The following is a 70518-nucleotide window of genomic DNA, read 5'->3' as shown; positions in this document are numbered from 1 at the left end:
CCGAGGTCACCCGACATCACTCCCACTGGCCCCAGCCCTGCCCCCGGGCCACCAGGACACATCTAATCCGTCTTCCACAAGGCGTCCTGTAAATATTTGAAGGCAGTAATCAGGCGTCCCCTGAGTTTTCCTGCCTCCAGGCAAAGCTGCTCAGTCCCTCTCTCATACCTCCCACAGTGAGGTTTCCAGACCTTTCTGCACAAGCTCCTTTCCCCAGCACACTCCCGGGCAGGGCTCACCTTGGACACAAGGTCCCTACACCACACTCTCCCTGGGCTTTGTGCTGGGTTCTGGGGGCCCTGAGGCAAGGAAGGTGCCATCCCTGCATCCAGAGCAGCTCTTGACTTCCTCGAAGCCTCTAGAAACAGGAGTCCTGCTCCAGCCTCCTGGGACAAGATTAGTTTCCAGCGTAGCTGTTTGCATTGCTGCAATTGGAATTCTATTCTTTTCTTCCTTATAATTCTTGAATTATAGTTCTTGAGCTGGATTTTGTGGCCTGGCTTTGTGGCTCCAACTGGACTGTAAGGTCCCTGAGGGCAGAGTCCATGCCTTTTCCCGTCTTATCCCCCGTAGCACCTGGTGTGCCACAAATATTCCAGCCAGTTCATGGGTCACAGAGGCCCAGAACCTCAGAGCCTCAAGGAGCCTCAGGGATCAGCTAGTTCAATGGTCCCATTTCACAGATGGGGAAGTTGAGGTCCAGTGAGGTCCTGGTGGCTGGTTCACTGCCATTTCCATCACGACTCCCCAGGGGACCCTCTGCATGCTTCTCCAGCCCCAGAAGGGCCCGTATATCTCACTCAGGCTCTGTCTCCAGGCCAAGTCCCCGTTTCTCATGATTTTTTTTTTTCACTAACATCCTTTATCACAGGGCCTTATCAAAGACTCTTTGAATATCTAAATATTGTGATATGATATTAGGGGAAGGGCTGGGACCCCAGACTGCATCTACGGTAGGATCACACCTGCATGAAAATGATGTCTGCCTGTGAATTAGGACTGGAGGGAGATGTGGGAAATTGACAGAAGGCAACCAAGGGAAACAATGGGATTCTAGGGGACTCTCCTTTCTTTCTATTTGAACATTTCCGTGTTACTCTGAGATGAGTGCATGAGGAAGGAGAGTGCAAGCAACACCTCCGTGTGCCTACGCTGCTCTGGCCACCAGGCAAAGTGCGCACAGGGTTCAACTGTATTGCTGCAACAGTCCTGCAACGTTCCTCATCCCCATTTTCAAAATGAGGAAAATGCGGTTCCCAGATATTTAGGAAAAGTAAGTGCCCAGTTCATGTAGGTACTAAGTGGCAGAGAGAGAACTTGAACATAAGACTTCCAGTTCCAAATTCAGTGTTATTCCCTTCAATGGCGAGTGGGGGTGGAGAGACAAGGAAGGTAGGAAAAAGGGAGGGAATGAGAAAAGACAAAAATTACCTAAATGTGCTACATGAACTGGTTTGTCCCAAGTACACACAGTATTTAGTACTTGTTGGATGGATGGCTGGAGGACATCAGGCAAGTAGTAGTTCCCAGGGAACTAAGAGCAGGTCATTTCTATATACCCTTCAGCTTCTGTCTGAGAAGCAGTGATGTGGTTGCCTAGGTGACAATGGTCCGTGCCAGGGTCCCTCTGCCTGGGGAACCTCAAACCTTTCCCTTCTGGGCCCTCACTCCTGAGGTGGTGAATGGGAAGATAGGAGAGTAGGAAAAGGACAGGTGGGGAATTACCACTAACTTGCTGTGTGTCCTTGGGCAAATTGCTCCCTCTCTGGACCATGCCTAGGAGATAGTATAAGGCCAGGACTTCCTGTGGGTGGGCCTGGTTGGGTGGGCAGTGGCAAAGGAACAGTAAGAACATGGGGCTGCTCAGGGAAAACGGGAAGCCGTGGGTTTGGGTTCAGTGCAAACCTTCCCATCATCACTGCCCTCCCCCCGGCCTTCCATGAAGTCTGCTGCCTCACACTGGAGAGAGGGGTGTTGTAGAAACTGAGGAAAGGGATGACTTCCACATCTGGGGTGAAGTCACACGTAGCAGAGGGAGCTGAGTGACGCCACGGGAAGCTCCAGAAGCTGGATTCAGTCAGAGAAAGCAGAGCCACGGGGCCCTGAGGGAGGAGGGGCGGGAGGGGGCTGCTCTCAGAATTTGTAAGGCCAGGGGCCCAGTCAACACCTGGATCACACAGCGCTAGACATTTTCCTTCTGTCTGGGGAAGCCCAGCCAAAACATCATTTCCTTTTCACTCTCAAGGAGACAGAGGCCCCAGAGGTCATGGGCAGGCCCGCAGCAGAAGCAGGCCTAGAACCCGGGCCTCAGCCTCCAGTAGAGGCTGGAGAGGCCTTGTCGAGAGGCTGACGGGAGGGAGCAGGGAGGGCTGAGGCAGAAGACCGGAGGAGCTCCCCTTTCCTCCACCTGCCCCTCCTGGCCCAGGCATCAGGGGACAGCCCCACGGGACACAGGCTGCAGCAGGAGGGCCCGGGAACATCGCCACCACTGTGTGGACCAAGTTCTAAAATAAGCCCCACTCGCCGAGAGTGTAGTCACCATGGCAACAGGAAAGCTGTTCCACAGAAGGAATCAATCACCGTCAGTGTCACGGGGAAGAGCCTGCTATGGCCAGGCCCTGGGGTAGGCACTTTCACACACACGCTGTCCCACTGAGGCCATCGTCATCCTCGCTCTGCAGATGAGGGCACCTGGGCTGAGACAGAGGCCCCGGCCAGAGTCATCCCGCAATGGACAGGAATCGGGAGGCCCGGATCCAAACTCCCATCTCCTTCCCTGTCTCCTTGCCTCCCAGGCACCCCATTTCTTCTGAGCCTCAGTTTCCCCCTCCCCACCCAAAGCACTGTCAGGAGTAAAGATGGGGGTATTTCTGCATCCCTCCAGGGTGGCAGGGTGGGGGGAGCAGGCATGATTGCCCATAAGCAGGGACTCTGGGACTCCTGTAATAATCTCCTGCCCTCTGGGCTTACTTACAGCAATGGCCCTCGTGGGATTCACTAATAGTGCTTCCCTTTGGCAGGTAGTGTCAAACAGACTTGTTAATTAACATTGTATGAGTGCCCAAGCTTTCTCATCCCCTTCTTCTGGGAACCAGCCCTGTCCCCTGGCCACAATGGCAGGAAATGAGCCAGGTCTGACCAATCAGTCATTGACCGCATCTCTCTGACAACTGTGATTGGTCCAAGAGAGAAGGACTGGCCCAGCAGAGCCAATCAGAGAGCTCCCCTGGGACTGATATGTGGATACCAAGAAAAGGAAGCTCTTGCTTTCCCAGAAGGTGGGGGAGGTTGTTGAGTTGGGACTTCCAGTGACCTTGTCCCATACACTGGAGAAGATGTGACTATTTCCCAGGCTTCAGTGACAACAGATTTTATTCTAGCTAGTCTGATCAAAAAGAGATTTTGGGCTTCCCTGGTGGCGCAGTGGTTGAGAGTCTGCCTGCCAATGCAGGGCACACGGGTTCGAGCCCTGGTCTGGGAAGATCCCACATGCCACGGAGCAACTAGGCCCGTGAGCCACAACTACTGAGCCTGCGTGTCTGGAGCCTGTGCTCCGCAACAAGAGAGGCCGCGATAGTGAGAGGCCCGCGCGCCGCGACGAAGAGTGGCCCCCGCTTGCCACAACTAGAGAAAGCCCTCGCACAGAAACGAAGACCCAACACAGCCAAAAATAAATAAATAAACAAAGTAAACAATGCGTTTTAAAAAAAATACATTAAAAAAAAAAAAAAGAGATTTTGTTTTAAAGCATATTAAGGGGCCGAGCATCCAGGAACAACTGCCCAAAACACACTGCAGAACTGGGCCACCAAGGGGGCTGCAGCCCCTGCTTCCATCAGGAAGCTGTGGGAGTCACCACTTGGCTGCCAGCTCCAGAACCATGCCTGCTCAACTTCGCTCCATGAAGGGAAACGGGTGCTCTGTGCTCTTTCCACACAAAACTCAGTTCCAAATTCTAGTCCATGCAAGTGTTCTTTATGGCAGGATTTATGTTACAGCTGGATCACTACCTGCAGGAGAGCCTGGAAAATGTAGTTGTGGAGTTTTGCAGCTTCTGCAGCACAGAAGGCACGCTACGTGGAGGGTGTGGCCAGTGTGGCACATGTCACAGGCAAAGACTGACTCTCACCATCATCACTGTCATCCGAGGAAATGCTGTCACCACTTCCCACACTGCCCTGAGCTGGAGTCAGGGACTTCGCCTGGGCTCTGCTGTTTCCTCACTGTGTGTCCTCCAGCAAACCATCTCTCACCGTGGGGCTCAGTCTGTTCTTCTGTCATTTGGGGATGTGGAGACCTGTCCCAAATACATCTCCAAGCAGTTATGAAGGTCAAGGTGAGAGAGTATGTGGGAAAGGCCCTGTCCACTGCACAGACCTGAGCACCTGGGGAAGTTATTACTAGTCAGTAAATGGCTTTAACCAAGAGGAAAATAAACCCAGAGAGGGTGAAATGACTTTCCCAAGGTCAGGTCAAAGTCAGGCAATAAAATGTGGAGGACTAGAACTTGAGACTGTGAACTCTCCCTTAGGTCTCAGGGGAGTGGGAGGGAGCGAGGAGGACCAGGGGGAAAGGGTGGGGTGGCTCCAGGAGGTGGTGGTGATAATTTGTATTAAGTTGTCCATGACTGTATAGCAAATTTCCCCAAAACTTAGTAGCGTAAAACAACACACATTTATTATAGTTTCTAGGATCAGAAATCTGGGCACAGCTCAACTGGGGTCTCTTCTCCGGCTCAGAGTCTCCCATGAGGTTGCAGTCAGGGTGTCAGCCAGGGCTATGGTCTCATCTGAAGGCTCGTCAGGGGAGGGGTCACTTGCAAGCTCACTCCCACAGCTGTTGGTCAGCCTCAGGTGCTGGCTGGCTGTTGGCACTACCAGGCAGCTCATGACATGGCAGCTGGCCGCCAGCAACCGAGAGAGAAAGGGAGAGAGGGAGGGGGCACTTCCGACACAAGCCACCGTCTTTAGTAACAAAATCTCAGAAGTGATATCCATACTGTAAGTCCCCTACATACGAACAAGTTCCATTCCAACAGCACGTTCATTAAGTCCAACAAAGTTAGCCTAGGTACACAACTAACACAATCGGCTATATAGTCCTGTACTGTAATAGGTTTATAATACTTTTCACACAAATAATACAGAGTAAACAAACAAAAAATAAAGAAAACATTTTTAATCTTACAGTACAGTCCCTTGAAAAGTACAGTAGTACAGTACAACAGCTGGCATACGGGGGCTGGCATCGAGTGAACAGGCAAGAAGAGTGACCGGCTGGAGGAGGGAGGGGAGGTGGGAGATGGTAGAGCTGAAGGATCATCAGCAATGGGAGACGGAGGGCGAGCTGCAATTTCACTCACGCCTGACGTTGATGGCACAGGTTCTAGTTCCTTGCTGGATTCAATTCTATCTGCCCTCTTGAAAAAACGATCCAGGGATGTCTGGGTAGTACTGTACTGTGCCAGCTACATCACTGCTGCTTTTACGCTTGCTTCCAGACATTCTGGGCTTGAAGTAAAGATACTGTACTACTGTACTCTATATAGTACTGTAAAGTACACAGAAGCACAGGCTCTTGTAGAGGATGCACGCACGTGACAATGTACGCCGGACACGTGAACTAAACGTGATTGGACATGCAAACGCATGTTCGCATCTTTGAAAGATCGCAACTTGAAGGTTAGTAGGTAGGGGACTTACTCATTCCATTTTTAGACTCAAGTCTCTAGATCAGCCCACACTCAAGGGGGGAGGATGACACAAGAGTGCATGTACCAGGAGGTGGGGTCACCCAGGCCATCTGAGAGGGCGCCCACCACAGAGCTTGAGGGAGAAGCCCCCCCACAGGTCCCTGCCCCCCAGGCCCAGCCTGCCTCTGAGAAGAAGGTGGGTCAGTGGGGTAAGGGAGGCTGCTCCCAGCTCCTCTGCACCAGCCCTGGGCCCTGCGGGCGGAAAAGCTGAACTGGATCTGCACTTGCTCGTGCCCCTTCCCCTGAGGGGAGACGACAGAGGAGGGAGAACAGGACGGAGTACAGGGTTACACACATCAGCAACGGCGGCAACGTGGCCCCCTCAGATTAGGGTTTTCCAATAAAACAGGAGGCCCCGAGGCCCCAAAAGGCGGCGTGGTATCATGGGAGGAGCCCTGGACTAAGAGTCGAGAGGTCTGGGTTCTGACTCTGGGTAAGCCCCTAACTGGCTGTGTGTCTGTGAGGACGTTACACACCCTCTCTGGGCCTCAGTCTCTCCAGCCGTAACACAGGGGTGGTGATCTGATATTGCCCAGGTGCTCTTGGGCCCCAACGGTCAGAGTTCCCCTCCGCGCAAAGGGGATCACGATCGGATGGAGGCAACCTAGGGGTTTGGCCTGGGCTTCCACCACCTGCCCCCAAGGCACCCGCCCCCAGCAGCCCTTACCTTCTTCCCCTCCATCCTCTCTCCCTCTGCCTCTCTCCTTAGTGCTGGTTCCCTGGCCTTTCTTCCTGACCCACCATCTCTGTGTTCACACAGCCCAGCCTGCTCCCAACCTCCTTCCCTCTCCTCCAGCCCCCCGCCCACCCCCACTGCCCCTGAGCCAGGTGAGGCCAGACTGGGCTTGAGGAAAGGGCAGAGCAGGTGGCTTGGGCAGGGACCACACCGTGGCCGGAAGCTGTTCAGCTGCTGCCAGGGGTTGGCTCTGGAGGCTGGCCTCTTGTCTTCCTCCCCCAGGAAGGTGGGGGGAGACGCTTGCAGACTTGAAGCCGCTGCTCTGTGAGGTTCCTCCTCGCCCCTCCCCACCCCAGCCCTGCTCGCGCTGAGGAGCAAGGTGCACGTGGGGGCTGTGAATGGACCCGGCAGCGCAGCGCTCTGGCTCCCGGGCTGGGGGCTTATGTAAGTGCTGCCGGCCACCCCCAGCCCCAGCCAGCCCCCTCGGCTCCATCTCAAAGCACGAGGCCACCCCAGTGCCCACACACCAGGCCTACACGGAGTCCCTTCCTATTGGAAGATCCCCTAGCGCTCTGTGCTTGCTCACAGGCTCGGCACCGTTACACTGGCACCAACATTCTTTTCTGGGCCTTACTCCCCCACCCAAGGCAGGAAGGAACAAGCTTTGTTCTCTCTAGTCCCAGGAAACACAGTGGATGCTCAGTAAATTTTCTTGAATGAACCAGAAAAGATTGATAATAATAATGGAAACATTTATAGAGTATTCACCATGTGCCAACCACTCTCCTAAGAACCTTATACACATTAATGCATTTAATCCTCATCACAATCTTATATTGGAGGTACTATTAATATCTCCACAGCACAAATGCATGAATGAGTGAATGCCATATTCTTTCAACGGGAAGGCACTAACCCACGAGAGATCAGACACATCACCAGGCATAACGCATGAGAGGGTGTGAGGCTGAGTGATAAGATAATAATCTATTCCCTGTTACATACATCTCTTTTGATTATCACAACTCTCCAGGGAGGTATAAAGGGCAAAAATAAACAAGGTCCTACTGTATAGCACAGGGAACTATATTCAATATCCTGTAATAAACGATAATGGAAAAGAATATGAAAAAGAATATGTGTGTGTGTGTGTGTATGTGTGTGTATAACTGAATCACTTTGCTGTACAGCAGAAATTAACACAACATTGTAAATCAACTATACCTCAATAAAGTAATTTTTAAAAAAATACTGTCATAATCCCCATTCTCCCAATCTGTATCAGTCAGGATAGGTAAGATAAAACCATGTAACAAACAGCCTCCAAATCTCAGTGACTTAAAACAACCAAGGTTTATTTCTCATTTGTGCAACATATCCAGTAGAAGGGTGGGGACAGGGATCTCTACCCCCTGCTGTCCTCGCTGAGGAGCCCACCTGGAATTTCCCATCACTGCTCAGGGGGAGGGGAGCAGGAAGAACTATGCACTAGTTCTGAAAGGTCTCCACCCAGAAGTGACATGTTACTTTGGCTCCGATTTCATCGGCCAGAGCATGTCACACAGCAAACTCAAGGGGCTGGGATGTGTACTCTTCGGTGGGTCCAGAAGAAGGGGGAACTGTGGGTCTGGGTGGAAAGTATTGGGTTAACTGAGTCATTTATGGAGTGTCTGCTCTGTGCTAAGCAATGGGAAGAAACACGAAATTTGGCAGGGCCCTGTCCTCCCAGAGCACACCTTCTAATGCGGAAACAGATAAACAGAAGAAAATCACAATCCAGTGAGACCAGAGCTCTGACAGAGGAGAGGGATGTTCAGAGGGGTCCCTGACCTGGCCCCGGGGAGCAGGAGGGCTTCTGAAAGAGGAGATCACAGAGCTGAGTAAGGCCAGCCTTCCAACCCAGATCCCAGGTGGAGAGAAAGGACACGGCGAGGCCTGCCCTGGGTGGACCCACCACCCTAAGCCCCCATCTTGCAGGGAACCCCATGGGGACAGGGGTCTAGCCTCGGTGCCCAATGCCTACCATGTGACTCTGGGCACTTCCGCTCTTCCCTCCACAGGGGGCAAATAGAAAGTGGGTCCACACCAGGAACAGGTGGGCCTTTCTGGGATGCGGACCCCTGGAGGAGGAGGGGCAGAGAGAGAATGCAGGACCAACCTCCTTTGTACTGGTGGGGACACTCTTCTAAGTGCCACTGCCCCTTCTAAAGGGATGGGTGGACTTGAAGCTGGGTGTCGGGGGGGATTCCAGGAGCCAAGAAAGACCCTTTAGCTCACCTGGGCTGTGACAGAGACACCAGTGGGAGCCTGAGGGCAGGGGGCTAAAAGCAGCTGGGGCCTGGGAGACCAGGTCACCCAGAAATCCACCTAATTCTAACATCTGGGAAGAGACCCAAGAAACTGTAACAGTGGTCACCTCCAGGCAGGAGAAGTGGAAGGCTGGGGACAGCCTCAGGGGGACTGAGTCTTCCTTTTGTTTTTTCAACCAGGTATTACCTAAGTGGAAAAAAATTTAAACAAGTATATATTTGACTTGAATAAAAATTTCTATGGGTCTAGGCTTTATAAGCCTCTAAGATTGTAAGATCCTTCTAAGACTAGGATTCTCAGAGACAGCTGGCAAAGACATGGGGCTGAGATGCCCCTGGGTTTGAACCCTGGCTGCACCCATTGCTGTGACTTAATCTCACGGTGCCTCCGTTTCCTGGTCTGGAATCGGAAACAAGGATACCTTCTTCCCCTGGAACATTTTAAGATTAAATGGGACACCACGAAGCCTTTGTCTAAACAAAGCAGTGGTGAATACCCAGAGTCTAGAGGATTCTCCAGGCTGAGTCCCAGCCAGGGCGTTTCCTGATTCCCAGGGAGGGACAAGAGGTCCCTGGGAAGCCGCTGGTGACAGCAGGCGGGCAGGGAGGGAGGGAAACAGACACTGCTGCTGTGGCTGGTGCTCTGGCGCCCCCTCCTGGACACTGTCCTCCTTACACCCCTGGGAGAACGGGAGGCTTCGCTTTTATCAAAAATCTCCCTTTGCTTGGGGTTATTTTTTTAAAAAGGACCAACGCTAGGGACAAGGTAAGAGACCCACTGGCTGCTTTGGGGCCCCAGCCCAATATACAGCACTTGGCAAAAGTTCTGCAGCTCTTGTCAATGACTTAGTAACCACATTATTAACCACAGGCACCACCTGCTGAGCCAAAGGCGATGCCCGCACTCTCGAATGAAGTGCTCTGCCTGCCTTGTTTCACTTCATCCTCCTCACACTCGCTCAGTCTGCACGACTATTAACCTCTTTTAAAATCTGGGGAAACGGAGGCCCAGGGAGATAAACTAAACTCAGGGCACACAGCCAGGTTGTGGCGGCATCAGGATCCAGGCTCCGGCCTTTCGGCCTCCACCCCGCACTCAGGAAGGATCAGTACCTGCATCTCCCATTGACAGAGCACTGGCCCTGTGACGGGTACCGAGCTGAGTGCTTTCACACATGCCGTTCAACTCTGATTACAACTCTTCGAGGTAGGTTTTTATTTCCCCCATTGCAGGGTGACCGACTGTCCTGGTTTGCCCAGGATGGAGGGAGTTCAGGGATATAGGACTTTTGGTGCTAACACCAGAAATGCCCTACCCACGTTACAGACAAGGAAACTGAGATCCAGAGAGGGCGATATACTACAAGCAACTATATGTCAATAAAATGGACAACCTAGAAGAAATGGACAAATTCTCAGAGACGGCGATAGACAGCACTGCTATCAGGCGTGGAGCCTGAAGTCTGGCTCCAGAATGAGGCAGGTCAGGTAGCTGAGAAACACAGGCTGAGGGACCTCCCTCGTGGTGCAGTGGTTAAGACTCCGCGCTCCCAAAGCAGGGGGCCCAGGTTCAATCCCTGGTCTGGGAATTAGATCCCACATGCATGCCTCCACTAAGGAGCTGGCAAGCTGCAACTAAAGGAGCCCACCTGTCGCAACTAAGGAGCCCACGTGCCACAACTAAGACCCGGTGCAACCAAATAAATAAATAAATATTTTAAAAATCTTTTTAAAAAAAAAAAAGAAACACAGGCTGAGGGACTTCCCTGGTGGTCCAGTGGTTAAGACTCCATGCTCCCACTGCAGGGGGCCTGGGTTCGATCCCTGGTCAGGGAGCTAGATCCTGCATGCCGCAGCTAAGACCCTGGCACAGCCAAATAAATAAATAAATAAATATATTTTTTTAAAAAACCCACAGGCTGAGCTGGTTCCATAAGGAAGAACAAAGTGAGAGAGTGGGAGGGGGTGAGAAGAAACGGTGGGAGAGACAAGAAGCCCTTGAAGGCACCAATAATGTCCCCTAATAAGACCACCCTAGGCTGGTAACCTGGACCCTCCACTTACGGGCTGAGACATTCTTTTCCGTAAAACCTGAGCCTCGATTTCCCATCTGGAAATTGAGGGTAATAACCTTGCAGTGCTGCTCATTCGTACAGCCGGTATTTACTGAGTCCCCACGGCAAAGCCGGCGTGCAAGAGAACGTAGTAAACACAGCAACGCGTAATTAATGCGTGTGAGTCCCTGGCACATAGTAAGTGCTGATTAGTCACCAGGGAGAATTCAAGACCCCCAGACCTGGAAGACCAAGCCCTGCAATGGGTGCTTGACTGCCTACAGAGACAGGGAGCTTACTATCCCACAACACAGCCAATCTTTTAGCATGTGCCAATGCGTGTCGGTTCCTGTATGTCTACGAACGCTTTTTTTTTTTTTTAAATAAATAAATAAATAAATAAATAAATAAATTTATTTATTTTTGGCTGCGTTGGGTCTTCATTGCTGCGCGCGGGCTTTCTCTGGTTGCGGACAGCGGGGGCTACTCTTCGTTGCGGTGCGCGGGCTTCTCATTGCGGTGGCTTCTCTTGTTGTGGAGCACGGGCTCTAGGCGTGTGGGCTCAGTAGCTGTGGCGCACGGGCTCCAGAGCGTGGGCTCAGTAGTTGTGGCGCACGGGTTTAGTTGCTCCGCGGCATGTGGGTTCTTCCCGGACCAGGGCTCGAACCCGTGTCCCCTGCACTGGTCGGCGGATTCTTAACCACTGCGCCACCAGGGAAGTCCTGTCTATGAACTACTAACAGGCTTTTTTTTTTTTTTTTTTTTTTTTTTTTTTTTTTTTTTTTTTTTTTTTTTTTTTGGCCGCGGCTGGCGGGATCTTAATTCCCCAACAAGGGATCGAACCCATGCCCCCTGCAGCAGAAGTGCAGAGTCCTAACCACCGGACCGCCAGGGAATTCCCAAGTTTAATAAGCTTTTACTCTGTGCCAGGAGTTTCTAAGTGTTTTGCATGTTTTAACCCATTTAATCCCCACGGCAGCCCTCAGTATCTGGGCAGGGTTTGGGCTGGAGCAGTCTGTGCCAGCGGAGAAGGAAAAAGCTTTCCGACCAATTTGAGATGTGGACTCCTCCTCCCTCTCTCTGCCTCTGCCACGGTTCTGCCTGAGTTGGGGTTCACCCTCCTGATATCACCTGACCCCCCTGATTACTGATCTGCTTCCTCAGGCAAAGATTTCACTGGCAACCTGGCCCAGCCCCGGCAGGACCTCCCTGCCCCCAGGGCTCTCTGGGAGGGGGGGTCTGGCTGTGAGCACCCTCCCCCCTGCAGCGGTGGCGGCATCACCACCCGCCGCCCACCCACCCCGCTCCCCGCACTGACCCAGGAAGGCGTTAACCCGGAGAGCAAGCTGAGCATTTGGGCCTTCCAGCGAGCAGCAGCTCTGGCCCTTCCAGCTTCCGAGGTTCATCCTAGCCCCAGGCCTCCCACCCCATCTGTGCCGCAGAACAAGGCTGAAAGTCACATAAAGTCCTCTCTGGAGCTGCAGGGGACTGTTTGAGAAGAGACCCTGGCAAAGTCTCAGGGGTCTTCCGACACTATGGACAGCAAAACATCAGACTTGTCTTTGTCTGATACATGTATCAGGCAGCTCATCTGTACATGAGAGTCCTCAGTGTGATGCCACTGCTACCACTCTTCAGCTGTGTGACCTTGGGAGACTTGCTTAACGCCTCTGTGCTCGGTGTCCTCATCTATAATAAGAGGGTAATAAACCACGAATTCACGGGGTCTCAGGGAGGATCAGATCCTAGAATGTACCAGGAGTGCCTAGCACACAGCGGTGCTCGAGAAGTGTGGGTCGCTGCATTCGTTCACTCATTCAACGAGCATTGTGCTGGGGAACTAGACTTAACCTACACACGAACTGCCAGGGAGCAGCCCAGGGTAAAGGAAAGCACCAGAAGACCCTGGTCCCCAGGTGAAGCCTGCTCCCAGTAACCCCTCCGGCCTAGACGGACCACGTGAGGCAACGGCAGGAAGGCAGACACAAGCAAGCCACGGAGAGGGGCCTCGGAAGAAACCAAACTCTCCAGCCCCTGGACCTTGGACTTCCGGCTCCAGAACTGTGAGAAAATCAATGTCTGTTGTTTACCGCGCCCAGTCTACGGTATTCTGTTACGGCAGCCCTAGCAAACCGCTCCACCCCCACCCCCCCAAATCCAAAGGACAAGTTACAGGCTCGCCGGAACTGGCCTTTTCCTGAGTTTGGGTGGAAGGTGCTGGTTACCAGTCGACTGCTCCCAGCCAATTCCACTTCCCACTAAAATAGCTCTCGAGACTCAGAACATGGGGGTGGGAATCATAAATTGACTCTTGCGAAGTTTCCAAATGATAACTTGCTTATTCAGCATTGTGCTCGAATGTTCTAAATGCTCACTTGAGGTGGCCGATCCACTGTCCCCAGGGCCTGCCACATTCTCCAGCTTTTGGGTTTTTTTTGATTCGCAAACAGTAACATGTGCCATGAACTTGGAACCCACTTTGAAATGTTTATGCTTTTTATAAGTTTAATATTAGCACATGCGCAGAACACTTCCTGTGTACCAGGCACAGTCCAGTGTGCTTTATAAACACTAACCTATGGAATCCTCACATCTCTCCTGAGGAGACAGTATCATCCCCATTTGACAGGTGGGGAAATCAAGGCTCAGAGAAGCGTACTTAAGTGGCCCAAGGTCATGAGCTAGAAAGCAGCAGAGCTGTAATCTGAGCCCAGGTCACCTGGCTCCAGGTCCATGCTCTTAACCACTATGCCTCATTGCCTCATAGTGTTAAGTGAAAAATTGTTCTTTTTGATCTATATCCTATCAAAAGTTGTATTAGAAATCCTTTTAATGTACTCTCTGGCCAGACCATAATGATTAAAACAAACGTCAGGACTTCCCTGGCGGTCCAGTGGTTAAGACTCCGCACATCCCAATGCAGGGGGCACGGGTTCAATCCCTGGTTGGGGAACTAAGATCCCAGATGCTGCATGGCACGGCCAAAAAAAAAAAAAGTCTACTTTGGTTCATCCAGACGTGAAGGTTCCATTTACATCATTTATTGTCAAATACAAAACTGACATACATACTTTTATGTTTAAATACATATATAAAAGTTGTTATGGCATCCCAACATATAAAAACTCCTTTCATGAGCTGATAGGTGGAATGCTTGTCTCTAGCATTTTTTTAAAATCCAATATTTTTTGTGGTTTTATTTCTTAAAGAGTAGAGAATGCGTTAGGCTGCTACTCACAAGCACTTCTCCAAAATCACACATTTCAACTGGGGACTATGTTTATTTCCAATGAAAAAAAAGCCAAACTCACATAATCTTCACTGCACTTTCCTTTATAATACAGGTCTTGAGCACATCTGCACCATAAGACGTCGGATCCAGTGCGTGTGAACTAACAGGGGAAGATCACGTTGAGGAGCTCCTGCTGTGGGTATAAACTAAGCCGTATCTGACTAAGGACAACCGCAGCGGTGTAAGTTTCCAAACCACGGGCAGAGGGCCTAAGTCACAGACCCTCACCAGCTCTCTCCTCACTCATGCTCTTTCTCCTGAATTGTGGACTGGAGACGGGGTACAGGGTGGTTCTCTTAGTGGAAACAGAAGTTCAAAGACCCACAGAAACCAGGGATGGGTGGGGGACAAGGGCGCCAGGAGAGGCGCTGAGCCATCTGGGTAGGAAAAGGTGGAGACAGAATGCAGAAGCCAGAGGCAGAGACAACCACCGATGCCCAGCCCTTCCTGCGATCCCCTCCTCTGTACCAGGCACAGGCCTGATGGGATATCGGTCACCTCATGAGTCCTCATAGCCACCCCAGGAGGGAAAGACTATTTGTCACCTCCTTCTTACAGATTAGAAAAGGGAGGTGAGAGATTACGGGACTTGCCCAGTGCAGGAGTCTGCAGGAGAGCTTTCCTTGGGCGAGGGGAGGGAGAGATCTGAGAGCAGCGAGGTCTCAGGAGAGGGAGCTGCCCGGGATGGAACCCAAGCTGGGCTAGGACCCTTCCGCTCAGATTTCACCAAGACCCCGGGCCCAGTCCCGCATTGCTCCCACTCTGGATGCACCCACACAGCCTTCCTGCTCTCTCCTCCAGTGTCTGTGGAGGCTCCGTCGGCTTCCCCAAATGCCCAAGTAGTACACCTTCACAGCCCCTCTGCCTGGAAGGCTCGGGGCTCGCCGACCTGTAGCTGTCCAAGTTCTCAGCATGAGCCCCTCTCCCGCCCCTACCAGCCACAGCCAAGCTAGTCGCACCCCATCTGGGCCCTCAGCCCTCCGCCAGCCACAGTCGGGCCATCTGCCCCAGGGTACAGTGACTATGCCCGGGAGGGCTTCCCCCTGGACCGGCACCTCCACCAGGCTGTGGTCCGGGAGGCTGCGTGGTGCGCAGGTTCAGAGAACAGCCGGGTCTGAATCCTGACCCCGCCCTCACTCACTGTGACCCATCCTCTCTGAGCCTCAGTTTCCCCATCTGTAACAGTAACAGCAGCCATGACTGCTGGGGGGGACGAGTGCATCCCAGCTTACAAATGTGGGGTGATGGAGCTGGAAAATCACTGCTTTGCAGTCTCCATGGGTTTGGGCACCAACCCTCACTGGCTGAGACCTCCGGTGAGCATATTCCTGGGAGAAAGTTCCCTCTCCATCCCCAAGAAATGCAAACCCAACCCGGCTGCAGGGTTAAGGCTCCAACACTCCTCAAACAAAGGAACAGAAGGATGGGTCCTGCAATGAATGCAGCAAACACAAGTGTCTCTGGCTGAACAAGATGAAAGGTAAAGAGGAACCGGAAATGCTCTGATGCTCTCAGGAAGGTCAGCATCCAGACGAGACAACAAAGCACTGTGTGAAAGATTCTCCTCCAATTATCAAAGCAGAAATGGGCTTTGAACACGAGTGAGTCAGAGGAAAGCTGATTTAGCCCTTCTCATCTCTCCATTTCCTGGAACGGTGCCGTCGGAAAGAGCTTTAAGCAGCTGGAAATTGTGGCACAAAAATACACTTGTGATTCAGCAATGACCACACTGGGGCATCAAGTCTTCCTGTTCAAGTTTTTAGGAAAATCAAATCGTCTTACTCTGGGTTTCTCGTGATTGTCTTCCTTTTTACATGGTAGTTGTTTTTAAACACTTTAATAATTTATTAGAATAAGATGTTTAACATATATTGGTATATTCGTGCTTTGCTTGAGGTTTTCTATTTCCAAATGTATTTTAAACATCAAATATTTTATTTCACTGATTTGTTTTTAATTTTGTGAATTCTACCTTTTTAAAAACAAAATACACTCATATTGGTATTTCAGTATTAGGCAAAATAATGACCAAAAAACTGGCATTGGGCTTCCCTGGTGGCTCAGTGGTTAAGAATCTGCCTGCCAATGCAGGGGACACGGGTTGGAGCCCTGGTCCGGGAAGATCCCACATGCCGTGGAGCAACTAAGCCCGTGCGCCACAACTACTGAGCCCATGTGCCACAACTACTGACCCTGTGCTCTAGAGCCCACGGGCCACAACTACTGAGTCCGAGCACCGCAACAACTGTAGCCCATGCACCCAGAGCCCACGCTCCGCAACAAGAGAAGTCACCTCAATGAGAAGCCCGCGCACCGCAACGAAGAGTAGCCCCCCGCTCGCAGCAACTAGAGAAAGTCTGCACGCAGCAACGAAGACCCAACGCAGCCAAAAATAAATAAATAGATAAATAAGTGTTTGAAAAAATGGGTAGATCTGAATAGATGTTTTTCCAATAAGACATACAGATGGCCAACAGGTCCATGAAAAGATGCTCAACATCACTAATCATCAGGGAAAAGGAAACCAGAACCATAAGGAGGTTATCACCTCACACCTGTTAGAATGGCTACTAGCAAAAAGACAACAAATAAGTGTTGGTGAGGGTGTGGAGAAAAGGGAACCCTTGTGCACTGTTGGTATGAAGGTAAATTGGTACAGGCACTAGGGAAGAGTATGGAGGTTCCTCAGAGAATTAAAAATAGAACTACTGTATGATCCAGCAATCTACTTTTGGATATTTATCTGAAGAAAACACACACTAACTCAAAAACGTATCTGCACTCCCATTTTCATTGCAGCATTATCTACAATAGCCAAGGTACGGAAACCTAAGTGTCCATCAGTAAATGGAAAGATAAAATGTGGTACATATACACAACAGAATATTATCCAGCCTTTAAAAAAAAAAAAAGGAAATCCTGCCATTTGTGCCATGGATGGACCTTGAGGGCACTGTATTAGGCACACTAAGCAAGACGCAGAAAGAGCAGTACTGCACGATCTCACTTATAATATGGAATCTAAAACAACAACAACAAAAACCAAGCTCAGAGATAGAGAACAGATTGATGGTTGCCAGAAGCGGGAAGAGGAGGGGGCCGGAAGGGACAACACACAAGTGAAGGGGGTTAAAAGGTACAAACTTGCAGGTATAAAATGTGCCATGTAGATGTAATGTACAGCACGGTGACTATGCTAATAATATATACTGGGTATTTGAAAGTTGCCAAGAGAATAGATCTTAAAAGTTCTCACGACAACAACAACAAAAAAGCGTGTAACTATGTATGGTGGCGGACGCTAACTAGACCAAAAAAAGAAAGAAATGGCAAGATAAATTATGGCATATCAAAAAAAACCAAACAAACCTGGGAGTTCCCTGTTGGCCTAGTGGTTAGGATTCCAGGCTTTCGCTGCTGTGGCCCGGGTTCAATCTCTGGTCAGGGAACTGAGATCCTGCAAGCCACGTGGCTAGCCAAAAAACAAAAAACCAAACTCAGGCCCAGAGAAGTCAGGAGCCTCACCCAAGGCCACACAGCTTGCAGGTGGCCCGCCAGGAGAGATCCAGCCTACTGAATTCCAGCACCCCTCTCTTACCTACTTTGCTCTAAGTCTCAGTGAGAATCCACCTCCCTGAATCCAAATGCCATCAGTCTCCCCACACTGCCTGGTCCTTCCTGGACATTCACTGCCAGTAGCTCTCTTCTCCTAAACTCAACCCTGTGTCACCCCCATTTACAGATTAGGAAACTGAGGCGTTGCAAGTTTTGGTGAATCCAGCCAGTCTGATGTAAACCCACGGCTGTTGCCCACACATTAGCTGCTAGGGAACAGCTGCGGACTTTTCCAAGCACCTCCACACACTGGATCTTGTTGAATTCTCACCAGTGCTGGCAAGAAGCGGGCTGGACCCTCCCCACCGAGCAGCTGCAGAACCTGAGCACAGAGGTGAATGCCCTGCCCAGGAGCCCAAGGGGCAGATGCAGGTCAGAAACCCAGGTCTGTCAGATTCCAAAGCCTGTCCTTGCCCCGCATGAGGGCAGGATGGGGGTGACAGGCCACCCAGTACAGAAGCCCACAGATATCCAAACATACCACGGCTTTATTATTTCAATAAACTCCAAAAGCACATTTCCTGGATCTGCACGCTGAGGCAGAAGCCAGAGGCAGCGAGGCAGGGCAGCTAGGGTCCCTCCGTCCAGAGCGCGTGGGAGGCTCAAGGAGGTGGAGGTGGGGTGACAACGGCATTCCTGCGGCGGGAGGCGCAGCTCACTTGAGGCGGTAGAGGACCTTACGCTGCATGCGATGCTGGATCTCGCCCCGCCGCAGCATGAGCTGCAGGACCTTGTGGATGGCGTGCTCCGGGTATTTCTGTAGGACACGGGGTCGGATGAGGGGCGTGCCTCCCACGGAACCCCAGACACCCCTCCCTCCGGAAGCCCAGGTGCCCCGTGCTCACGGGGAACTCTCCAGCCTTCACATCCTACTTCTTTGCATCCTAAGACAGGCTCACACTTCCTGAGCGCCTACCACGTGCCAGGCCCTGTTCTAAGTCTTCACATAACTTGAGCTCGTTCTATTCCATAACATCCTTACACAGCTGGTACTGTGATCATCACCTTTCTACAGAGGAGGAAACTGAGGCACAGAGAAGCTAAGTCACTCACTCCAAGTCACACAGCAATTAAGTAGTAGAGCTGAGACCTCAGTTGAGCCCATCTGACTCTAGAACCCAAGCTCCTGACACCCCTAAACCCCTCTAAGTGTCCGTCTGCTCATCTCTCAAATGAGCGTGGTACCACCTACTGCATAAAACTGCTCTAAAGATAAAGAGGAGATGACGTACATGAAAGGGAGCTGAGCCCAGAAACTGGGATTGTCCCTATGATTTCAAAGACGGTGACAAGTGCCGCATAGCTTCTAGAAGGCCCATCCCTTCTGTATGGGGTCAAGAGCACTGTCCCCGGCGAGCTGGGTGGCTCACCCTCCTGGCTCTGCCCCTCCCTTCCCCCCACACAAAGGCCAGGCGATGCGGGGAAGGGAGAGGTGGAGGGCTGGGGAAGCCTGGGAGACTCCAGCAGGACCTCAGCCACCTCTCCCCTCCCCCTAATGTGACAGAGAAAGTCACAAGGCGAGGCACACTGGGGACAGGCCCGGGCCGAGGAACAGCAGCCCCTTCCCCATCCTGGGCCTGTCTGCTGAGCAACAGGACGCGGTGTTAGGTGGGTGGGAACCAGGCCACAGGGAGCCCGCAGGAATCCCACCGGGCCCCCGGGAAGGCCCACCTGCTTGGTGAAGTCCTGGACGATGCTGTGCTCCGACACCTGCGATCCAATGGCGAAGCGGCGCTTGAGCTGCTTCTCGATGCGGCTCAGCAGCTCCTGGTCCTCCTGGCTGGTGAAGCCCTCCACCCCTGTGGGTGTGAGGAGGGAGACGGGTGGGTGGGGACCTCAGTCTGCCCACAGCGGGTAAGAGGGAGCCAGGCCCGGAAGAGAAAATGAGAGGAAGAGCGTGCCCGGGGACAACCAGGGCCTGACCGAGGAGATGACCGACAGAGAACCAGAGTCAGCGACGGGGCAGACGTGTGGGGAAGGATGCTGCAGGCAGGGGGCACAGCAGGTGCAAAGGCCCGGAGGTGGGAAATATGCCCATCTCGATCAAAACCCGGTCAGGGGGCCAGGGACATGGCCAGAGTGGGGGCAGGTCCTGTGGGCCCTGGAGGCCACGGCACAGGTTTTTCTTTGATTCTGGTGAGCAGAGCGGCCACTAGAGGGCTCTGAGGAGGGCCACGAGCCAACGACAGCACCTGGCCCCCAGGCAGCTGCACAGGCAGCAGGGAGACTTCCTGGAGGAATCTACCTCAGATGGAGAGCCGGAGGGGACCCCGCAGCGACCCAGAAGGGCGCGCAGGCTGCCCCGGAGGCCACATCTGTGAGGTGCCCCGAGCAGCCCAGCCAAGCAGGCTCGTAATTTCCAACTATTGCCCCAGGATGGATCTCCCCTGCTGACCCAGGCCTGCAGAGAGGGTGGGACCGTGGTGGGAGAGCCACTGAGAGGGACATCAAGGCTCCAAGTTGAAATGAGTCTGCAAGGCAAACTCTTACCCAGCCTGCAAAGCCCAGCTCCAGTTTCACTGCCAGGAAAGCCCTCCAGGGCAGAGACTGAGTCATCTTCACCAAGGGGACAGCGGAGCGCTCAGACCCACCTCCCTGGCTCCAGCCACACTGGCCCTTGAACACGCCGAGCCTGCTGTCCTTGGGGTCTTGCCACTCAGCCCTCGCTCTACGTGTGGTGCCCAACCCCACACTCCGGGGAGCCATGTGTCCTCACTCACGCCAGTCCCTGCTTCCTGCCACCTCCTCAGAGCCCATCTTGGACCACCCGAGGGGCAGGGGATCCCTCCCCAACATTCCTGACCTGCTGGACTTCTCCCCTCCGCGCTCTTTACCCCCTGAGCTTGATTTGTTTGCCTCTTTGCAGTGTCTCCCCCGTGGAGAAAGGGGGCCTCACAAGGCGCGGACTTAAGAGCTCTGCTCACTCCTAGACTCCCAGCACCTAGAACAGCCCGGCAAATTCTAAGCACTAAGTTCCTGCTGGGGAAGGAATGAATTCGTCCCAGGGGAGCCTGGCACAGAATCAGTGCTCCAGAAGGTGCTCAGAGGCTGAGCCCGAAGCAGGCAGCAGGACTCGCGGCAGCCTGAACCCCGCTGGCCTCCGGGTCAAGAGACCTGCATTCTAGCTGGGCGAACGGTGACCTTGGGCACTGTGAAAAGGCCTCTTTGGTTGTCAGTTTTCCCATCTCTAGGAGGTGAAGGGCTAAGTGCCCAGCCTGGCTTCTGGGGGTTTTGAGGGCAGCTGTAAGTGAAACGGAGGAAGAGCTCTGGAAGCACTTAAATGGTTACGGCTCAAAAACAGGGGTGCAAGCACACTTCCTTGGAGGTCCAGTGGTTAAGTCTCCACGTTTCCACTGCAGGGGGTGCAGGTTCGATCCCTGGTCAGGGAAATTCCACATGCTGCATGGTACAGCCAAAAAAAAAAAAAAACGGGTGCCAACTACCATTCTTAACAGATGATAAAATTGTGAATTATAATAATGAACTGGGTCAAAAGAATTGTGCTCCAGAGTCTGGAGAGAGGCTGTTCTTCCCATCTTGGGGGAAAATGGCTGGTGGGGGCTGGGGACAGGAGAGGGGCTTATTCCCAGGAGGAAGCGCAGAGAAGCAAATGCAGAGACGCAACAAGCACAGCAGGTGTCCAGCATGAGCCCTGCCCACGGAGCCCACAGGCCACCCGAGCCTTGTGTCCCTGCATCTGCTCACCTGACAGGGTGCCGGACAAGGCGGCGTCCAGCGTGGACACCTGGAAGAGCCTCAGAGCCTCCTCCACGTCCGCCTCCGTGGCGAAGGGCTGCAGCTTCATCTTGCTGAGGGCCTCAGCAATGCGCACGATGGCCTCCAGCTGCCTGTGTGGGAGCGACGGGACGCCAGGGCGGACTCAGCCCATCTTCTCTCCCCATCCCACCCTGACCTCCAGGAGGTGCCTGCCCCAGGCAGTTAAGACTACAGGGGAGACTGCTGGCCGTCCCCGTGATCCATCTCTCTCAGTAACAGAACCCCGACTTCTATTCTAGCACGTGGCGCACACTTAAAAGACATTTCCCAGACTCTCTTGCGTCTAGGTGTGTCTGTGTGACTAAGATGTGGCCAGTAAGCTGTAAGTCCAAATATTTTACGGGAACTTCAGGAAGTGTCCTTAAAAGATGGACCTTTCTTTTTCTTCCTCTCCAGCCACCTGGAATGTGGAGGTGATGGCTGGAGTTCCAGCAGCCACCCTGGACGATGAGGATAAAGGTGAATCTGAAGGAGCCCAGGTTGCTGATGACTGAGGAGCCATCACATAGGTAGGGCTACCTACCCTCAAATGTTTTTACAGAAGAGGGAAATAAACTCCCAATTTACTTAAGCTATTTCATGTGGGTTTTCTATTACATACAGCCAAATCCATTTCTAACTAATCAGTGCTGGAAGCAAGATTCAAACGAGATAGGTTCAAGCTCTTAGTCACTCTACTGTAGAAACTCACAAGAGTGACAAGAGCTAACAGCTGAGAAAACTGAGGTCCAGAAAAGGAAAGCAATTTCCCTGCAGTCACACAGTGGGCTGGAGGATAGGACCAGGTCTCCTGACTCCCAGCCTGGACCCTCCTTCACACCTAGGCTTCCCGGCAATGGGGGAAGCTAGACCGAATTCAGAAGGGTTCCAGATTTTCTCAACAGTAAACAAACCAAGAGATACAGGTAATCAGGGAGGCCACTGTTTTCACTCCCAAAGGAGTGCTCCCTGCCCAGCAGCCCTGACCACGGCCTGCACCACGCAGTCAGCAACAGCCCTGGCCCCAGACTTGCTGGGCACATCGTGCCTTGTAAACCGAGGCCATCTGCCCAGCCCGGCACTGGTCCGCCCGCCTGCTCACCGCACGGTGATGGGGATGCTCGAGCGGCGGTCACTGTCCCTTTCGTGCTGACGGGCCCCGCTCCGCATGATGATGTACCGGTTCTTCAGCTTCTCTGCAGCCCCTGCCGACAGCCGAGGGCCACACTTCCTGCAGGATGGGGAGTGGCTGCCATGAGGCCAGGAAGGAATCTTGGGGTACCCACCCCATCCCCGGCCCTCTGCTGGCTTGCAGACATATGCTTCCCGGGCCCACCAGACAGTGGCCTCACAGCGGTCCTCCCCCCAACACACTGAGGGGCAAGATGCACAATGACACCCACAAGAGGCTCACAGAGATCCCTGTCCAGGGCAGGGAGCACGCCAGACTGGGGGTGGGGGAGGGTAGCAGCAGGGGTGTCTGCTCAGGATCTACCCCCACCCTATCCCCACCAGCCCGCGGTCCCGCCCCAGCCAACTGAACTGTCACTGATTTAAGGGAAGCCTTAGATCACCTAATCCAATCCTCATTCTGAGGATGAGGTGAGCAAGGCCAGAGGGAGGGAGGAAACTCCCCATAAGCCACGTGTAACCTGGCATCAAGGGAGGACTAGAATCTGGGGCTCTCAGACTCACACCCAAGGGCCCAAGCCTCTGAGGACAGGGCCATGAAGAGCTCAGGCATGACAAAGACCCAGGTACCAGTGGGCACCGCACCACCCATCACCCAGGAGGAAGCGGTGAGTAGGGACCCACCTGAATGCAGCACTTCACCTCCCACTAGAAAGGCACTCAAAGATCCCTCCACCCTTGGGTTTTAGTTCCAATAAGAGACAGCTCAGGTGTGTGTCCAGAATCTTGGTACAGGGGCTAAAAGCACAGCCTTTGGAGCCAGGTACCTGGGTTCAAGTCCTGGCTCCACTACCTCCTGTCTGTGACCCTGGACAAGTTAACCTTTCTTTGCCTCGGCTTCCCCATCTGTAAAATGGAATAATAATATACCAACCTCATAGGTCTGGGGAGAGGGATGGTGTTCACCTATACATAAAACTCTCAGGATAACATCTGGCACAGAATAATTACTATGTGTATGACTATTGTCATTGGCCATCTATGAGAATAACAATATTTAAGGTTGCAGCTGCCATTTACTGAGTGTTTACCTGGTGCAGGGCTGTGCCACTCACTCATCATTTTGTGTGATCCTTACAAAAACCCTAGGACACGACCACCCAGGGAAAGCGAGGCTCAACTGACTCGCCCAAGGTCACACAGTGGGGGCAGGAGTTACCCAGAGCCCATGTCCACAATGCCTCCCTGCACGCCAGAGTCAAGGGGGTCTTCGAGACCATCTAAATTCTTTTTATTTTTTTGGCCTCGCCGTGCAGCATGCAGGATCTTAGTTCCCCGACCAGGGATTGAACCCAAGGACCCTGCATTGGGAGCGTGGAGTCTTAACCATTAGACCGCCAGAGAAGTACAGAGACCATCTAAATTCTCCACCTTTGCCTCGGAGATGGAGAAACTGAGGCCAAGAGCCACTGAGCGACTGTGCGGGGTCAGGAAGGAGCAGAGCTAAAGTCCTCAGGGCCTGATCTCAGGCCTCCTGAATGGGGCTCTCTCCCACCCCAGGGGAGCCGGGCAGCCCCGCCCCCGTGGGGCCTGCATCCAGGACTCACGCGCGGCAGTAGGCGATGAACTTCTTTAGCTTGGTCAGGTCGATCTCGCCCTCCACGGCCTGGGTCTGTGTCAGCGCGCTCACGTGCAGAGTGATGACGTGTTTGGCCAGCATCTGGGAGGCGGAGGGGACACGGGGTCAGCCCGCAAGGCTTCCCAAGCCAGGTCCCAGCACAGAGGTGGAGCAGGCAGGGAGGGAAGAGCTGCCAGGGCTAGAACTGGTGGAGAGGAGGAGGCCCTCTCTTTTCCTGGGGGTTGTCAGCTGGTAAAGATAACATCCCAGAGCTGCCAGGCCCTTCTCTGCCACCACAAGGGGCGCAGCTGCCTGAGAACGAGCCTCCCATAAGGGAGGCCAGGCCAAGCGGCAGACACAGCGGCGCCCAGACGACCCAGAGACCTGACCCAGCCGAGCCTCACACCTCCAGGCTTGTCCATTACATAAGCGCTGGAGTTCCCTTCAGAAGCTGACTGACCGGAACTGGGGTTCTAGTACTTGCATCCAAAGGTCAACCCCTCATTTCACACAGAAGGGACCAACACCCAGGGAATGACTGACCCCCAATCTCACGGCACATCGAGCACAGGAGAGGTAGGACCCGGGATGCCCAGTGCAGCGCTCTTGGAATCCACAACCCCGCCTCCTTGGTGGCCCACTCATGGGCCCATCTGGTGGCCAGGACTTCGGGTCAAGCCCCTTGGCTGCCCACCCTCGCCCCCCGACCCCCAGAACCGCGGGCCTGGCTGGAGTCCGGCCCCCCACGCACCATATCCCTCTCCTCGTTGTGCTCGTCCTTGACGATGAAGATCATGTCGAAACGGGACAGGATGGTGGGCATGAAGTCGATGTTGTCCTCCCCCTTCGTCTCGTCCCAGCGGCCAAACACCGAGTTGGCAGCAGCCAGGACGGAGCAGCGGGAGTTGAGGGTGGTGGTGATGCCGGCCTGACAGGGAAGCGTGGGGGGCAGCAGAGGACAGGGAGATGAGAACGCGGGGTCACGGCCCTCTCAGGTGTGCACACCCCTGCCTACACGCACGCACGCACGCACACACAGAGTTCCAGGACCACTGCTGCGGCCGACAGAGGCCGGGCCGCTCAGGGCAGCCTGAGGACGCGCCCGGAACAGCTCTGCCAGGCTGGACCAGGGACGATGCTCACCTTGGCGATGGAGATGGTCTGCTGCTCCATGGCCTCGTGGATGGCCACGCGGTCGTCTTCGCGCATCTGTGTGGGAGAGAGAAACGTCCACCAGACCCAGGTGAGGGGCCGGGCACGGTGGCAGCAGGAAACCCTACAGGAGCTACCGTTCCCAAGTCCCGACCCTGTGCCAGGCCGATGGCAGGAACCGGGTCACCTCTAGTCATGGGGACAGTGTGTGGGCTTGGCTCTCCTCTCCCCACTCTCAGGTGCGGAGACTGAGGCTCAGAGAGGTTTAGCTACTTCCCGACAGTAACGGGAGGTCTCCACGTCAAAGGTGGTTTCTGCCGTCCGAGCACAGAAGGCCACGCCCCCAGCCCACGGCCAGCAGGCGCCACCACCACTGGGCCACCACCTCACCCTGCCAGGCTCACCTTGTCAAACTCATCGATACAGACGACCCCACCATCTGCCAGGACCATGGCCCCGCCCTCCATGATGAAGTTCCGGGACGAGGGGTCCCTCATCACCGAGGCTGTCAGGCCGGCCGCGCTGCTGCCTTTCCCAGACGTGTACACCTGGGGGAGGGAGGCGGGAGGGTCAGGGCCCATCATGGCTCCACGCTGACCCAGTAAGTCAAGGGGCACCGGGAGCTAGGGCTCAACCAAGGTCGCACATCACAGCTGGCTGCAGAGCACAGACAATCTCAGTGTTCCTCCTGATGCGGGGGCCACCCCAGCCCCGGCCTGGCAGTTCTCCCACAGGGGAGCGTTCACATCCATCGCTCACCTGAACCCCACGACTGTCCCATGAAGCAGCCCCCAGGGGCCCGGCTCACGGAGGAGCAAACTGAGGCCGAGAGGAGAGCAGTGACACCGTTCTAGGGGGCCTCAGGGCTGCGTCGACTCCTGACTCCCAGGAAAGGCATCCCCAGCCTCAGTCCCTTGTCATCTATTGCTATCGATGTCAAGACTTAGCGGATGGATAAACTGAGACTCAGAGAGATTGGGTGACTTGCTCAAGGCCCACAGCCAATTACCAGCCAGGCTGAGACCAAACAAACCCCATCCAGTCCAGCACGCCACCCGCTGCCCCAAACCTACACACGCCGTCGAGTCCCCTTCCTCCTCTATCCTCTGCGGCCCCGCCCGCAGCCTTCCTCTCCACGGCGCAGCTAAGGTGGACGGAGGTCACCCTGCGCACTCACCCCGATGGGAGAGCACTTCTCCACAAACTTCAGCAGCTGGGACTTGGCCGTCCCCGGGTCCCCCAGCATCAGCAGGTTGATGTCTCCTCGTCGAGTGAGGCCGTCGGGGAGCCTGGGGGAGGACGGGCAGGCAGGCCAGGGGAGCAAGGCGAGAAACCCAGGGCTGGTTGGTCACAGCGGTCTGGCTGTCGGCCCCCCGACCTGTCATGAGCCTCAGAGCAGGCGGGGAAGCGGCGGCTCTGGCCTGAGAGCCACGTTCATGGCCAGCTGTGTCCCCTAGCCTCATCCGTGGTGACTTGCCTCCAAGGGAGGGGAGGGTCAGAGGAAATGGCACTTAGAGCTGGGCTCGGGCACACACAGTTGGCATCTGATGAACACCCCCCCCACCCAGCTGGAAAGAAGGAGAGAGAGGGAGCCACCAGCGGGCTGCACGCGGTACTGTGGAGCGGACACCGCGAGGGCAGGCTCCGGGCCCCAGCGCGTGTGCCTGTGAGCAAGTCCCTTTAGCTCTCTATGCCTCAACTTCCTCATCTGTGAAATGGGTTCGATTGTAGCTTTCTCACAGGGCTAATCTGGGGACTGACTGGGTTGGAAACACATGAAAGCACTCAGAAGAACGTCTGGCACATGGTAAGAACTCGGTAACTGGCAGCTGCTAATAATATTATTACTTCCTCTACCTCTACTATTTTATTTTAAAAGGACGCGACGTCCCGAGTATGAGGCTTTCACCCGTCTTATTCACGTGGAGACTTGGGTTCAGAGAGGTGGTGTCTCTTGCCCAAGGTCGCAAGGTAAATAAGCAGCTATCAGAGATGTCACCCGGGACTCAGACTCCAAGCCCAGAGCTCTCCCCTGCATTGGCCAGGCTCCTCACACCCGCCAAGTCCCCAGCCTAGCCAGGGCCGGGCAACTGCTCCGGAGGAAGGGTGTGGGCCAGCCCCCAGCCGGCTGGCAGCGAGCCTGGGAGGCGGGGAGGGTGCCTGAGAGGACCAGACGGGGCTGAGGGTCCTGGGCAAATGAAAAGAGCATTCAAGTCCTGACCATCCGGCAGCTGCCCTCCTGAGGACAAGTCACTCGTTCCCCTCCCCGGACCTGGGGGGCCTGGACACCCACCTCTTTCGGGAACCCCCGAAGAGCAGGCAGGCGATGGCCTTCTTCATGTCTGTGCCCCCGAAGATGGAGGGGGCGATGCTCTTGGAGATGACCTCGTAGACGTTGGGGAGGGCGGCCAGGCGCCGGAACTCCTCCTCCTCCTGCGGGGTCACGGCCCCAGCAAAGCTGCGGCCTGGGCGGGCAGAGGAGGGGGGTGCATGAGCGCCCTGAGATCCTGAGGCCTGTGGCCCACCACCCTGGGCCGGCCCAGGGCCTTCCAGAGGGCAGGGCCCTCAGAGCCGGGCAGCACAAGCGTCAGTCTGAGCAAAGACAGAACCCCAGGTCTCCGCACCAGGCGTGCGCCTGTGTGTTCCAGGGTCCAGTGAGCAAGCGGAAGAGTGTGGAGGGCGGGGGGATGATCTGGGGAGGGCCAGGTGACAGGGGCCCTCAGGGACACCTTCCATCTTGCCGACGGGGGTGACATGGTGTCTCTGGTTAGAACGGCACCGCTCACCCGGCTGCCGTGCGGGACAGAGCGCAGGGGCAAAAGTGGACACAGGGAGACCGGGACGAGGCCCACCAACAGCCCAGGGGAGGGACGACCGGGGTTCGGCCCAAAGCACACTCACTGGAGCCATCTGTGTCCACCTGGATGCCCAGGACCCGGATGTAGGCGCTCCGGATGCCCACGCCCACCCTGTCGCGGCCCCTGCTGGCGGTCAGGCCAAACTTCTTGATGGAGTAGATGCCCATGATGGTGACCCTGTTCCCAGGGACGACCTTGTCACACAGGTACCTGAGAGGAGGATGGGGAGGAAGAAGGTGAGAGGCTGATGGGGGCAGGGAGCCCCCGGCTCCCCCGACCCCATCACGCTCGCCACCCGTCCACCTCGGCATCTCTACACGAGGCCCCACGGGCTGGCTCCAGCCCCCGCACCCCCCAGGGCCCCCTCCCTCTCACCACAACCCAGCCCATGCTTGGACGGCCCAGCTGCTGGGAGGAGGACAGGCCTCGGTCATGGGGGTGGCCTGACCCCTCCACGGGCCTCAAGAGCTCGTCCGTTATGCTGGCTGGAGTTGGGGGGCGCCCACCCCAGCCCCTCAGGTGCCCCGCCTCCATCTCATCTGCTGTCAGACGCGTTGCAGGGCCCCCCTTGGCCATCTCGGGGGAAGCCTTCCTCCTCACGCCCTCCCAGCCTCCCTGCAAGGGCCATGCCCCGCTTCTGCCTCTTTTACGGCTCCACGAGCTCAGTCAAGTCATTTTGCCTCTGGATTTTAATTTCCTCTTTAAAAAGAAAAAAGACGTTGAGGGACATCCCTGGTGGTCCGGTGGTTAAGAATCCGCCTTCCAACGCAGGGGACACGGGTTCGATCCCTGGTCGGGGAACTAAGATCCCACATGCCACGGGGCAACTAAGCCCGCGCGCCACAACGACTGAGATCGCACGCCACAACCAGACAGAAGCCTGAGAGCCGCAACAAAAGATCCCGCACGTCGCAACAAAGATCCTGCGTTGCCGCAACTAAGACCCAGCACAGCTAAATAAATAAATATTTTTTAAAAATACATATATATATATATATATATATATATATATATATATGTGTGTGTGTATGTATGTATATGTGTATGTATGTATGTATGTATAGAGAGAGAGAGAGAGAAACAGGGAAGTCTCTGAGCCCCTCCAGCCTGTGCAGCACAGAAAGGACACTGGGGCATGTATCCGTACTCTGCTGCTTAGAAGCTGTGTGACCTCTCTGAGCCTGGGAGGGGATGATAAAGTGATCTGACCTGCTGGGTTACTGTGGGATCAAGTGAGCTACAAGACCCAAAAGCGCTTTATCCACCAGAGAGTCACATCCCCTAAGGGACCCTCACTGTCGTTGTTAACGTTCTATGACTCCCCTCTTCCCAGACCCCACTTCCTCAGCTTTGAATAATCTAATCACAGACCATCTGAATAATCTAATAAATACCGAATATTTAATCTGTGTTAAGGAATTGTGCTAGAGACACAGTGTAGAGGACAAATGTATGGACACCAAGTGGGGGAAAAGGGGGGTGGGATGAATTGGGAGATTGGGATTGACACATACACACTAATATGTATGAAATAGATAACTAACGAGAACCTGCTGTATAGCCCAGGGAACTCCACTTCTCTATACAGTAGAAACTAACACAACATTGTAAAACAACTATATCTCAACTAAAAAAAAAAAGAAAAAGAAAAAGGAACCGTGCTACACACTCAACATGCATTTTCCAATTTAAACCTCCCAGCAGCCTGATGAGATTAAGGCCTGTCACTGTCCCCATTCTCCTGGTAAGGAGACTGAGGCTCAGAGAGCCCATGTAACTTGCTCAAGAGCCTGACCTCTACACCTTCCACAGCCACTAAGGAAGCTACTGACCTACGGACGCCCTCCTCCGGGAAACATGCAGCACAGACCATCTGCACGCGACGTCGGGGTGCGGGAGCCCAGGTGAAGAAGCCCAGTCCACACCTCCACACCTTCCTCCCAGGTCACCAGGAGGGCACCGGGCTGGCCCAGCACCCTCTCCCCCTTTCCAATCACCCAGCAACATCCAAGGAAGAATCTTAACAGAAAGCCTGGGGTGGGCGTTCAGGCTGGAAAGAGGCTCCCCCAGCTACTGGCTGTCCAGCTCTGGGCCTCCCAGTTCTAAGAGGGCTGCGGAGACCCTGCAGGAAGAATGCAGGCTGGCAGCCCAGCGCCTCCACTCACTGAGCTGGTCACACATCCTTGTCTGCAAAGAGGGGTGGACCCGCCCCTGCAGATTATGGGGAGACGAGATGAGAGGAAGTACGGGGGCAGCACCAGGCACGGAGCAAGTGTGCTATAACCAGCCATCCTCCCCCGCACCCCGCCGCACTCAGCCGGCCACTCGCGGCACCCGACTCAGGGGCACGGCCAGGGAGCCGGCTCACCTGTCGCAGTAGAGCTGCATGTGTCTGGGCATCTCGCCATGGGGCACCGCATCCGGCAGCTCCTGCAGCTTCAGGGTCTGGAAGTCCACGCACTTGCACTTGTCCGGCATGATGAAGTACGGATCCAGCGGGCACTTGGGGCGCCCGGCCTGATCCCTGTCAGTGGGGAGGAGAAGGGTCACCAGAGCTGCCCCCAGAGCCCCAAGGCCAGGAGTCGGCGACAGGACTGGCCAGCAACAAGCCAGGGGTCTCCAGGACCCCGGGAGAAGGCCCTGAAGGAGGGCAGCTCAGCGGGGGATACCCACAGGGCTAGGAGTGGGGAGACCTGCTCTGAGCCTGGCTCCCCCATTAACCTGCTGCGAGGCAGACAAGTCACACTCCCAGCCAGCCCTCCCGAGGGGGTCTCAGTGTCCCCACAGGTGAAGAGGGGTCAAACTGCCAGTGACCTTTCCAGCCCCCCACTCAGATCCCAGGATCTGCCAGTGACCTTTCCAGCCCCCCACTCAGATCCCAGGATCTGCCAGTGACCTTTCCAGCCCCCCACTCAGATCCCAGGATCTGCCAGTGACCTTTCCAGCCCCCCACTCAGATCCCAGGCTCTGCCAGTGAGGGTCTGGGCGCCTCGAGACCCCGCTCCGGGTTCCAGGCGTCCACGCACCTCGACATAATGAAACCACTATCCCACTATTACAGCAGCGTTACTGCAAAGCACTGACTTTGCGCCGGGCACTATTCGATGCACCGGGGGACACAGCCGTGAACAAAAAGTCCCTGCTCTTCTGGAGCTCAAGTTCGGTCATGGGAGGCCAAGAACGCCAACCGGCAGATAACCACACACCAGGACAACAGAGGTACCATCAAGGAGGTGGGTCTGCAAGAGGGACACGCGCCCCAAGCCTAAGGGGGAGGGGCGGGGAGGCACCCCTGTGAGGTGACACTGGAGGAGAAAGCTGAAGGAAGCAGCGAGGTCACAGACTTTGGAGGTCAGAAGAAAGTTCCGGCAGAGGAGCAGCAAGTCCAAAGGCCCTGCGACAGGAGCGCGCTCAGCATGTTCCAGGAACGGCAGGGAGGCAGGGAGGCTGGGCCGAGAGAGGAGGGGGGACAGGAGGCCACAGGGAGCCAGAAGCAGACCGAGGAGGGCCATGCAGGCTGAGATGGGACTTGTCTTTGGGAGAGGCGGAAACGGCTGAATCGCCTGCAGTGTAAAGGGTCACCTGGCTGCCAGGGGGTGGAGAGACTGGGGGACGAGGGTGGGCAGCCGCAGGGGGCACCAGGGCACCACGCCGGGTGAGGGATGACAACAGCGTGGAGCAAGGAGACGTGCCAAAGGGGGCGAGAGAAGACCCGATTCTCCACGTACAAACTTAAGGGCAGAGCGGAAGGGCTTCCCGATTGTTTGGATACAAGATAGGAAAAAACACCACGAGACCAAGGATTTGGACCCGAATACCTGAAAAGATGGCCTTCTCATTTGGGATAGGGGTCGTGCTGCAGGAGGGCAGATCTTGGGATGGGATGGAATCTGCCACACAGGGTGTGAGGCTTGTGCAAATCTGCGATGCCCAGTAGACAACCACACGAGAGTGTCCAGCGGGCAGCTGCATGTGAGGCTGGGGTTCAGTGGAAACACACATTTGCGTGTCCTCTGCACACAGATGGTATTCAAAGCCCGAGACAGGCAAAGGGATTAAGTATAGAGAAGAGAAGGGTGGCTGAGGCCTGAGGTCAGGAAGCTGAGGGGAACCAGCAGCCAGAGAGGGTAGGGGCCCTTGAGATCAGGGGTCAGCAATGGTTTTCTGTAAGGAGCCAGAGACAAATATTTTCAGTTTTGTGGGCCATGAGGCCACACGTTCTGCCTCCGAAGCGCAAATGCAGCCATAGGCAATGTGTAAACGAAGGAGCCTGGCATGTTCCTGGGCCTTCCCTCCAGACCTGCCCCAGCGAGCCAAGGTTTGCTGTAGAAGACTCCAGGTGGGCTCCCAACCCTGGCTCCCGGCACAGGTTGCCTGGGCGCCCTGGAGGGACAGAACTCACCACTGCAGAGGGACGCCACCGCCCCAGGGCATCAGGTCTGCCCCAGGCCCACAGGGCACACCGCTGCCCCAGCCCCTCCCTGCTGCAGGTGGTGCAGGCCGGGTCCTCCTCCTTCACATCTCCACTCAGATGTCACCCTGTCACCCGCACCGTGCCGCAGGGCCATGCAGAGCCCACTCACGTGTTGCACTTCCTGGGCAGGGCGTAGCCCTCCAGGCCGGGGCGCATGGCGACGTTGGTGAGGGTGTTGCGGCAGCTGCGGCACTGGACGGAGATGCGGGTGGCCTTAGCACGGACCCCAGAGGCGGAGATGATGATGCCGGGGATCTTCACCAGGTGCGACATCGTGTCCGACTGTAACAGAGCCACGGGGAGGGCGGCTGGTTAAAGGGAGCCAGGAACACCTGAGATCACGTAGGAGAATCTTTTTCTAATGTGTACTGAAGTATTCAGGGATACAGGACCATGTCTGTAACTTACTTTAAAATACTTTAGCAGAGGGCTTCCCTAGTGGCGCAGTGCTTAGGAATCTGCCTGCCAATGCAGGGGACACGGGTTCGAGCCCTGGTCCGGGAAGATCCCACATGCCGCAGAGCAACTAAGCCCCATGGCACCACAACTACTGAAGCCCACGCACCTAGAGCCCGTGCTCCGCAACAAGGGAAGCCACCGCGATGGGAAGCCCGTGCACCGCAACGAAGAGTAGCCCCCGCTCGCCGCACGTAGAGAAAGCCCGCGCACAGCAACGAAGACCCAACGCAGCCAAAAATAAATAAATACATAAATAAATTTATTTTAAAAATAAATAAAATAAAATATTTTAGCAGAAAAAAGAAGAAAGCAAATAAGGCAAAATGTTAACAGCCATTAAATCCAGGCGGAGGTAGATGGGGTTCATTACACTATTCTCACTACTTTTGTGTGTGTGATTTTTTTTATAATAAAAAGCAAAAAACAAGAAAAGTTCCTTTCATCATCATCTCTTCTTCCCTCTTCCCAGGAGCTTTTCTGGGACACACAGGCAGGCTACAGGTTCGTGCTGAGGCCCCCTCAAAGCCCAGAAGGTGGGGAGAGGAGCAGAAGGGGAAAGGTTCGGGAAGCAGGCTGCCCCCCCGAATAAGTGAGACCAGAGGCACGTGTTGCTGCCACGGCCCAGGGGACCTCAGAACTGCTGAAACCCCCCGCCAGAGCTTGTCTTCTGGAAAACTATCTACAAGCTACAGGAAGCCTAGCCCTCCAGGATCCCACGGTTGGAAAGGACTGAGGCTGCCTCAGCCCGTAAGCCACCCCGACAAGCGATCCTTCTAGAGAGGACCCCTCCTCTACCACAGGACACCCGTCACCCAAGGCAGGCCGGTCACTGGGTTTTCCAGTGGGTCTGAGAATAGGAAGCTTGTCCCACGCGGGGCTGAGCTTTGCTTCTCTGAGGAAACAGCTGCCCCGCAAAACAAGTCCAATGCCGCCTCCGCAGACAGGCAAATGCGTGATGCTCGGGTGAGTTCCACACACGGTCCCAGGTCCCCTCCCTGGTGCTGGGCACAGAGACGAAGCCGACACGCTCCACAGCCCAGCCCTGCTTCTGGAACAGAACTGCCATTGTGCTAATCAAGGAGGATTTGGCAGGGACCCCAGCCCAGCTGCAGGACACGGGGATTCCAGCAAAGACCAGGGCGTGGCCTTCTGGTGAGTAACACGGAGGAGGTGACACTATCTGGGCCCACGGTTCAAAGGCACAGCCACACGCATCCTTTCATTTGCTTCTCACACCAGCCTTGTGACAGAAGAACCAACGTCAGGCCCCCACTTCCTCCTCAGGAAGCTCTCCTGTCCCACCCCAGCCTGTGGTATAAATTCTCCTTTCACACGGCAGCCCAAGGGAACCTTTAAAGATAGAATCGGCCCATCCTCCTACCTAACCTTCAATTCAAGCTGCATTCCACAGCAGCCAAGGCCCTGGCCACCTGGCCTCTCTACCCGCTCCCTCCCTGCCTCTCCCCCAACCCTCACTCCCTGAGGTCCAGCCACGCTGGCTTCTTTCTGTCCCTTGAAACCTGTCGCTGTCCCCACCCCAATGCCTTTGCACCTGCTTCTCCAGGAGCCTCCTCCCTCAGGCTGTCACAGGGCTGCGTATCCCTCAGGTTTTCGCACCAACATCACTTCCTCAGAGGGCCTTCTCCGACCACCTCCCGGACCCCCGGCCACTGTCACATTGCCTGTTTCCTTTGCTTCATGACTCGTATCACAGGACCTGAAATCCGCTCACTGCTCCTTGTCTGTTTCTCCCACTGTAAGCTCCGTGGAACCAGGTCCTGTCTGTCTACAGTGAGGGTCCCCCAGCACCCGGCGAGGGACAGTCACTCGATAAGTGCTCGTTGAATAAAACCAATAAAGACTGGATGGCAGACTGGCTCTGCCAAACTCTCCCTCGGCCTTTTCGCTCTCCAGCCATGCTGGCTGTCCTTCCCTCGGCCCGGCACACACCCTGCCCCACTCGCCTCGCAGGCTTTGTACCAGCCGTGCCCTCCCTGCCCCCCCGAACATTCTCTCCCAGCTGTGTGTATGCTGCCTGTTCTCACCCTCAGATCCCCACTCAGACGTGCCCTCCTCAAAGCAGCCACCTCGACGTTTTCCAGAGGGGCCCCCGCGTTTTCTCATCACCCTCTTGGTTTCTCCCATTGCTCTTACGGTCACCTACAGTTATCATGGGTGATGGTCACCGGCTTATCCAGTCTCCCCGGGGACAGCAGCTTGTCCTGAGTTCACCACTGTTTCTCCAGGACCCAACTCATGCCTTGCCCACAGGAGGAACTCGGCAAACGTTTGTCCAACGAGCTAAGTTTCAGGGGCGCAAACAGGCTCAGAAAGGTCGAGTGAGTTGCTCAGGGTCACACAGCTGGCACCCAGGTCTCTCTCCAAAGCCCCTCCTCACATGCAGCCGCCACCCCCGCCACCCTTCAACTGCCTGAGTGGACCCACCTTCAGGCTACGGATGCTGGACGGGCTGGCATCCGACTTGAGCATGACTTGGATGTCCTGAGCACCTCGTCGCCGGCAGGCCGGGGGCCGGGTCACCTCATCGGCCACCTCCTTGGCAGCTTCCTCCAGCTGGAGAGGAGGAGGGGGACAGGCTGTGAGTGAGCAGAGCGGGGCCAGCCCTGGGGGTTTGTGGGGGGCGGGGAGGTCCCACTCACCAGCTGCAAATGCTCAGCCGGCTGCTTGTACAAGTAGTCGGCCAGGTCCTCGTCGAAGCTGGCAAGGTCCTCCATCTCCACCTCGATCCAGTACTCCCCCAGGTTATAATGCCGCTTGAGTTCATCCCTGGGGTGGGGGTGGGGGTGGAGAAGGGCGCGGAGAAGAGGAGACAACGCTGGCTGAGGTGCGCCCGCACCCTGAGTCTCCCACACCACTGCCCCGCCACCCCGCTTCCCAACACATCTAGTTCCAGGTGGTTCTGTTATTTAACCCTGCAGAGGCCCCCCCCACTGCTGAAAGGCATCCTCCAAAGAAAGCTCCGCGGAAGGGGTCCAAGCAGTAATCAAAGGACAGTTCAACGCTCACAGACAGGGTTCTGTGCACAGGTGTCTGGAAGACTCTCACTGCAAACCAGTCCTTTCACTGGACTCCTTGGAGCCTTTAACCCTCTCTCAGATGCTAACAAGGCACCCGGCTAGAACCTGGAGATTGAAGGCAGCAGAGACCATGCCTGTCTTGTCAACCACCAGACTCTTTTTACAGAGCATCCTATGGGACTATTATCCCAAAAACACATTCGGGGGCCACTGACCTCCTCGGCCTCATCCCTGTCTGCCTTATGTCCGGAGCCGCATACAACAGCCAGCCTGGCCCCGAGAGCCCCTTGCTGTAACACGCCACCCCATACCCTGCCCAGGCATGCAACTGCTCCTATCCGAAATGCCTTCCATGCTTGACGCTCTCCCCTCAGCTCAAGGTCACCTCGGCTCCCCTGGAAGCCTCCCTAACTCCCCTTGTACATTCCTTCTTTGAGGTAATTATCACTTTGTAACTTATTTGTAGGTCCCTATGCCTCATTCCCACTGATTTAGAAGCTCCTTGAGAGCAAGTAGTATGAATCTTTTCATCTTTGCATCTCAGAGTCCAGCACATAGATGGTCAATGTCGGCTGGTGCATGAATAAACGGAGGCTGGAGTGGCTGTGCCATTTTACTGATGAAGAAACTGAGGCCCAGAGACTGTCACTTGGAAGTCACTAAGCTAATAATCAATCAGGCCCAAGCCTGGACCTGCAAACTCATGTTCTCTGCATTTTAACGGCCTATGAGGATCTGGTGCGATGGCACCAATGTACAATCACTAGGAACAGGGGCCTTGCCCAGCTCATTCAGTGCTGCAGCCCAGCACCTGGAACAGTGCCTGTCATGCAGCAGGTGCTCAGTCAATTGGAGTTGATTGAGTGGAATGAAGAATGAATAAATGAGTGAAATAAAACATAACTACCATCTTCACCTTTTGCACCGAGAACTTGATTTCAAGGTATCGCAGACGTTACATGGAAGGACGGTAAAAAATACATGAATAGGAACAAATCCTGGACGAAGAACCCAGGTGACTCACTCAATCGTTAACTTCAGATGTGAAACATACAAAGCCATAGCCACGGGGGTGCGGGGCCCCAGTGAGTGGACGAAGCACCGCTGGGACCGCACCTTCCCTCCTGCACCCCTCCGGCCCGCACCTGTACTTGAAGGTGAAGCCCGTGCGGTCCGTGCCCACTCGGTACTGCCGCAGGAACTCCTTGAAGCGCCTCTGCAGCTGCGACTTGCGGGCCTGCCCCTCATCGGCCGCGTTGTCGCCCCCGAAGCTGTCGCTGTAGAAAATGCCGGGGTCGTCGAAGCCCGACATGACTGCACCTGGCGTGGGAACAAGTAGCTGGAGCAGATTCGGGGGAGGGGGCGATAGGGGCGCGCGGCGTCCCCTCCCATACCTGGGTCCTCGGCTCCGAATGCGGGGCGGGCGTGAGCCCGGTTCCGCCTCCCGGACCCCTACCCCAGTTCTCCCAGGAGAAACCCCTGCCCACACCTACTGCGCCCCAAATGCAGATGCCTGCCGACCCCAGGGCCCGGCTCCGCGATGCCCACTCCCCAGCCCCGCTGGCCTCACCTGTCCCTTCCCGCGCTCCCTGGAACCAAAGAGACAAGAGGCCCCACAGTCCTCCGCCGCCGCCTTTCGCGGGAAAAACCAGACGCAGCGTTTGGACGCCGCGGCCGCTGCGCCCTCATTGGTTCGCCGGGACCCCGCGGCCAGTGATTGGACCGTGCTGCGCCTGCGAGTCCCGCCCCCCCAGGGCGGGCCGCCGAAGAGGATTGGCGGCAGGGCGCATGACGTCAAGCCTCCTGGCCTCCTTCCGGGCTCCATTTTGCGTGCTGGACAATTTGGCGCGAAACTGACCCGGAGGTAGCGGCGGGGCGGGGCGCAAAGATGGCGGAGGGGCGGGCCGAGGGCCGGCGCGGGCGTGCGAGGGCTCTTCTGTGTACTCTTTAAGCCTTTTTCAAAGTCTCAGGAGGAAACGACCCCTTTCAGAGCCACAGGGCGGAAGAAGCTATAGGTCCCTGAGAAGGACGCCGTTGCCGGGTGTGAGCCTGCTTCCCCCTAGCGGCTGGAGGGGGCGCTGCCTGCCTGCGCTCCCAGCTCTCACCCTAAACAACGCTTCCAAAAGTCGGGGATTAATCAGAAAGAAGCCACCTCTGGTCTCGTTAACGCCTCTGGGACCAAACTCAAACTTGGGACTCGAGGGATGTTTTCTTAGACCCAATTGGTGATTTTTTTTTCTTTTTTTAGTTGTATAAGAATTTTCATTATTTGGCAATGCTTAAAATTTGTGAAAATTCATGACAAGATTCCCAGCCTAACTTGAAAAACGGGAAGATCTGGCAAAACTTGACGGATTCTCAAGCGGCAATAAGGACTGCATAATCTCCCCTCCCTTCTTTTCCATTCTCACTGGCAACATGAACTGTTTTTTCTGTTTATTATTTATTTGGTTGCGCTGGGTCTTAGTTGCGGCAGGCTGGCTCCTTTGCTGCAGCACGTGGGCTCCTTAGTTGTGGCATGCAAACTCAGTTGCTGCATACATGTGGGATCTAGTTCACTGACGAGGGATTTGAATCCGGGCCCCCTGCATTGGGAGCGCAGAGTCTTAACCACTGTGCCACCAGGAAGTCCCGCAACATGAACTATTGGAAAGGACTTTTTATTCCATAGGCTACACTGGCACATACTTACGGCGAGTGTTTAAAATATGAGTCTGTTTATAGGGTTTCAAAATTAGATCAAATGAATCTGAACCTTCAGGGAGGTCCCTCTGCATGGAGACATAGCTTTAACTCATTCTATTTAACAGTTCTTTAATTTTCCACCGTGTGAATAGAATACAAATTATTCAGCCATTTTCCTGTTAGTAGAATTTAAGATGTTTCTCTCTCCTCTCCCTCTCTTCCTTCGTCACTACAAACGGTATCAATGCCCTTGTCACAAAAAACTGGAAACAGGGCCCAGGGTGGGAAGAGCTAAGTCACTATTTTGAATGCCTACCCTTGGCATACATATCTCATGAACAGTGGCTCCTGGACCTCGTTGCACCTTGGAATCTCCCAGGAAGCTTTTTTTTTTTTTTTTTTTTTTTTTGGATTTTTTAATTTATTTTTGGCTGTGTTGGGTCTTCGTTTCTGTACGAGGGCTTTCTCTAGCTGCGGCAAGCGGGGGCCACTCTTCATCGCGGTGCGCGGGTCTCTCACTATCGCGGCCTCTCTTGTTGCCGAGCACAGGCTCCAGACGCGCAGGCTCAGTAGTTGTGGCTCACGGGCCTAGTTGCTCCGCGGCATGTGGGATCTTCCCGGACCAGGGCTCGAACCCGTGTCCCCTGCATTGGCAGGCAGATTCTCAACCACTGCGCCACCAGGGAAGCCCCCCAGGAAGCTTTTTTTAAAAAAATAAATTTATTTATTTTTGGCTGCGTTGGGTCTTCGTTGCTGTGCACGGGCTTTTCTCTAGTTGCAGCGAGCGGGGGCTACTCTTCGTTGCGGTGCGCGGGCTTCTCATTGCAGTGGCTTCTCTTGTTGCGGAGCACGGGCTCTAGGCGCACGGGCTTCAGTAGTTGTGGCTCACGGGCTCTAGAGCGCAGGCTCAGTAGTTGTGGCGCACGGACTTAGTTGCTCCACAGCATGTGGGATCTTCCCCGACCAGGGCTCAAACCCGTGTCCCCTGCATTGGCAGGCAGATTCTTAACCACTGCGCCGAAGCTTTCCATAAACAGCAATTCCGGAGTCCTGTCCCAGATCTCCAGAATCAGAACCTCTCCGGGTGGGGCCCAGGATACGCGGGTGTTCTGATGCCATCCACAGACTGGGGTTTGGAGGCCACTGGACCCTCCTACCAGCTGTAGGAGGCAGGTGTATTGTTAGTTTCAAGGAGACTTGAAGTGACTTAACCAAGGTTCCAGACTTGGTGACAAAGCCAGAACTAGGGAGAGGTCTCCTGGCTCCCAGTCCTCACGCACAAAGAAGTCGTATAAGGAAAAGCCTCGGACGCCCTGCTTTGCTAAATACACCTCCAGCCAAGGGCTTTCACTCTCCCAGATTGGAAGGCTGCACTTCTACCATTTCAGTGGCTTTCGGGGCTTCGGAGAGTGGAAAAGACTTGGGTTTAGAACTGGCCAGACCTGGTTAAAATCCTTCCTGACCCTCAGAGAGCGTTAACACTCCTCACAGCTTTTCTCTGAGGATCAAATGAGATGATATCATGGGTGAGATGATTTGTACAGCACGAGAGTCACTTAGCAAGAATCACAAACACTGATCTCCCTTGTTTCACAATAGTGTTGTACACTGTTGGCATTTTACATGCATCTCATTTGCTACTCAAAACAGATGAGCTGGGTCTCACTGTATTCATGTTAAAGGTGACAGAACTGAGCCCCAAAAAGGTTAATAACCCCAAAGGCAGAGCTACAAAATGGAGTGGCAGGGATTTGAACCAGGGCTCATACTCCAGTCCCTAGGATTCACTGTACAGAACACCAATTTTATCCCAGAATCTGCTCATTTCAGCCTAACAGGGAATCCCATCCTCAGTAAAGCTGAGTCTTGCATCAAAGCAGGGTTCACCACCAAGATCTGCCCACCGACTGCTTAAAGGTCACCACCCCCCCCCCATCCTCAGAACAGAGCACAACATCCCAAACCAGCTCCTGCCATCCCCACCTTCACCCCTTCTCCCCACCAGGCTTTCAAGAAACAAGTGAGGAAAAGTCAGCTCCCCAAAGGTAACAGAGCCCAAGAAAAACACTTCAAGTTACTATTAAGCCATGTAGTTTATTATTTCACATAAAAGTTGGCGACCAAGGCCACAGTGCTGTTAAACCCCTCCCTCCCACCCCAACCCTGTTATAAAAACAAAACAGAACACAACAAAATACCGCAGTTCAGGCCGAGTCAGGAACGAAAAGTGGCTCCAACAAAAACAAGACGGAAACACGAGACACAACATCTTTGCATATTTATACAAAAATTGCCATGGCCCAGGGGGCAGGCGGTCACAGCATGTCAACAAGGAGACCGGGGACCCCAGGGCATTTGGAGGTTCACGACAGCGGTCGCTTCTGGCTACATCTTTTGGGCTCTGCTGCAGGAACGGGGTGGGGAGGGTGCCCTCGGGGCTGGGCAGGACCCCTCGTCCCACTCTGAAGTTCAGGTCATTGGCTGGATGTGCTTTTGGTTGGGGGAGATGCCGCAGACTCCTTTCTTCCAGAGAGAGAGGGACGCAGGGAGACGGCAGGGGCCCCAACAGCTGCTCCCACTCCCCATGCCCAAGGGAAGGAAGTCGGCCAAGAGGCTGTCCCTCTCCAAAAAGAGTTCACGGCCAGGAGCCAGCATGCTTACATTCACATGGTATAAAGCCCCACGGCGACCGTTGCCACCAGAAAGCTGAACATGAGGACCCATCGCATGAGCGGCACCTGGGAGAGGATGCTGAGCCGGGGCTTCCCCCTGGACGCCTCCGTGGGAGCAGAGTCTGAAAGAGAAAGGGGACAGTGTCAACACCAGGAGAACAGAGATGGGCCCGTCTGACATCACAGAAAGACAAAGCAGAGGGGCCTCAGCAGGGTCTAGTACAGTCCCGCTCAATGCAAACCAGTAGCCCTCTGGCCACTGCTTACATACCTCCGAAAACAGGGAGCTTACTACTTCTCCAAGCTCTCCAGTCTTCCATTTTCGGCCACATTGTGAGGAAGGACCCTCCAGGGATACCCAGGGGACCACACTTTGAGAACTAGTGCGTTAGGGCCAAGTCCCCTCACCCCCACCAGGTAGCCAATCCCACCAGGACTGGCCACATTGCAACGTTCCTGGGCTCAATCCCGCCAACAGAGGGGTCGACGTGGGCCTAGCACACATGAGAAAGCCGCAGGGCAGGCGGGCGAGGGCGGCCCCAGGAGTGAAGGCCTGAGGTGACCCGCCAAGCAGGTGGCTGAGCCTCACGCCTCCCCTCCCCCAACTCCCAAAGCCACACTGCCACCCACAGGGGTGTCAGGGGACATCTGGTGGAGCACTTTGGTGCTTTTGGAAGTTTCCCAGATGTTCTCTCAGCACAGCCACCCCGTCGAGAGCTGTCTGAGAAGTGTGAGGGAGGGACTAACACGAGACACGACCCCGAGGTTACATGTCTTCCCTGCGTCCATGGCGGGGGAAGAGCTAGCAGCTGTCCTGGGCTCCCTGCCCCATGTCAGGGCGTCTCTGCGTGGGAGCCATTAAAAGGCCCCCAAAGGAACCTCAATTAAGAGGGGAGAGAGCTTTGCCACGACTTCTGAGGGTCCTTGGTGTGCACGTCTTCCTTTCGAGCCAGTGACCTAGAACCAGCCCAACCTCCCTGATTCTAGAACTGGGGAGACTGAGGCGTGGAGGGGTCACCCACGTGGCCGGAGTCACCCGCTGAAGGCTGGCCCCACGCCCTCTGCCCACGCCCGACTTCTCATTTAAAACACTGAAGAGACAGAAGAGTCAACAGGTGCTGGAGCCAGAGAGCTGCGCCATACGCCCTCCAAATTGCCGCCCCCTGGAAGCCCTCACCTTGCGCCCTGCTGCCAGCCCGCCCGCGAAGGTCTGGTGCCCGCGAGGGGCTCTGGTCCTTGGCGTCCTGAATCAGCAGCCCCTGCAACTCCTCAAACAGCTGCAAGACAAAAGACACACGTCTCTGTGAGAGGTGGGGACCGGCCAGCTGACGGGAGGTTTGAGGTTTGGCTGTGAAACATTAGGACATACCAAAATCACAGGAAAAGATACTGAGCATCCATGGACCTTTCACCCAGCTTAAGAGATAAGACGTCACAAGTCCATCTGACCCGCCTGCCTGCTCCTCCCCAAATGCTCCCCAGTAACAGCCATCCTGAATTCAGGGTTCACCGTGGCCACTCACGCCCTTATGCTGCATCCCTCTGCAACTCATGTCACGAGTGGTACCCCAGCATGCACTCAGTTCTCTTGGTGAGATTCGCCCCTGGTAAGTGTGCTCCACGGTATTCATTAGCCAGGGTTTACAGATGAGAAAACTGCAGCTCCCAGAGATTCAGTGCCTGGGGCCGAGGGTAACCCAGAGGTCAGGCAGCATGAGCCAGCCCTCCCATGGGGCTCTGGCTCCAAACCTCCCGTTCTTTCTACACCACCTCTCTGAAAGACGGATTTCCTTGGGGGACTGACCAGGTTTTGTGGGTGATGATGTTTTTTAGGGGAACGCAAGGGAGAGGGGGCATTGCTCCGTAAGGAGCGCTCGGACCAGGCTCTTCTGGGGGCCCAGGCTGGGAATAAAGAGGCAGGGAGAGCATAAGCTGGGAGCCCCAGTCCCCATGGGGCCTCCAGGTCGGGGGAGAGCGATGGGATTCTACAACATCCGGATTAGAAGAAACCTCACCCGCCCTGGGAACACACACCCACCCCCAGTGCTGCCCAAGAAGTCATCCTTCAAGGCAAGGCCTTGCTTGAAGCTCACCTTCCCCTAGATTTGAGGCACCTCTAGAAAGACGCATCCCGCCTCCCTGGCTGGGCTGAGAGGCCCAGAAGGCGGAGGCCACGTCTGCAGCACCCGTAACCCCTGCAGTGCCAACCGGGCTACACACAAATGCACAGGCAACTTGTATGTTGTCACAGAGGATTGTCACAGAGTGCCCCAATGGCGACGCTCACACCCCACAATAACCCTAGCTAATATTAGACAGCTGATGCCATGATGCCATGCCAGGCCGTGCTCTTAGGACCTGACTGATTTAAATTCACTTAAACCTCACAACTCTTACGAGGTAATGTCATTTCCCCATTTTACAGGTGAGGAAATTGAAGTACAAAGCGATTAAGGGATTTGCCCAACATCACCCAGCCAGTAAGTGGCAGAACTGGAACCCTGGCCCCCGAGCCCCTGCCCCTAACCGTGACCCTCGGCCCCCGCTCCCCTGCTCCGCGTGAAATGTCCCTAGAGGAGAAGCTGGGGGACACGGCGGCCACGCAGGGCGGCCAGACCCTCACCTGGATGTTGAGCAGGAAGGCAGTCTTGGCCTCATCGAGGACCCTCTTCCTGACCTCGGGGGTCATCTCCAGAGTGTTCATACGGGAGCGGTACAGCTGCTTGAACTTGGTGGCACTGCCGACGTTGGGGAAAGTGAAGAAGGCCACGCCCTCTCCGGAGCTGGGCAGGTCCAGGGCCTTCTGAGCGATCTTCTTGAGGACCTGGCCCCCAGACAGGTCACCCAGGTAGCGGGTGTAGGTGTGGGCCACCAACAGCTCGGGCTCGGCGCGCCCCACCTCTTGGAGTCGCTGCACGTAGCGCCTGGTGGCCTGCGTGTAGGGGATGGCCTCCTGCCAGCGGGACCCGTACCAGAAGGCCATGTCCTGCTCGAGGGCCCCCCTTCGGTGCAGCTCTTCCGGGAAGTAGAGGGGAGCGTAGACCGCGTTCTCCTTGTTGTGTTCGATCTCCTCCTCCAGGGCCACATAGATGTGGTACAGAGATGCCATTATCAGCTGAAACCAGAGCGAGCAGGTCGGTATAAGAACTCCCCATTCAGCGCCTTCGCACTACCGCCTTCAGAGGGACCCTCGTCACCTCCCCGGGCCGGGCCCCCACCTCCTGCCGGCCCCTCCGATCCCCTCCAAACAGCAGCCAGAGGGAGTGTCACGAGAGAGAAATTCGATCATGCGCTGTCTGGGCCTAAAACCCTTTTATCACACTGGATAAAAGACGCAGCCTCACTTCATCCTTGGAAAAATCCAACAAAGGCATAGCTATGCCCATTTTACAGAAAAGAAAACTAAGGCTCAGAGAGAGTATGCGACATGGAGGTCACACAGCTAGTAAGAAATGGAAATGGAGCCACACCCAGGCATGGCTAGGGGGGGCCATCCTGGCTCTGGAAAACGTATATGAATGGAAGCACTTATAGGAGATGCCAGGCACCTCCGGCCTTTGACCTCTGGGTGACCATTTACAGGGCATGGTTCTCCTCCCCAAAGGACCCCTCTGGAAGCTGAGCTGGGGGACAGGGCCAGTACTCCTTGGTTCAGGGAACTCCCGTTACACATTAATTCTCTAGTTTGAGTTTGAAGGAGGACAAAGGTTAAATGTTCTGGTTGAGGTTTCCAGATGATTTCTGAGCCATAAACGTTCACGGCAGCGTCATTTCTCACCGGGGCAGAAAGCCAGGCAGCCTGGTACAGAACAGCCTGGGCTTTCGACTATGACCGACCTGGTTCTAACTCGGCTCAGCCAGTCCTCAGCTGTGTGACCATGGATAAGCCACTCGCCCTCTCTGGGCGATGTGAGGTCTGAGTGGCTCTGCACAAGTCAAGCCTCAGTTCCCTTCCTTGCAAAGAGGGATAATCCAACCACACAGTAATGGGGCTGGTGTGCAGGTCCAGGAGGATGACACAGGTAAAGCACTAGGTGCAGCCTGGCACTTAGCACATGCGTCAAAAGCCATGGTGATAAAAAATGCTACCTCCATCACCATAATCCGAGCGAGCACTGGGTCCTCTCGTGGCTCTTTGTGCTGCCTTTGAACTCGGTGGCTGAGAAGAAAGACCCAAAGTCTACAGTGGCTGGGGATGGGATACTCTAGCAGCCAGGTCCCCACTGCCTCTGCCCCAGCCTCATTTCAGCACCTGTATGTCAGCTTTTTTCTGGGGGGAAGGGGGGAGAACGAGGGAGCAAGGGATAGCCCAGGGCCCCAACCTCTTAGAGCTGCACCTTAAATTTCCCTTCACTGAAGCACCTCTCATGTTGGAAGTGGGAGAGGCTCCCGAAAGCAAAAGGCAGGGGTGTCAGGAGTGGAGGGCTACAGCTCCCCAGCCCCACAGCTCAACCCGAACGAGCCTTTCCTCACACCCAGCACCTGCTTGGTTCTTTGCCACACGCTTTCCTTCTATTTGTATGAATTTCACAGTTGTACTGGGAAATAGCAAAACCTGTGCCTCACGTACAACGGGCACTAAAGAAAACCCTGCAGGGAATTCCCTGGCAATCCAGCGGTTAGGACTCTGCGTTTCCACTGCAGGGGGCACTGGTTCGATCCCTGGTCAGGGAACTAAGATCCCGCATGCCATGCAGCACAGACAAAAAAAAAAAAAAAAAAGAAAACCCTGCTGTTGAAAAATATCATTTCATGAATGAGAAAAAGGTACCTTAGGGATGATAGATGAGGTGTCCATAGTCTTACTATTAGGAAATGGATGCGCTTAGGCTCGAACCCACGTCCCCCCTTGCCTTCAGAGGCAGATGAGAACTAGGTCAGAAGCATAAGCTCCGAAATAAAACCAGCCTTGGTTCCATTTTGGCCTTTCCCATTTACCTACTGGCTGTGTGACCTTCTGGTAATTACTTAAGCTCTCTGAGCCTTCCCTTCCTCATCTTCCTTATTAAGACTGAGGCACTAATTAGAAATTAAGTAAAATGCCAAGCAGAGCCTAGGTGGTCAGCTGATGGTCGTACTGCCCCAGCCCCTCCACACCACCACATAGCAGGCTGTGAATCTGCTGTGTGACTTTGGGTAAGTCACCTCCCCTCTCTGAACCTCAATGTCACGATCTGTAAAAAGATTCCCTTGAACATGCCCATCTGGCCCCTCAGCATCCCTGGTCCCCATCCCCACTTAAACCACTGCCCTGAGCCTTGGGAGCACCCACACCCAACAATACCCTCTGCCAGGGCTGGTACCACCAGGCCACATACCTTAAAACCTTCTCGGGTCACCTCGCCCTTCTGAAAGTTCTTCATGAACTCGGCGTTCTCTGCCAGGGTGTGCACCTCCTTGGTGGCCTCCTTCAGGGCCTCTGACAAATCCTGGGGCATGCTACAGAGAAAGGGAGGGAGGTGAACAAGGGGGTGGCTCTGAGCAGAGTTCTTCCCAACGTTGAGCTTCTGAGGGTACCCCCGCCTGTCGGCAAGACTTAAAGAGATTCCAGCTTTTATCAGGTTTCTCTGCAGAAATCCAGCCTCCCACCTAATAGAACAGCCATGTTCCCAACTGCCTTAACATGCAGCCCCATCCACGTTTTCCAGTCATTAAGATACTATGTAACACGGTCCCCCCCCCACCAAACCAAGAGGGAAGTCGTGGTACCAGTTATTCTCAATGGAGGAGAGACGGGAGCAACACAACCCAGGGAGAAGCAGCGGTGGGCAGGACGCACATTCACATTCAACTTTGTAAGCGCTCTGATTGGCTTTTAGGCTCAAGATTTAATTCATTAACTTTGTTGAGCTCAAATACAAATCTCATGACCCCTTATATAATACTTCGCTCATCACAGAAGTGTTTGAGTGAAAAAGGCTACGTAAACTCAGCTTTACTCAAAGAAAAAGTCCCTTTCGTAGAGTATTTCTGCCGTATGTCTGTATCCGCCTCCCAGAAAAGGGTCATTTCTCCTTTCTCTCCCACACCTCTTCCAGAAACATCATCCCTTCTTCTGTACGTGCTGATCAAATTCTTGGGAGAAGGGAAGGAGCCAGACTTGGAGGCGGACAGACCAAGGTTGACATCTCAGCTAGCCAGGGAACCTTGGCCTTGCTGCCTCCCCCAGCTGTGCCATCCTCATCGCTAAACGCGGACACAGTAGCCACAGCGATGTCCTGCTCCCGCGTTCAACAGGTAGTGAGAGGTGGATGCGGCAAAGAGGCGGCTCGAGTAAGAAAAGCAGGCACTCTCACCCAGCCTCGGACAGCCCCCAGGATCTCGGATTCAGCACACACCCACCTCCAAGCACACACAAGTCCAAAGCCAAAAACAAAGTTGGAGCCCACGGCAACACTCCCATCGGGTCACCCACCCGGAGCCAGGGAGCCAGACATGTAAATCATCTTTCATCCCTCCAACTACCCCACCGGGCAGGACTGGAACCCCGCTCCTCATTATACCAAAGCCCAGCAGACCGGCCGCCCAGCGAGGTCGCTTCCTGCTTCCCGTCTGAGTCTCGGCAGCTCGGCGAGAGGGCAGGGGCTGCCCCTCCCGGTAGAGGCCGGTCCCTCGCCCCGCGCTTGCCTGTCGGGCTGCGGGCGCTCCATCCTGCGGCGGCGCTGGTGCGGGATCCGGTGCTGGCTCCGACGGCTCGGGACGGGCTCCAGGAGGCGGGAGGGCGACTGTGCAGAACCCGGACCGCGCCGTCTATTTATCCCCGGGGCGGGTCACGTGGCCGCCGCCAGACAGCCGACCCACACTTACTGGCCCGACATTGCAACACCCGCGGAGGCCCGCGCCCCACCCGCCCCTGGCCTGCGGGGGTGGAGGAGGAGCGGTCATATGACCCTTGGAAAACAAAGCTATTTAAAACAGGACGTGAAAAGAAAAAAAAAACAAAAAACCAACAACTGCTGGAAATCTGAGCAGCTGTGTGATCTTGCCACTTCCAGAGCCTCCCACCCAGTGATGGGACTTGAACGCTCCAGGGATCTGAATGGTTCCAGAGAGCTGGGAGGCAGCGCTTCTCAGAGCAGGAGGTGGGGGGGGGGGGCAACGTCAGGGACTCACCGACCCCAGACCCTGCCTGCAGTTCCCCCCTTCCCCCTCCCCAGCCTGCTCCCTAAATATCACCTCCTCCCGGGTCCCTCAGCTGGCAGCCTGCCTCCTCATACTCCCTTTAAATGTCCATTTAGGGCCTTTTTTTTTTTTTCTTGAGAACCTACTAAGTGCTAGAGACTGCACTGTGTTCATGGTTCATCCCTACAGTTACCCTGTGGGGTAGATCACTACCATTTTACAGACAGCGAAACTGAGGCTGGGGAATGAAGTGGCATGCCCAAGGTCACACATAAAGCAGGAAGACGGGACCCAAGCCCCAGGGTGAGTCCAGGTCGCTGCCTGCCTCCTCCAGGCCTTCTTAGCACTTGGTACCCAACTGGACCCAACGCTGGTCATCCAGACCACCTCCCTGCTTACCTGCGTAGGGCGCTCTTCCAGGACTCATCAGGTCGGATTCATCTCATCCTCAGTGCCCGCACCAGGCCTGGAACAGAGCTGGCCCTCTGATCAACTATAGTATTAATTATGCAGGAGACTGATCCCTTAAGACCGGGGATAAGTAGGTCACTGGGTGAGCCCAGATGACAAAACAAACAGCGAGGATGATTCCTAAAGCCCCTTCGCAATGCTGCAATACTGGATTCTAGATTAAACAAAACAAAACAAACAAAAAAGGTAATTTTGGCTCCTTATAAGGATGTTGTTTGTAAACAGGGTAGCAAGTGCCCCACTTCTGAAGGAATGTGAGTACAGGCTTGAGGACCGCCCGTCAAGCACAGATTCCCCGACTGGGGGACTACGGTGGCTGAGGCATTCCTTCCCAGCTGTAACCCTATAGGAGTCTCCAGTGTTTGGAGACAGTCTGGAAGAACCAGGCGGGTACGGGAGGTCAGTGTGTCCATCCAGTCCAAGGTCAGAGCTCTGGCCCACGATCCACACTCTTCCAGGGTCACTGACCTGAATTTCAGGCACCAGATCAATCCAGCGACCTGGGGGTTGCTGAGCCTCCTAGATAGAAGGGCTATATGCCAAGGAGTTCAGCTCTTGGTATAAATTATATACCCACCTTCTGCTTCAATGAACAGTGAGAGCACTGCTAACAGCTAATATTCACGGAGCACTTACTGTGTGCCAGACGCTACACTGAACACGTATTAACTGATTAAATCCTCATAATAACTCCGTAAGTTTGGTACTGTTATTGTCTCCATTTTACAAATGAGGAAGCTGAGGCAGAGAGGTTAAGGGTTTGAACCCAAGCAGTCTGGCACCAAGATTTCAAAATTTAAGGTGCAGTGTCATTTCCCAGAATAACAGCGGAGGGGAAGACGACCCGAAGGAACATGGTTATCCCACTACAGCCCAGAAGTCATCTCCAAGGTTGTCCTTGAAAGGCTCATTCTACAAAGGGTGGCATTTACTGGTTCACAAGATTCACAGAGGTCAGACCTAGAACCGGAGCTGCTAAAAGATTTCGAAAAAGAGTTGCCAAGAACTTTCTAGAAAGAACGACTATTAGAAACAGATGTCCCCATTAGAATGTAAGCTCCAGGAGGGCAGGGGCTTTGCTTTGTTTTGTGAAATCTCCAGAGACTGGAACCATGCCTGGCAAGTAGCAGACAACATTGAATGAATGAATGAATGAATAAATAGTTGCCACAAGATCTCTTTCTGGTAAACATGATAACATTGCTAGGCTGCCAGAAAGGGTTGGAATCAAGCTACAATTACAAATTGCGATCTGAGCCAAACTTTATTGAACACTTACTATGTGCAGAGCCTTTATGTGCAAGATTGCATTTAATCCTGGCAACAGCTCTGTCATTTTCATCTGCGTTTTGTCCATGTAAATATTAAGGCACAGAGAGATTAAGTAGTTTTCCCAAGTCACACAGCTAGTGATAACAGAGCCAGGATTCAAACCATGGCACTTTGAAGCCACACAGCCCATAATCCTGACCCCCACACCACATGCCTTCTTACAGGGGGGCTAGTCTGTCCTCTAGGAGTTTAGAGGATAAGAGTGTGAAGGTCTGGATGCTTCCCATCAGCCTGTCCATTCAGAAACCCCAGAAGGTAAAGCTCGTGTGATCTGACGTCTTCGTACTTAACGTGGGGGAGCAGAGGGCCCAAGAGGGGAGTGACTTCCCCAGGCTGTGCCCCATAGGACACAGAGCCTTCAGTGACCCAGAGTTCCTGGCTCCAGTCCAGGTTTGCTACTCATTCCAGCTTCTTCCCTGGGAGCCCCTGACTTGGTAAGAAGAGACCACCCCTCCGTCCCAGACAACCCCAGGGCAAAGGAGGCCGGGTCAGAGTTGATCTAGTGTCTCGTCTGTCCCAGTGTTGAGCTTGCGGCCCTTCTCCATGCTGATTCAGCTTCCTGACTTCCCCCCCCCCCCACCTTCCCTGTCCTCAAGCAACTGGAATGATTTGAATAGTATTCTTTCTCCTCCTGTGGCAGGCTGATGTCCACATCCTAATCCCCAGAACCTCTGCATATGTTACTTTACATGGCAAAACGGTTTTTGCAGATGGGATTAAATTAAGGATCTTAAAATGGAGAGATTATCCTATATTATCCTCATGGGCCTAATGTGATCAGAAAAGTCCGTATAAGAGGGAGGCTGGAGGGTTACAGTTACGGAAGGTGATGTGATAAGGGAAGCAGGACACAGAGAGATTGGAAGATGCTGTGCTGCTAACTTTGAAGATGGAGTTAGGGGCCACGAGCCAAGGAAAGCAGGCACCCTCCAAAAGCTAGAAAAGGCGAGGAAGTAGATTCTCCTCTAGAACTCCAGAAGGAATGCAGCCCTGCCCACCCATTTCAAGACTTCTGACCTCCGGAACTCCAGAGAATAAATCTGTGTTGTTTCAAACCACTGTGTTTCTGGTATCTGCCATGACAGCTTTGGGAAGCAGGACAGGGACGGATAGAGAGACCCTTCCTGCCATTTCCCAGCGTTACAGCTTTATTGCATCAGAGAACCCACCACCCTCTCTCTGGGATTTCCTTTCAGAGTCAAATGCTTGAGCGGCTGAAACGGGCCAGTTTTGTATGTGTGCTGGAGGTACGAAGCTGAAGAGGCTAGAAGCCCACCTTGACAGAATGTGGGTGCTCAGGGTCCTAATGAAGTCTGGGCCTGGGGAAATGATCCAGAAAGGGGGCAGGGGGCACCAGAGACAAATGTGAGTGGAAATCGGAAAGAAACACTGGGGTCTGCTCTGAGCCAAGCATTCTCCCAAGCATGGTCACGTTTCATCCTCCTCAAACCCAGGAGGTGGGCGTTTATCTGTGGTGGGCAGAATCATGGTCCCACGAAGATGTCCTTGCCTAATCCCTGCAACCTGTGAATATGTTCTATTACCATCGAAGAGGGTCATACTTTGCAGATGTAATTAAGGTTACAGACCTCAAAGTAGGGAGATCACCCTCGAGTCTCTGGGTGGGCCCAGTCTAGTCACAGGAGCCCTTAAAAGTAGAGAACTTTCCCAGGCTGGAGGCAGAAGAGACCTGGCAGGAGAAGTCAGAGAGACATGAAGTGTGAGAAGGACTCAGCGATCGTAATGCTAAATCAGAGTCAGGTCAGGGTGGGCCATACAGGCTGGGAGATGTCGGGGGGTGGGACGTTGTTTTGGGGCCGCAGGGAAAAGGCACAGCCGAGGCCCCAGGTGGCACAGACCCGGCAGGAACAGGCAGCAGCATGGAGGCCAGTGTGGCTGCAGCAGAGAGCGGGAGGGGACAGGGCAGAAGATGGGAGCAGAAGAGATGTGAACAGAGCCTGTAGGGCCTGCAGGCCGTTGCAAGGATCTTCTGCGAGTAGGGGAGACTGCAGGGCTTGGAGGGGAGGAGTGCTGGGGTCTCACTTGGGGTTTCCTGGGATCAATCACTGGTTGCTATGGGTGACACAGGACATGGGCAGAAGGCTACCTACTGCACAAATCCAGGGAGGGATGATGGTGGCTTGGAAAGGACGGGGAGAGAAGTGGCCTAGGACATTGATATTTTAAAGGCAGCGCTACCAAGAATGTCCGAAGAACAGGAAATGGGATGTGAGAAAGCGGAGCAGTCAAGGGTAACTCCAAAGATTTTGGTTCAGCCAAGTGGGAGGATGGAATTGTCAGTTTACTGCAGTGGGGGAACCTCAGCAGCTCAGTCTTGGACAAATCCATTTTGAGATGTATGGGACAGGGCTTTGCCAACGCTGTGCAAACACTTGAGTGGGAAGCTTCTACCCTTTTCTAGAAGTTTCACTTCCTCCTGCCAGCTGTGAAAGCTGCCCTTTCCCCAAGCACCCCGTTGGAGGCTGAGGAAGCAGCTGGTGACTCAGCAAAATCTGCCTTTCCTGTCTCCGCCAGTCCCCCCTCCCAACCGTGACACAGCAGAAACGCAGCGGCGCGAGGGGAACGCGGAAACGGAGACTCAGCATTCCGAAGGCGCCGCCCGCACGCCTGCCTGGAAAACAGAAGTGGTTTGGGCTGCAGGGAGGGGCCAGGGCTGCAGGTCCCGAGGTTCCAAAGTGAAAAACAGAGGCGAGGCCCCCGCTGAGGCTGGGGGAACACGGGGTTGGGGGGTGGGCGGCCTCTAGCTTCGGCTGGACCGGTGTTCCAGGCGGATCGGTGGACCCCCGCCTGGGTGTCCTCAAGCAGGGGGCATCCCAGGTAAACAGGGTCACTCAGGGTGTCCTGACCGCACCCATGCCCCACACAGACCTTGACCCAGCGGGGGTGGGGTGGGGGGGTGGCATGGGGAGCGCAGCGGTGATGTGCAGCCGCAATGGAGCACAGCCTTCCTCTCCGCAAGGCTGACGAGCCCAAGCCCTGAAGACCATCCTCAGTCTGGACTGCAAAACACTGAATCTTTCAGGGTTGTGAGAGACCTCATAAAGAAGGTTGAAACCCCACCAGGAGAATGGGAGAAAAACGTTTGCTCCACGTGTAACAGACAAAAGATGAACATTCCTAATAAAAGAGCTCCCCATATTATATATGTACAACTGAATCACTTTGTCCACTTGAAACTAACACAACGTTGTAAATTAACTGTACCTTAATACAAATAAAAATAAAGTAAAAAAGAGAAAGAGGAAAAAGAAAAAGAGCTCTCCAAAGCAGTAAGACGGTCACGAGGAAATGTTAGCATTTAACAGGGGTTGCTTATCATGACCTTCCTGGGAGGGCTGGGTGCCCTCACCCACAAAAAAGCAGGAGAAGAGGGGGGGCCCTGGCCCTGATGGAACACCTTTTCATTCCTTATCTCCTCTACTCCTTCTCCTGCCCCTGATTTTGCTGATAAGGCAACTGAAGTGCTGGCACCACTCCTCTGGTCAACATGCATGGCTAGCTCCACATGGCCCTTGGGATAAAGTGCAAACTCTTTAGCCTGGCACTCCCAGCCCTCGGCCTCGGCCACGTCTCCAGTGGGAGGGATCTCACCCTTCTTGCTCCCTCACACCCTGTGTGCCATTATCAGGAATACCTACCTCCCCCTGAGCTACCGAGGCTCCCAAGCCTCTGGTCCCTCTTGTCTAGAATGCTCTCTCCTGTCCCTTTGCTGGGCTGGTCACCTTTCAAGACTCAGCCCAGAAACAGATTATAGGCCTCCATGAAATAGCTAAACCTATAAAACATATAGAATAAATCATAAAGGAAAATCTTACTGACCTTAGATTTGGCAAAGATTTCTCAAATACAACCAAAAAAACCAAAAAAAAAGCACAAAATATTAAAGAAAAAAACAACCAATGGGACTTCATAAAAAGTTAAGACTTTTGCTCCTTCAAAGACACTGTGACCAAGAAAAGAGGTGTCAGAGACTAGAAGAAAATATTTGCAAAAATATATCCAGGGCTTCCCTGGTGGCGCAGTGGTTGAGAATCTGCCTGCCAATGCAGGGGATACGGGTTCGAGCCCCGGTCTGGGAAGATCCCACATGCCGCGGAGCAACTAGGCCCGTGAGCCACAACTGCTGAGCCTGCGCGTCTGGAGCCTGTGCTCCGCAACAAGAGAGGCCGCGATAGTGAGAGGCCTGCGCACCGCGATGAGTGGCCCCCGCTTGCCACAACTGGAGAAAGCCCCTCACACAGAAACGAAGACCCAACACAGCCAAAAATAAATAATAAATAAAGGAGTTCCTTTAAAAAAAAAAAAAAAAAAAATATATATATATATATATATCCAACAAAGGACTTGTCTGTAGAATATGTAAAGAACCGATATGATTCAATAATAAGAAGGCAGATAAGTGAATTTTTAAAAACAGGTAAAAAGTCTGAACAGACAATTTACCAGAGAAGATGTGTGAATGCTAACTAAGCACATGAAAAGATACTCAAGTTCATAGGTTGTTAGGGAAATGCAAATTAAAACTGGTATGAGACATCACTACACACCTATCCTAATGGCTAAAATTAAAGGCTGGTTCTTCCTGCTGTTGAGAATGCAGAGCAAGGAGAACACTCATTTACTGCTGGTGGGAACATAAAACGGTACTTGCAGGAGGCCAGAATGTGACACCCCCCCAAAATACCACTTTGGTATAAGGGTTATTTTGAGCTGAAGACAACTGAGAAACAGCAAATGCCAGGAAACCATTCTCCGCTTTCCCCCTTACTTGCTTCAAAGCAGGTTTAGACAACTCCAGACTCTTAGCCCAGGGATGGCACTCAGAGGAATCGGCATAACAAACCTTACCAAATTAACCCTTATCTTCCATTAGTTTCCCCCATATATTTACCCTCCCTCAGCTTGCTGCCCGCCAAAGCCTAAACTCTTTTTCCTTTTTCTTGTCACCTGTCTACACATTTATTCTGTTAAGATGCTACATAAGCCCCAGTTCTAACCACTCTTTTGAGTTACTCAGCACTGTGTTCCTCCCATGTGGATGTACGCTGTGTGTGTTAATACACTCTGCTTCTCTCTTATTAATTTATCTTTTTAAAAAATAATTAATTAATTAATTTGGTTGCACCGGGTCTTACTTGCGGCTCACTGGCTCCTTAGTTGCAGCACGTGACTCCTTAGTTGTAGCAGGCGAACTCTTAGTTGTGGCATGCATGCGGGATCTAGCTCCCTGACCAAGGATCGAACCCGGGCCCCCTGCATTGGGAGCTCGGAGTCTTAACCACTGCGCCACCAGGGAAGTCCCTAATTTATCTTTCATCGGCTTAATTTCCAGGGCCCCCAGCTGGGAACCTAGGAGGGTAGAGGAAAAAGGTTTTTTCCTCCCCTACAGTACAACCGCTTTGGAAAACAGTCTGGCAATTTCTTAAGAGGCTAAACATAACACCTACCGTACAACCCAGTGATTCCACTCCTAGGTACATATTTACCTACAAGAAATGAAAGCATATGTTCACACTTGTGCACGAATGATCACAGTGGCTTTCTTTGCAAAAGTCCCAAACTGGAAACAACCCATCAACAGGTGAATGGATAAACAAATTGTGGTATGGACATACTCTGGATACTCAGCAATGAAATGGAATGAACCATTGACCCACACAACATGAATGAGCCTCAAAATGATTATGCTGAGTGAAAGAAGCCAGGCCCCCCCCCAAAGAGTACTTACTGTATAATTCCATTTATATACATTATATATGAAATGTATATAGAAATATATAAAATTTCAGGAAATACAAACTAATATAATCAGATCAGTGGTTATCTCATTGGAGGGGGGGATTACGAAGGACCATGAGGAAACTTTTGGGAATGATGAATAAGTTCATTATCTTGATTGTGGAGATGGTTTCATGGTATACATATGTCAAAATTCATCAGTTTGCATACTTTAAATATGTAGAGTTTACTGAATGTCAGTTACATCTCAATAAAGCTGTAAAACAAACCAACTCAGCCCAGATTTTGCTGATGTTCTTCCCTTCGCCTTATGGGGTCCCCCCACTGAGGTCCCTGTGTCCCAGTTGCCCCCATCCTGACCGTGAGCTCCTTGAAGACAGTAAGGATCGTGTCACTTCTATGCCCAGAGCCTGGCACAAGGCAAGAAGTCACTATGTATTAAATGAAAGAAGCTAAGCAGGGTTAAATCTGCCGATGGTCACACAGCTCACCTAGGACTTGAGGCCAGGTGTGTCTGGCTCTAAAGCATGCTTAAGTTCTACAACACTGAGCTGGGCCTAAGGCAGTGAGGGATGGAGAAGGACCAGCACCTTTCTCGCACACTGCCTGGCCTCCATTAGCACAGATCCAGGGGCTGAAGACCTATGGCGAGACCAGGCAGCAGGCCAGTGTTTGGGAGCTTAGACGGCTGGAGAGCTTGGCCGATATGGAGCCTGACTATGGCTCCAAGACCTGGTTGGACCTGGTTCAATCTGATCACAGCACTTGTAGGTAGTGTAGACTGGTCAAAACAATGAACCCTAAGCAAAAGGACTGCCGTCAAATCTGGGATTCATGACTTACCTCGTGTGTACACTTCAACCCCGCTAAGCTTTTGTTTCCTTGTCTGACAAAACGAGGAGTCGTAACAGTATCAACTCAAGGGGATGTGGTGAGGATTAAATCAGTTTAATATCTGTAGGAATCTCAGAGCCGGGCCTGGCACCGGAAGCCTGTAATGAGTGTTAGCTGTTGTTTGGTCAGAAAGTGGCATCCAGTTCCCCTTTCAGGATCCCCCAGAGCCTTCTTCCTATCTAGAAGTCTCTGGATGGTTCTGAGTAGGGTGGGGTCACTAACATCTGACAAACCTTGCTCTCAGTTGGGAGTTTTGAATATCAGATTCCTCATCTTTATTTTTTTCTCAAAAAGTAATCTTTGAAATAATTCCAAATATGCAGAAGTTGCAGGAGTAATACAGAGGATTCCTGTATGTTTTCACCTAGATTCACCTGTTGTTAGGTTAGCATTTGGTCACATTTGTTTTATCATTCATCCTCTCTCTTGATTTTATATATATACATATTCTTTCTGATATAATATATATTTATTTATTTTTTAATTAAAAATTTTTTAAATTTTATTTGGCCACACTACACGGTGTGCAGGATCTTAGTTCCTTGACCAGGGATGGAACCCATGTCCCCTGCATTGGGACTGCAGAGTCTTAACCATTGGACTGCCAGGGAAGTCCCCATATAATATATATTTATTAAAAAAACTTTTTTCCTGGCTCATTTAGTATGTATTATATCTGGAAGACTGTCTCGTGTAACCTGCAGTACAATTATAAACATCAGGAAATTTGACTTTTATACAAATCATTATATAAAGCCTATATGCAAATTTCACCAATTGCCCTCAAAGGTCCTTTATAGCCCTTTCCCTCAGTCCAGGTTCTAACCCAGATGCTGCATTGCATTTAGTCGTCCTGCTTCTTTGCCCTCTGCAGCCTCTGTGTTTCCTGACTTTGTCGTTTGGGGATGCCCCGGACTGGCTGTTTCCCAGACGACCCTGCCTTTCACTAGATCCCCATCTGCTAAAGGGGATCCTCACGCCCACCCCCACTGGGCTCTGCAATCTGAAGCGTGAAGCCTCCAGCACCGCGCCTGGCCGCTAAGACAGGTTAGTTCCCTAAAACAGGGATGAGGCGAGGACAGCAGGCTGGGGAGGAGCGGAAGGGAGGAGGAGAGCAGGGCTCGCCTTGCTGGACTCCGCTGTCAGTGGGGATGTGCGGGATCCAGGGAGTTCCCGCCTCCGCCCGCCCGGCAGCGGGGACTTTGCCCAGAGGGATTAAACCGGGGGGCAGCTGGAACCGTGACTCAGCGAAAACAGATCTCGGGACCGTGACTCAGCGAAAAGACGCAGGGGACCGTGACTCAGCTTTACGTGCTGGGAAAGGATTGCTCAGCAGGGCAGGCGGAGTCCGGCCACGTGCGCTGGCGCCCAGGCAGTCCTCAGGAAGGGGACGGCGTGCCGGCCTTGACCGCCGACTCCTCCCCAACTCCTCACTTTTCGGAGCTCTAACTGCCGTTTAACACCAGGGCCAAGCGTGCAGGGCTGCTGGGAGGCTTACATGAGCTCTGGAATGGCAGACATTCACAGGGTACCTTAACAAATGACCTGGAGCGAGTGACTCCGCCACTCACTGCCTCAGCAGTGTGGGAACTCCTGCAGCGCCTCGAAGGTGGTTGGCCCAGCCGAGTGATCAGCGATTTCCTTCTGCCTGATTCAATAAACACTTGGTTGTCTCTCTGAGACTTCAGTTTCCCCATCTTAAAACTGAGGGACAGGGACTTTCCCTGGTGGCCAGTGGTTAAGAATTCACCTGCCAATGCCGGGCACACGGGTTTGATCCCTGGTCGGGGAAGATCCCACATGCCGCGGAGCAACTAAGCCCGTGCACCACAACTACTGAGCCTGTGCTCTAGAACCCACGAGCCACAACTATTGAACCCTGCGTGCCACAACTACTGAAGCCCACGTGCCTAGAGCCCATGCTCCGCAACAAAAGAAGCCACTGCAATGAGAAGCATGTGCACCTCAACGAAGAGTAGACCCCGCTCGCCGCAGCTAGAGAAAGCCCGCACGCGGCAACGGAGACCCAACGCAGCCAAAAATTAATTAATTAATTAATTAATTAATTTTTAAAAAAAGAAATTAACAACAACAAAAAAAACTGAGGGACAAGATAAGCTCCCTTCACTTAATGACATTCCATGGGTCTATTATCATCTTTGAAGCTTAGATAAATTTTTAAAATAATCTGATTTATCCACCAGTTATGAAAGTATTGCATGGCTATTTGCAACAGTGAAATCTGTAATCTCACACTTGCAGACAATCAGTGTTAATATGCTAGCATTTTTTTAATTGAAAAAATGAAAAAGTGTGTCATACAAAGGAGTAAGTATACAATATGATAGTATGTAAGAAACAGTGAGCACAGCTTAAGAAATAGGTGTCTTCCTTTACAGCCTTTTTCTTTGCAAATTCTATATGTTGTGATCATGTCTATTTTGTGCCTTTTTTCCCCTTTTACTTAACTGTTTTCCCCAGATATCACAAGCCCCTTGTAAGCATCATTTCAAAGGCTGCACAAAAATCCACTGAGTGGACATAGTCATTCATTCAACATATAATATACCTAAGTGGCCAGCCCCTATTTTTAACCTTTGGGTTGCTTTCTTTTTTTCTATCAAAAGGGGAAGATGAGTATTTAAAACAAACAAAAATAACCTCAGTGGATTTCATAAAGCAAGGGAGGGGCATAATTCATATCAGAGATTTGCCTTTTTGGTTTTGGAACACACTTTGCTGCCTCACACCCACCCGACAAGGTCTGAAAGGAGAAGGTGAAACAGAAGGAGAAAGGGTGGAGAAAGGGAGAAGAGGGAGGGGCTTCTGAGACAGGGTCCTTCAGCTAAAGCTGGAAAGTCAGCCCACAGAAGTCAGAATACAGCCCTGCTGCTAAACTGAGGCTTAGGGTGAGAAAGTGGTGAATGGCCACTGGGCTTGTGGACAGAGGTAGCAAATATTCAACTTTAAGGTGCTGCCTTTGCTGCGTGCCCTGTAATTCTCCTCCACCACCCCAGACTCTCAGTCAAAATCTGCAGTTCACAAAAGTCTCAGGCAGCGGTCTTTGCAGGAATGAAGAAATGGGTTCCCTGAGAAGAGATGGAGGTTTCAGAAGCGAGACATGCGGGCGAGGGGGGGTGGCCTGGGGGACTGTGTGCTCCCCCAACAAGAGGTGCCTTGCGTGGGGGCTGGGGACTTTGTATTTGAAAATTAAAAAACAGGGTGTTTCTACATAATTCAAGAAGTTGGGGCACCAGGGAAGCACACACTGGGTTACACATCATTGTGAATAACAACAAAAGGAACATCTTCAGGCAAAACGTGTTTCCTTATATAAAGTAGATAAACAACAGGGACCTACTGTCTAGCACAGGGAACTATATTCAACATCTTGCAATAACCTATAATGGAAAAGAAGCTGAGAAAGAATATATATGTATATACGTATAACTGAATCACTTTGCTGTATACCTGAAACTAACACAACATTGTACATCAACTGTACTTCAATAAAAGAAAGTTTATTGAAAAAGTGTTTCCTGCATTTTTGACTATGGGTTTCCGTAGAAACCCAAGAGCAGAATTACTGGGTCAAAGCATAGACATATTTTTAAGGCCTCTAGAGTCTTTTATGTAATTATAGGTAAAAGTAAGTTATTGCTTTTTAAAACTTTGAATATTTCCCACATTTTCTATAGTAAATATGACTTTTATTATTGAAGCAGAGGGAGGGGGGGTTTGTTTTCGTTTGTTTGAGTGACAGCCTGGGGGAAGGACCACCTCGGGGTCCTGTGAGCGAAGGCAGCGAGGGGCCGGGGACCCACCCCCTCAGGAAAGGAGAAAGGATTCTGGGGCTCCAGGAAGAGGCCTGTGATACTGCACGCAGGGTAGGGAGGAACCTTCTCACAGGTCACTTGGCAGCCCTAACCCCCAGTACATCAGTATGTGACTTTGCCCTGAGCAGTTGGCTGGGCAGCTGGCTGTAGGTATGTGTAAGTGTGTGCATGTGTTGTGTGTGCATGTGTTGTGTGTGCATGTGTTGTGCAGCGATGCAGTGGGGTGGTGGAGGAGGTGGTGAGGAATGGAGGAGAAGCTTGGTGGTGTGTTGAAGGGGGAGGAAGAGCTCTCCTCCTGCCCGGAGCTCAGCCTCGGCCTCCGCGAGAAGGGGAAGCAGAATTGGCTGAAAAGGCTGATATGTGCCCCTGTGGAGTTTGGGGTGAAGTTCAAGGTAGCCTTATGTAATAGGGAAGAAGGAACCTAACTCCACATTGGTTCTGTTTCTTTTACTTGAACCTTTGCATTCTATTGCTTTTGCTACAAGTTAAGAATGTTTCCTATAGCCTGAAATACACAGGATAGCCCATTCTGAGGGCTCTGATCTTTAAAGGGCTAACACTTTTCCACGCATATAGAGATAAAAAGTTGCAGAGCAGGGAATAACGTTTGTCTTGTTGGAGGGTTCCAGGAACATCATGACCTGACCTACCTGGACAGCTGCAAGAACAAAGGATTCTGACACCACGAAGTCTGCAACAACCAAACACCCACCCCCACCGCTTTAGGACAAAAGAAGCCTGAATTCTATGTTGGGTAAGATGGTTCTTTGGGACACTAGTCCACTGTCTTCTCAGTCAGCCGGCTTTCCGAATAAAGTCACTATTCCTTGCCCCAACACCTTGCCTCTTGATTTATTGGCCTGTCGTGCAGTGAGCAGTACAAGCTTGGACTCAGTAGCACTTAGGGAATGTTCTAGGCAGAATTGTGTCCCCCCAGAATTCATATGTTGAAGGCCTAACTTCAACATATGAATGTGACTGTGTTTGGAGATGAAGTTAACACGAGGCCCTTAGGGTGGCCCTAATCCAATGTGACTGGTGTCCTTCTAGGAGGAGGAGAGATACACAGAGCCCCGGGGCGCATGCCCAGAGGAAGGGTCATCTGCGAGCCATGGAGAGAGGCCTCAGAAGAAACCAGCCCTGCTGACTGTTGCACCTCCAGCCTTCGGAACTGGGAGAATGAATGTGTGTTGCCACCCGGTTTGTGGCACTTGGTCCTGGCATCCCTAGCAAACTAACATGGGGTCCCCAACTCCAAAACCTGGAGGGACCCTGAGAGATAAGACTTATCCAGCTCTTCCTTCCTCTCCTCTTCTCCTTTTCTCCCTTTTTATTGTGAAAGCATTCCAGACCTTCCAAAGAGCTGAATGGAACAGCATGGTGAGCACCAGCACAGCCGTCCCTGAGGTCACACACTGATGACACTTTGCTGCTTTTGTTTCTCTCCCTCCTTTTCTCTTTTATAGGCAGACCTTGGAGATATTTGCAGGTTCGGATCCAGATCACCGCCATAAAGCCAAGATTGCAATAAAGAGAGTCACACAAATTTTTTGATTTTCCCAGTGCATATCAAAGTTGTACTATACTGTAATCTAAGTGAGCAATAGCATTATGTCTAAAAAAAACAATGTATATACCTTAATTTAAAAATACTTTCCTTATCATACTAAGTGAAGTAAGTTAGATAGAGAAAGACAAATACCATATGATATCACTTATATGTGGAATCTAAAATATGACACAAATGAACTTATCTTTGAAACAGAAACAGACTCACAGATATAGAGAACAGACAGGTGGTTGCCAAGGGGGAGGGGGTTGGAGGAGGAATGGAGTGGGAAGTTGGGGTTAGCAGATGTAAGCTTTTATATATAGGATGGATAAACAACAAAGTCCTACTGTATTCAATGTCCTATGACAAACCATAATGGAAAAGAGTATTTTAAAAAGGAATATATATCTATATATATCTGAATCCCTTTGCTGTAAGCAGAAATTAACACAACATTGTAAATCAACTATACTTCAATTTAAAAAGTTAAAAAATAAAAAATAAAAATAAAAATATTTTCTTGCTACAAAATGCTATCATCTGACAACACAGCGTTGCCACAAACCTTCAATTTGTAAAAAAAATGCAGTATCTGCAATCACAGTAAAAAGAGGTATGCCTGCATTCTTCTTTTCAGCACTGTTTGAAAGTAAATTGCAGACATCATAACCCTTCACCTGTGAGAGAAAGGGCTCATGCTATCATCATCACACTAAAGAAGGTGACTGCTGACTCCATGATGTCCTTCACCATCTGTCCACATTCCATTTCCCCAGGGATCCCCAAAACAGCTCTTTAAAAGACACCTTCCTCCCCCATAACCCAGTCAAGTTTCACACCTTCCTTTTGCTTGTCATGTCTTTTTAGTATCTTTTAACAGTATCTTTTGACATTAACTTGTGAAGAATTGTTTTGAAAAGTTAGGTCAGTTGCCTTGAAAATATCCCATGTTTGGGACTCCCTGGTGGTCCAGTGGCTAAGACTCCGTGCTCCCATTGCAGGGGGCCCAGGTTCGAACCCTGGTCAGGGAACTAGATCCCACATGCTGCAACGAAGATCCTGTGAGCCACAACTAAGACCTGGCATAGTCAAATAAATAAATAAATATTAAAAAAGGAAAACCACACTCCCATTTACCATTGCAACAAAAAGAATAAAATACCTAGGAATAAACCTGCCTAAGGAGGCGAAAGACTTGTACTCAGAAAACTATAAACACTGATGAAAGAAATCAAAGACGACATAAACAGATGGAGAAATATACCATGTTCTTGGATTGGAAGAATCAATATTGTGAAAATGACTATACTGCCAAAAGCAAGCTACAGATTCAGTGCAATCCCTATCAAACTACCAATGGCATTCTTCACAGAATTAGAACAAAAAGTCTTACAATTCGTATGGAAACACAAAAGACCCCGAATAGCCAAAGCATCTTGAGAAAGAAAAACGGAGCTGGAGGAATCAGGCTCCCTGACTTCAAACTATACCACAAAGCTACAGTAATCAAGACAGTATGGTACTGGCACAAAAACAGAAATATAGATCAATGGTACAGGATAGAATGCCCAGAGATAAACCCATGCACATATGCGTACCTAATTTACGACAAAGGAGGCAAGAACATACAATGGAGAAAAGACAGCCTCTTCAATAAGTGGTGCTGGGAAAACGGGACAGCAACATGTAAAAGAATGAAATTAGAACACTACCTAACACCATACACAAAAATAAACTCCAAATGGATTAAAGACTTAAATGTAAGACCAGACACTATAAAACTTTTAGAGGGAAACGTAGGAAAAACACTCTTTGACATAAACCACAGAAAGATCTTTTTTGACCTACCTCCTAGAGTAACAGAAATAAAAACAAAAATAAACAAATGGGACTTAACTAAACTTAAAAGCTTTTGCACAGGAAAGGAAACCATAAACAAGACAAAAAGACAACCCTCAGAATGGGAGAAAATATATGTGAGTGAAACAACAGACAAAGGATTAATCTCCAAAACATACAAACAGCTCATGGAGCTCAATATCAAAAAAACAAACAATCCAGTTAAAAAAATGGGTGGAAGACCTAAATAGACATTTCACCAAGGAAGACATACAGATGGCCAAGAAGCACATGCAAAGATGCTCAACATCACTAATTATTAGAGAAATGCAAATCAAAACTACAATGAAGTAACACCTCACGCCGGTCAGAATGGCCATTATCAAAAAAGCTAGAAACAATAAATGCTGGAAAGGGTGTGGTGAAAAGGGAACCCTCCTACACTGTTGGTGGGAATGTAAATTGATACAGCCACTATGGAAAGCAGTATGGAGGTTCCTTAGAAAACTAAAAATAGAACTACCATATGGCCCAGCAATCCCACTACTGGGCATATACCCTGAGAAAACCGTAATTCAAAAAGAGGCATGCACCACAATGTTCACTGCAGCACTATTTACAATAGCCAGGACATGGAACCAACCTAAATGTCCATCGACAGATGAATGGATAAAGAAGATGTGGCACATATATACAGTGGAATATTACTCAGCCATAAAAAGAAACGAAGTTGAGTTATTTGTAGTGAGGTGGATGGACCTAGAGTCTGTCATATTGAGTGAAGTAGGTCAGAAAGAGAAAAACAAATACCGTATGCTAACGCATATATATGGGATCTAAAAAAAAAAATGGTACTGATGAACCTAGTTGCAGGGCAGGAATAAAGAAGTAGACATAGAGAATGGACTTGAAGACATGGGGTGGGAGGGTGAAGCTGGGGCGAAGGGAGAGTAGCGTCGACGTACATACACTACTGAATGTAAAATAGTTGGCTGGTGGGAAGAAGCAGCATAGCACAGGGAGATGGCTCGGTGCTTTGTGATGACCTAGAGGGGTGGGCGAGGGAGGATGGGAGGGAGGCTCAACGGGGAGGGGATATGGGGACATGTGTATGCATATCGCTGATTTGCTTTGTTGTGCAACAGAAACTAACACGGTATTGTGAAGCAATTATACTCCAATAAAGATCTATTTTTAAAAAAAAAAGAAAAGAAAAAAAAGGAGAAAAAGAAAATGTCCCATGTTCTAGCTTTGTCTTTTTTCTCCTGATTAGATTCTGGTGAAACATTTTTGGCAAGAATACTATGTGGTTATGTTAAACCTCCTCATAAGGTAAATAAGGAAACTGAGACCCAGTTAGCTGGTGGCAGAGTTTAGATGTATTTTATTACCAGGTTTTAAATTTGCCTTTATTAGGCCTATGACTGATTACGTAGGACTTCTCGGAAAAGTGCCTTTGTGTCAAGTGGGAGATGCTCACTAAACAAAGGGAAACAGACTTATTAATATAAACGATGCTATTCCTTCTTTATAAAGCCTGGTGGTTAAACACATCTAGACCTGGTTTTGAATCCCATTAGTAATAAGCCGTGTGACCTGGCCAAGTCTTTTACAGTCTCTGCTCCTGGGTTTTCTTATCCGTAAAATGGGGATAATTATAGTATCTACCGCCTAGCTTGTGTGAAATGAAATTATCCATGTCAAATATTTAGCATTGTGCCTGGCTTGTTATAATTGAGCAATAAAAAGTAATTATTTCCGTGGATATGTTTTTTTAAAAGTTGCAACTGATATGTTCTTTTTAATAAAAAGTGACATATAAAAAAGTTTTTAAAAGAAGCTTTTCCACCTGATTTGTCAATTATTTTTTTTTCTCAATCACTTCATTCCTCTAAGCTATTCTTTCTTTTTTTCAGTTTTAGTATTTAAAAAATTGAAGTATAGTTGATTTACGATGTGTTAATTTCTGCTGTACAGCAAAGTGATTCAGTTATACATACATATAGACATTCTTTTTTAAAATATTCTTTTCCCTTATGGTTTATCATATGATTTTAAAAAAATATTTATTTATTTTTGGCTGTGTCGGGTCTTAGCTGTGGCGTGCGGGCTCTTTGTCGCATTGCGCGGGCTTCTCTCTAGCTGTGGCTCGTGGGCTCCAGAGCGTGTGGGCTCTGTAGTTGTGGTGTGCGGGCTCAGTAGGTGCAGCACGCAGGCTCATTTGCCCCGTGGCATGTGGGATCTTAGTTCCCTGAGGAGAGATCGAACCCGTGTCCCCCACGTTGGAAGGCGGATTCTTAACCACAGGACCACCAGGGAAGTCCCTATCATAGGATATTGAATATAGTTCCCTGTGCTATACAGTAGGACCTTGTTGTGTATGCATCCTGTATATAAAAGCTTACATCTGCTAACCCCAGCCGCCCACTCCATCCCTCCCCCAACCCCCTCCCCCTTGGCAACCACCGGTCTGTTCTCTATGTCAGTGATTCTGTTTCTGTTTCATAGGTAGGTTCATTTGTGTCATATTTTAGATTCCACATATAAGCGGTATCATATGGTTATTTGTCTTTCTCTTTCTGACTTACTTCGCTTAGTATGACAATCTCTAGTTGCATGTGGATATGTTTTTATAATTATGATGACTGAGAAATAAGAGTGCCCTGGTCCTGCCCCCTTCCGCCTTCTCCTCTCCCTGAAGTGAGTGAGCAGGAGGGAGGTAGAGGTGGGGAAGAGCTGGAACTTGAGCGAGCCCCGCACAGGAGGAAAGGCATGGCCTGAATCTGGAATGTCACAGGATTCTCTGCAGGGCACAGGACTCAGGACTTGGGGACGCTGGGGCGCAGTCCACGCTGTGGACCATGTGAATGACATCTGAGGAAGTTGCTGCTCTATGCCTGGAGCGATGATCTTCCCCCCCGAGCCCCTGGGGGGGGGGGTGGGCATTCATCGTACACCTGAAACTAATACCAACTTCTATGTCAATTATATCTCAATAAAATTGGGGGAAAAATGAGTAAAAGAGTGGAGTGGCTGAGAGGAGGGATTGTTTCTTACCTCAGCATCAGCCGGCGCATCCTGACTGGCGCCCCCGTAACCATCGCTGCTCTTTCCCAGGTCCCTCTTCTCGTGGCGGCTGCCTCGTCTCCCCTTCCTCTCTGTCCTCCTCAGCCCACTTCCTTCCCACGCTCCTCCCCAAGTGCCTTTCAACGTGCACACCTGCTGTTTCCTACACACGCGGGGGAGGGGACCTCAGTTCTGCCTGCCGCGATGAGGACCCCCACTTCACAGATGAAGAACCAGGGCTCCCAGAGCTGGAGAGGAGACAGGGAGTCAAGGTTAGACCAGGGGAGACAGGGACTGTGGCGAGGGGTGAGGACCGCGCCCCATTCGTCGGTGTCCCCTTGGAGTGGGGCACGTCTGCAGCTGGACGGGGTGCCTGACTGACCATCGCCTCAGGTTTCCCAGTGAGCCACCTGCTCGCCTCACCACACAGGCAAGCCCACTTGGCTGCCCATCAGCAGAGCCAATCCGGAGGCTCTTTGGAGGATTGCGGTGGACGCTGGGTGGGCCCCCTGGGATTCTAGATCTTTCTGGTCCCAGAGGAGTTACTTACTGGGAAAGTCACTCCCCCTCTGGGCTTCATCAGACTCCTCTGTGACATAGAGACGTTGGATTAGATCAGAAATCCTGACCTCAGAGGCCTCCAGGGGGCCCGGCAGGCAATGTGAGTAAGGGAAGTTAAGGCGTAGGGACTGTTGGGGCCCATGGGTCCCGTCCAAAGGGAGCAGTTGGACCTCAGCTCCAGCCAGCTCTTGCCATGAAAGACACCCTCTTTTATTTATTTATTTTAAAAAGAGAAATGAGAAATTTCACAGGGTTTTTTTTTTTTTTTTTTGGACATTGACAATAAACGCAATCGAAAAAAAAAATCCCCTTACAAGACTTGACATGGCACCCGACATTCCCAGGAGGCCACACATTGCACCAAACAAACATTCCCTGTGCTGAGTGCTCAGGGACCAGTGTCATCCTGTGCCACTGTCATCATTCTACCCAGGTGTGGTCTTCAAGGCTGAATCATTGTGGGCCAGTCCTGCAGGTTTCACGGAGACTGGAGCCCTGTAGGTTTTTACTAAAAAAAAGAAAAAAAAAATTCTGATTGTTCCGTGTGTGTCTGGGAGGACAAGGGCTCTGACTTATTCCTTGACGCATCCTCAGAGCCTCATAGCAGGGCAGGGTCACGGTGACTATAATCCCTGAGGGGGCAGAGGCAGGACTTGAAGGTGGAAATACTGAGCCCAGATTTCTGAGGCCTGAATGAAAGCAAATCAGGATCAAAGAGCATGGGGCACACTAAGAGTTTGCCTTAACTATTTTTTTGTTTGTTTTTAAAAAAAATATTTATTTATTTATTTGGCTGCATTGGGTCTTAGTCACGGCACGTGGGATCTTCGTCTCGGCGCACGGGCTTCTCTCTTGTTGTGGCACATGGGCTTAGTTGCCCCGCGGCACGTGGGATCTTAGTTCCCTGACCAGGGATGGAACCTGAGTCCCCTGCGCTGGAAGGCGGATTCTTAACCACTGGACCACCAGGGAAGTCCCTTAACTCTTAATTAGATTTTTTTTTAGAGTAACCTTTAAATGGTTACTTTTAAAGTACTCAAAAATGGTATAGATGATCTTATTTGGAAAGCAGAAATAGAGACACAGATGTAGAGAACAAACGTAGGGATACCAAGGGGGAAGGGGTGGGTGGGTGGGATGAATTGGGAGATTGGGACTGACGTATATACACTATCAATACTAAGTATAAAACAGATAACTGATGAGAACCTACTGTATAGCACAGGGAACTTTACTCAGTGCTCTGTGGTGACCTAAATGGGAAGGAAATCCAAAAAAGAGGGGATATATGTATACGTATAACTGATTCACCTTGCTGTACAGTAGAAACTAACACAACATTGTAAAGCACTTGTACTCCAATAAAATTAATAAAATAAATAAATAAATAAGTAGAAGTACTCAAAGCCACACAAGCTTGTAAGTTTTGAAGCCCAGAGCACTTTTTTTTTTTTTTAAATTATGGTAAAAATACATAACATAAAATTTACCATTTTAACCATTTTTAAGTGTACCTTTCAGTGGCACTAAGTACATTCACATTCTTGGGCAACCGTCACCACCATCCATCTCCAGAACTTTTTCATCATCCCAAACTGAAACTCTGTTCCCATTAAACAATATGCCGATTAGATTTTATGGCTTAATGACGGGTCGGTGGTGGGGGTCTGGTCAGGGGAAATGAGCTTCTATGGGAGTTGGTGGGTATCCCATCGCTGGAGGTGAGCGAGCAAAGACTGCTGTCAGATACAGGGAGTAGCTGAATGGCACTAGTCTATGACTCTGTACTGGTCTTTACCAGGATTCTGTCGGAGGATGAGACAAAAAGCCTCACTTGTTGCTGAGGTGGGAGGTTTTGCTGTGTGGGTTTTTTGTGTGTCCCAGGGGACATGATTTGACATGCAGTTTACCTGTATTAAAAAAAAGCTGTCCAATAATGAGACTCCATCATACCTCACACAGCCCTCAATCTCATCAAGCCAGTCTGAGTCCAGACCTGAGACATGGCGAGTTCATTCATGCTTCTGCCCATTCCATCACCTTCCAGAATACATGATAGCCCCCCTCCACCCCTGCAAGAGGGTGCAGACACTGTTGGTTGTCTACTTAACAGCCATCCCCCTACCCCCTCGATGACAGACCTTCACTTTGTTTGGGATTCAGATGTACTCAGGGAAGGTGTGCCCAGTGCCAGGGCATGAATCATGATAGTTCTAAGGTGTGGACTCTGAGCCATGTTATGGTTACTCCATTCCTCTTTGCCACTGTAATCGTGGCGGTAAATCCCAAGATGGACGGATGACTTAGTCAGGAGCTCAGGAGTGGCTTGTCTGAGCTGAGCCCTGAAGGGTGAGTGAGTTAACTGGGGGTTGGGGTTGGGGTGGGGCAGTTCTAGAGAGAACAGCATGTACAAAGGCCCCGTGGTCAGTAGGGTATGAAACTTCTTTTTTTTTTTTTTTTGGGTATGAAACTTATGAGGTGAGAAAGCCAGCCTGTATGTCTAGAGTGCAGAGAATCTGTAGAGTGTGGCAGGGCCCAGACCCC

General features: G+C 52.3%; 2 protein-coding genes across 2 annotated transcripts; both read right to left on the bottom strand.

The window, feature by feature from the left end:
- Positions 1-18168: 18168 nt before the first annotated feature.
- On the bottom strand, positions 18169-37830 carry MCM5 (minichromosome maintenance complex component 5). The gene is made up of 17 exons (XM_068561224.1): positions 37755-37830; positions 37330-37504; positions 35807-35933; positions 35592-35720; positions 32797-32969; positions 30582-30737; positions 28257-28423; positions 27649-27820; positions 26533-26644; positions 25760-25903; positions 25347-25412; positions 24955-25131; positions 24193-24305; positions 22557-22685; positions 21404-21546; positions 19370-19497; positions 18169-18455 (listed from the first exon to the last, which is right to left on the bottom strand). The coding sequence occupies exons 2-17, from the start codon at positions 37494-37496 to the stop codon at positions 18354-18356; spliced, it is 2205 nt and encodes a 734-aa protein (XP_068417325.1). The 5' UTR covers positions 37497-37504; positions 37755-37830; the 3' UTR covers positions 18169-18353.
- Positions 37831-41132: 3302 nt separating this feature from the next.
- Positions 41133-48298, bottom strand: HMOX1 (heme oxygenase 1). The gene is made up of 5 exons (XM_068560872.1): positions 48169-48298; positions 46860-46980; positions 44165-44656; positions 42719-42818; positions 41133-41663 (listed from the first exon to the last, which is right to left on the bottom strand). Exons 1-5 carry the CDS (start codon positions 48189-48191, stop codon positions 41533-41535), a joined length of 867 nt encoding a protein of 288 aa, XP_068416973.1. The 5' UTR covers positions 48192-48298; the 3' UTR covers positions 41133-41532.
- Between the last annotated feature and the right edge of the window lie 22220 nt (positions 48299-70518).

The sequence above is a fragment of the Eschrichtius robustus genome, chromosome 13 (genome assembly GCF_028021215.1).
Source record: "Eschrichtius robustus isolate mEscRob2 chromosome 13, mEscRob2.pri, whole genome shotgun sequence".
Taxonomy (NCBI): Eukaryota; Metazoa; Chordata; class Mammalia; order Artiodactyla; family Eschrichtiidae; genus Eschrichtius; species Eschrichtius robustus.
This window is presented reverse-complemented; position numbering and strand designations above follow the sequence as displayed.

Bases quoted from the DNA above. Each gene is read 5' to 3' on its own strand.
- MCM5 (XM_068561224.1), bottom strand. From the start codon at position 37,496: ATGTCGGGCTTCGACGACCCCGGCATTTTCTACAGCGACAGCTTCGGG. The intron at 30,738-32,796 runs GTGAGTGGGCTC...CCCCACTGACAG, and splicing joins CTGCCCAGGAAGTGCAACAC to GGATCAGGCCGGGCGCCCCA. The intron at 25,132-25,346 runs GTGAGCATCGTC...CTTCCCTGTCAG, and splicing joins AGACCATCTCCATCGCCAAG to GCCGGCATCACCACCACCCT.
- HMOX1 (XM_068560872.1), bottom strand. From the start codon at position 48,191: ATGGAGCGCCCGCAGCCCGACAG. The intron at 44,657-46,859 runs GTATGTGGCCTG...CTCTGGTTTCAG, and splicing joins TGACCCGAGAAGGTTTTAAG to CTGATAATGGCATCTCTGTA. The intron at 41,664-42,718 runs GTGAGGGCTTCC...TTTCTCTTTCAG, and splicing joins GGCTGGCAGCAGGGCGCAAG to ACTCTGCTCCCACGGAGGCG.